The 71,823-nt window shown below is 37.0% G+C and overlaps 4 protein-coding genes across 12 annotated transcripts; all 4 read left to right on the top strand.

Moving 5' to 3' along the window:
• The first annotated feature begins 2,247 nt into the window (after window positions 1-2,247).
• On the top strand, window positions 2,248-7,504 carry LOC141647970 (BTB/POZ domain-containing protein At3g44820). 8 transcript variants are annotated; one of them, XM_074456364.1, is made up of 6 exons: window positions 2,248-2,684; window positions 2,809-2,913; window positions 3,026-3,076; window positions 3,580-3,649; window positions 4,108-5,307; window positions 6,140-7,504. In XM_074456364.1, exons 2-6 carry the CDS (start codon window positions 2,864-2,866, stop codon window positions 6,710-6,712), a joined length of 1,944 nt encoding a protein of 647 aa, XP_074312465.1. In that variant the 5' UTR covers window positions 2,248-2,684; window positions 2,809-2,863; the 3' UTR covers window positions 6,713-7,504. The 8 variants fall into 8 exon arrangements, with proteins under 8 accessions (XP_074312465.1, XP_074312464.1, XP_074312469.1 ...); XM_074456363.1 differs by having other exon boundaries at window positions 2,248-2,913; XM_074456368.1 differs by lacking the exon at window positions 3,026-3,076 and having other exon boundaries at window positions 2,249-2,684; window positions 3,594-3,649.
• Window positions 7,505-14,925: 7,421 nt separating this feature from the next.
• On the top strand, window positions 14,926-20,526 carry LOC141647969 (protein RETICULATA-RELATED 1, chloroplastic-like). The gene is made up of 7 exons (XM_074456362.1): window positions 14,926-15,582; window positions 16,559-16,657; window positions 16,803-17,023; window positions 17,248-17,317; window positions 17,894-17,973; window positions 18,982-19,046; window positions 19,871-20,526. The coding sequence occupies exons 1-7, from the start codon at window positions 15,079-15,081 to the stop codon at window positions 20,062-20,064; spliced, it is 1,233 nt and encodes a 410-aa protein (XP_074312463.1). The 5' UTR covers window positions 14,926-15,078; the 3' UTR covers window positions 20,065-20,526.
• A 19,089-nt stretch (window positions 20,527-39,615) lies between these two features.
• On the top strand, window positions 39,616-58,468 carry LOC141647968 (AP-2 complex subunit alpha-1-like). Of its 2 annotated transcripts, none has more exons than XM_074456360.1 (27): window positions 39,616-40,091; window positions 42,235-42,366; window positions 46,156-46,281; window positions 47,020-47,082; window positions 47,165-47,262; window positions 47,531-47,738; window positions 47,966-48,037; window positions 48,107-48,199; window positions 48,766-48,867; window positions 48,986-49,083; window positions 49,517-49,598; window positions 49,691-49,779; window positions 50,104-50,209; window positions 50,329-50,394; window positions 51,283-51,389; window positions 51,482-51,586; window positions 52,497-52,617; window positions 52,695-52,877; window positions 52,965-53,210; window positions 53,784-53,864; window positions 54,031-54,195; window positions 54,303-54,389; window positions 54,477-54,602; window positions 56,939-57,019; window positions 57,110-57,181; window positions 57,776-57,855; window positions 57,930-58,468. In XM_074456360.1, exons 1-27 carry the CDS (start codon window positions 39,960-39,962, stop codon window positions 58,060-58,062), a joined length of 3,054 nt encoding a protein of 1,017 aa, XP_074312461.1. In that variant the 5' UTR covers window positions 39,616-39,959; the 3' UTR covers window positions 58,063-58,468. The 2 variants fall into 2 exon arrangements, with proteins under 2 accessions (XP_074312461.1, XP_074312462.1); XM_074456361.1 differs by having other exon boundaries at window positions 39,636-40,091; window positions 52,968-53,210.
• Window positions 58,469-65,777: 7,309 nt separating this feature from the next.
• Window positions 65,778-68,222, top strand: LOC141649627 (protein FAR1-RELATED SEQUENCE 5-like). The gene is made up of 3 exons (XM_074458311.1): window positions 65,778-65,958; window positions 66,058-66,208; window positions 66,596-68,222. Exons 1-3 carry the CDS (start codon window positions 65,778-65,780, stop codon window positions 68,220-68,222), a joined length of 1,959 nt encoding a protein of 652 aa, XP_074314412.1.
• The last annotated feature ends 3,601 nt before the right edge of the window (window positions 68,223-71,823 follow it).

The following is a 71,823-nucleotide window of genomic DNA, read 5'->3' as shown; positions in this document are numbered from 1 at the left end:
ATCATGCATAGCTAATTTCCTTAGTATGTTAGGATTAGGGAAGCCGTGGTAGCGATGTTTTAACTGACTTGAATAGATTAGTCTTGCGATAGGAATTGTATTAGGCAATTTAATTGTTATCCGGTCGAATGAATGCATGCAGGAGACCATAAATTTAGTTAACCCCGACCTAGATCGAAAGATTGGAAGGGAAGGCTTGCTTAATTACAATAGGGTATTGCAGTGAGGGCGAAAGTTAAGCTGTTTACGCTCTAGGGCGGTTTAAGGACCGAAAGGTGACGACCATAGCTCTTCTTATCAATAGTTTAATCGCCTCAGTATTCCCAATAGTATAAGATTTGATAGCTGCCACGGTAGACCGACTCCTAGCATACTCCCTTTTCTTTTGTTAATTTCTCCTTTTTATTTCCCTTGCTTTAGTCTTTAGTTTAGTTAACACAATCGATTCAAAACCCCCGTTCCTGTGACACCCTGACAGACTGAATTAGACAGATAAATAGCAACTTAGCCTCCCTGTGGAGATCGACCCTACTTACCGCTGACTTCTGTTAGTTGTACTTAGGTATTTTATTTTTGGTACGAAACGACAGTATCAATTATCGTCGACGTATTCATGAAGATCTAACAAGTGGTGTTAGCGCGGCTGACCATACTCACCACCACCTCTCCCGGCAATCTCTTTGCTCGTATGGAAGCTATATATGGGAGTATGAGTATGTCTTTCCAGAGTCCTGCGAGAGGGTCTGATACCCTCCACTGCCGCGTCCGAACGGTAGTTGGCATCTGTATTGGTCCGGTGTTCCAGCCGATACACTTGGCACCTTTACAATAGTTTCTGTGTTACCCGGGTCGTGAACTTGCGGCGGTTGAGCTGACCTCGTCTTTCATTACGTTTCGATTTTGTTTGTAATATTTCGATTTCTGCATATTTGTATTTCTATAATTTATAAGTGTGACCTTTAATTGGAAATGACAAGTTTATTCTAAAACGGGATATTTCAGTAGTACTGTGTATTAGAGTAAAATCACCTTAGAGCAATAGCAATAGAAGAACTCTATATAAAATTCTTCTCATGCCATATCATATTTGTCTATTTCCAATATTTAAGAACTTTAATCCACAATAGAGAAACTTTTTTTTCTTGGAAATAGACAAAGTTTATAGACACTTTACATTTTCTATGTCATGGTCATTGGTCATCACATTTCCACATGCTTAGCAATCTAGTTCTTATTTTAGAACTCAATTCTTAAAATTAAGAACCAACTTTATCATTTAGTAGATCAACTCTTTAAATAAAGTTCTTGTTGACAATAATAAGAACTAATATTGCTAACTAGGGTAGGTCCCGTGCAAATGCACGGCATTTTAAGTTTTGGCATATCTATAGAGTAAAATAAAATATAAAAGTTACATAATTGTATTTAACGTTAAGACATAGCTAAAGGAATTACTGCAGTTATAATGCGGAGAATTCAAATAATGATAGCTCGGGAGTAATAGGAATAATAAAAGTTTAGAAAATTCTTATTCTTCACACATTTATCTTTGCAATGCAACAAAAGAGTACGAACAAGTTATAATTTTAAAGAGGGCAAACAAATATTTAAGGTGGTCGAAAATTCGAATCTTTAATCATGAACAATAACGGTCTTGAAACAGACAACTTTCTTAAAATAAAAGGTATTGAATTTTTCAATCGAGCAAATAGAACTCTAGAAACGCAATATATTTAATTAGGGTTATAATCGTTATTATGTGATAAAGTTAAATCTTTTCAACTTCGTAATTAATACTCCAATTGAACGTATTTTACCTTCTCTGTTTGTGGGAAAATTGTACAAGACACGGTTATTTTCAATGAGTAAGAAAAGAGAGAAAATTTGATAGTATAATAAAAATGAATAGAGTCGAAAATATTATTTGAGGTAGTTTTAAAATAGGGAGGGAAATATTATTTAAGATTATCAATTTATAGCTCATTTGTCAAGTTAATTAGAGTATCTAAAAAAGGCCCAATTAAGAGGATATTTTATTTAGGCGGAAAAATTAAGAGAATTTTTATTCTCTTAGTAGTAGGGGATGCTCTTATAGAAAACTAATTTTGTACATTATTAAAAACGATTTTACCCAAGACGGTTGTTTCACAAAAGTCCCAAATTTGATGACACAAGTCCAACAAACCATGTACTAGTAAACCACGCGTCATTGATCGTAGCAAAATTCATCACTCTCATTTTTTTTCATCATATAGATTCTTAGCGTAAATCCAAACAATCCAAAAAGAAGCCTCAAATACTCCCAAACTGTTGGACCATACCATACTTCCATTACATAACTGCTTGTTCTTCAATTCTCCTGTCATCATACCTGTAAAGTTCCTTAAATCACCTAAACCAACGACAACACACTACATACCCACCTCTTTTTTCCTCCCAAAATCATACATTTCCTACCCAAAAACCCACTATCCCCATTAAATTCCAAATTTACATGTTTTTCTATACCCAAAAGTTACATAACTGTATTTTTCAAGTTCGAATACCGCTCCCGTACATTATAAACAAAAACCCGAAACAAAAGAAAATGAAAATGGGTTGACTTAGATATAGTGGGTTGTTAGGTGGATGCTGAGACAACAAAGATAGCTAAGTTAGTGAGTTTGTGCCGTAGTGGTAATGTGGTATGGAACTTCCACGCCTAATTAATCCCTTGTTGTTTGGTAGTTATTTATTATTATCAAGTACTCCTATATATCATTAATGTTGTCAATGTTGTTCATGTGTGTACTATAAAATTTTCCCAAGTTGAATTTCTAGTGAAGAAAGGGGGAAAAAGTTGTGGGTTTTCAAATTTCAATCAATGGCTCCTGCTGCTAAAATTGTTGAATTTCGTCGTGACGGAAATGATTGGTATTCTCTCTTTCTCTGATTTTCTAATTTATATTCTTGTGATGATCTACAATGTGAAAGTTAAAACTGTTTTTTTTTTTTTTTTTTTTTTTTTTTTTTTTTTTTTTTGTAGTACCCTCTTTGGCTTGAGGTTGCTTGCAGTAGTTTCGATTTTCGAAACTTGGTATGCAGTTATGCCTTGTATATGGGTTTTACAGTGTTGCAGCACAGACTTTGTACTAGATGTCTTCTTTTAGAAGAACATGTTTTTCATTGTTAAAATACCCCTCACAAAAAATGAAATAGGTAAACAAATGATGGGGACGGAGGGAGTAAGTAGATAATTTATGTGAAGAATAGGAAGGATTATAGGATTCCTAATTATGATAGCGTGAAGAAAGAAAAAATTATGTGCGAGCAGCCAATTGGTTTTTCGTTGAGTGTATGATTGTCAAATTCTAGTGCTATCAGGTCCTCATCCATGTCTATTGCATCTTTATGTCGACTAGGGACAAATTTTATGTTTGAGGGTCTTGATTAAAATGGTTTTTTTTTTTTTTCTTTTATTATCTTGTTTAGTGGAATTTCTAGTCAGAATTGAAGATCTTTTGTTGTCTTAAGAGTGAGTTATATAATTATTTTAGTTTTTGGAATCCCTATAATGTGGTTTTCACATGATGTTGACAGGTTCTGCAATGCAGGTCTGCCAAGTGATGTTACTATTGTCGTGGAAGAAGTGAATTTTCATCTTCACAAGGTTTGCCACCTCTTTGTAGTTTTCCATCTGGACTTTTCTGATGTTATGTAATATTATCCATTCTGTTGCTGCCAATGATTCACTGGATGTTTTGGATTTGAACCGTAATAGACTAACTTAAAATTGTTTGTAAAACACTTCCGTGAAAATGTAGTAATTCGTTGACACTTTAGGCTAAGGGTCAATTGCAAAATAATGTCTATGTCATAGTGAGCTGAGGTTGAGTACATAAGAGTTCAGACACCCTGTGGCTATCTAGCGTGAGGGAGAGCCTCTTTGAAGACAATGGGATAATGACGATTATGATACAGCTAAATTTCTTGTGAATTTAGTTGTATGTGTTACTGTTAGTACCATTCATTCTACATCACATACACTGTTAAAAGGCCATTTAATAGAGTATTCTATTAGATGCTCTTGTTGTACGACACTAATAATGACTTAGTGCTTTTGGACAGTTTCCTCTTGTATCAAGATGTGGTAAAATGGATAAAGAAATCAGTGCATCTCGCCAACTACACGAGCAATCTCCCACTGTATCTCTGGAAGGATACCCTGGGGGCCCTGACACTTTTTTAATTGCTGCAAAATTCTGCTATGGCGTTCGGATAGAATTGACTCCAAGGAACATAATGATGATTTACTGTGCTGCAGACTATCTAGAGATGACGGATCAATTTGGAGAAGATAACTTGTTATCAAAATGCGATAGTTTCTTCCACAAGAATATACTACGGAATTGGAAGGACTGTATTGTCGCCCTTCAGAGTGCTGAACCCGTCATGTCATGGGGGGATAAACTACATATTATCGACAAATGCTTGAATTCCATATGCACCATGGTCTGTACAGATCCAAGCTTGTTTGGATGGCCCATGATGATGTATGGTAGCTTGCAAAGCCCAGGTGGAAGCATCCTTTGGAACGGAATCAACACTGGTGCAAGAATCAGAAGTTCAGAGTCTGATTGGTGGTATGAAGATATCTCATTTCTCTGCATTAATGTATTTGAAAAACTCATTAAAAGGATGCAGGAAAGAGGGATAAGACCTGAAAATATAGCTGGTGTTATAATGTACTACGCTCGGAAGTACCTTCCGGGCTTAGGACGATGGCATGGTCGGGGTGGCAAAACAAGGACAATGGCCAGCCTGAGCATGACACCTGCAACTGTCGATCAAAAAGGCTTGATAGAAACAATAGTAAGGTTACTTCCAGAAAAGAAGGACAGGTCTTATTGTGGGTTGTTGTTGGGACTCCTTCGGACTGCCATGATTTTGGGCGTTAGTGCTGAGTGTAAGGACATGTTAGAGCGAACGATTGGAATGCAACTGGAGTTAGCAACGATAGATGGACTTCTGATACCTACTTACGCAGATTCTGACACCTTATATGATGTGGATTGTGTTGAGAGGATTATGCATCATTTTCTAATGTCAGATCCGAGGATCCCTGCATTTTCTCCAGGTTCACCTGAAGCATCACTACCTTCTGAACCACTGAGTCAGGTGGCGAAGTTGGTTGACAACTATCTTGCAGAGGTTGCATCCGATGTGAACTTAAAACCTGAGAAGCTACGTGCCCTTGCTGAGGTTCTTCCAGAAGATTCAAGATCTTTGCATGATGGCTTATATAGGGTTCTTGATATATATTTCAAGGTTTGTCTTTCTGCACATATTTCCAGTTCCCGTGAAAGACCAAATAGAAACTAACAACACACCGCCTCAATGGCTCCTTTATTGAGGGCGGAGGGGTGTGTGTTGCACAACCTTCGCTTCTTTGTACAAAGAGGCTGTGTTTTTGAATGACCTGTAATGATAATTGGTCCAGAATTGCATCATCAGGCTGCAATTCCATAGTATAGTGAACCATTTACCTTATTCCATTATGTTTCAAAGTAAAAATAGGGAGTTTTTAGCGAGCCATGCTTAATGACGAGATCAATAGCTCAATGTGTGATTTAAAATATAGAAAAGATAGTGAATTTACTCACGAAGTCACGGTTAACTTTATCTCACTTTGTTTGCTGTACTGCTGGAGACTTGAAAATTGTTATAGGAGTACGTAAGTGATGGCGTATAAGTGGAATGGTCTCTCTATATCTCTTTGAAAGGAAGGCAGTTTTCTTGTTGTGATTACTGTATAGCTCCTTTTGAAGCTCCACCTTGGCCAGTTGGCCATGAGTACAGGCATACAGCAGTTACTTATTCACTGAAGAGTTGGTACATCTAGATTGTAGATTAGTTGAATTAGAAATCTTCACATTTTTGTACATATACTTCTGCACCAGTATTATTTTTTTTATTTTTTGATTGTAAAGGGAGCCACAATCGTAGCATTGATGACGGCTGTTTTGAACCCAGATCGTGAATCACCCAATGACACTACACCATGACATGGCATCAATGTTCTTTTTAAGACATCATCTTTTTTCCTTATATTGGTTATGTTGGTTTGGTATAAATTTAACTATCGTCATGGCTCATGCAGGCTCATCCCTGGCTTTCAGACTCGGAGAAGGAACAACTTTGCAATATTATTGACTGTCAGAAACTCTCCATTGATGCATGTGCTCATGCATCACAAAACGAAAGACTACCTCTTAGAGTTGTTCTTCAGGTCCTATTTTTCGAGCAAATGCAACTGAGAACAGCACTTGGTGGTTGTCTCCATGTTTTGGACGCTGAAAACAACCCAACAAACCCTAATACTGGACAAAATGAAACTGGGGGTCAGATCATACAAAGGGATGGATGGGTTCCAGTGGTGCATGATAATCGAGGTTTAAAAGAAGACATGGAGAGGATGAGATGTAGAGTTGAGGAGCTGGAACAAGAATTTGGTAAAATAAAGCAGGAGGTAAGAAAAGTAAGCAAATCACACAGTTCACTTAGCTCTCCTCGCTTTGCCACTTGGAAAATTGGGTGCAATTTGCTCCCTCGGTCCTCAAATGCCCTAAGAGACGCAGTCAGGAGTGGTGAACAAACTCCAAGGTCATCAGTTGAGCGAGGTAAAGCATCCAGTCATTTAAGGCATCGCAAAAGCATCTCGGTTGTGCAGTAGACTGGAGCAATTACAGAGACATTTTAGGTAGTCACCGTACATAATAACATAGCAAAAAGAGAATGACGGATCTTGCTCTATGACGGTTTTGGGTGTTTGCAGCTGTTTGTGTAGGGTTTCTTTTCTAAAAAATTCTAGTTAGTGGGTATAGCCTCGTTAATTAATGACATCTTATCTCAACGACCACCTCGTCTATATTTACCACCCTTACTATCTCTTCTCCACCACCACCACAAGTCTGTCATCGCCCTTTTCTGGCGGTGTTAGGAAATCGTATCCGAAACTCTTTTTTTGGCAAAAATATCCATGAGGCACTATGGTTGTACATAGTAACATAACAGAAACAGACCGAGGGATCTTGGTCTAAGATATTTGCAGGTATATGTAAAATTCTGTGTACTTGGGGTTTCTTTTCCTTGCAGACCTGTTTTAAGAAGTGAGAACATCCCCAATGTTGAATTATCCCAAAGACTTGTCATTAGAATGTGAATATTGAAGCCATGTAAGCATGTACTTTCTGATGGAGTGATTCAAATTTGGGTGTGGATTTGTGTGGAACTATTGGCGCAGTTAACCGCTTTCTTGCAATATGGGAGCGGAAGCCTCCAGTTCCACTCAATTCCAACTTGAGCTATATGATTTGAAGTTTTTGGCTGTAAATTTTAGTGTGTGTGAAAATTCATACGGAGTATCAGATGGTTGTATGCATAATATGAAGATTTCATGTTATATTTTTTTCACAATATAGGTTGTAATGTTGTATACCTGTATGAATACAATCGTTCTTTTACAATCGTTCTTTTACAAGACTATTTTAAGTAATTTAGACATTTTTTGGTTTAAATGAGCGCATTATGTCGCGGGTGAGAATCGAACCCCGAACTTCATGACTGGGGTAAAAGAGCTCTTAGCACTTGAGCTACTCTTGTTCTCAAGTAATTTAGACTCTGGTGTTAGTGTTTAGCGCTTTGGACCTTGTGGGGTTTAGTTTCCGGTTAAATAGCAATCCGTCTAAAGTGAGAATTTGTGGTTAAATAATACTATGCATCTTCTTGAAATTATGATCCAGAAAAAGGTGGTTTGCTTTCTGTACAGTACTGTACAGTCTTTCATATATTGCATGTTTTTGGAACCACAAATTCTCATTACTATCCGTCTATACGTATAGACGGATACCATTTTCCCTCACAAAATACCCATTTGCCATAAAGTGGGAAGCACATGGGGGTGTTCCACCTTGTCCCCCTACCCATTTTATTAGAGGTCTTTACCCGTCTGTTCGCCCCACCCGTCTATACCAAGACCTATTGTTTTGGAACAGCTCCAGGTGAGGAAAAGATGCATTAGTGATATCTCAGTCATTGTGCTTTGCAAGTTTTTTTTTTTTTTTTTTTTTTTTTTGACACGTGAGAGTCGTTTTAAATTAAGACAGCCTTAAACAATAATTGTTGTGTTCACGTGCTTGAGTGCTTATGTGGGTTTGGAATTTGGAAGTGTAATAATTTTGTTGAAAAAGAAAGGAGGTTTTTCTTTGTCAGCTAGTCTCGCTTGTGACTTCTCATAAAAAGGGAGAGGGGACAAGGTGGGGACACCCTCATGTGCTTCCCACTCACCTCTTAATGGGTATTTTGTGAGAGAAAACGATATCCGTCACAAGCTTGTGACGGATATCGCCCGTCCTCGGTGAGATTTTGTCTTTGTCCATAGTCGAATCAAACCGGAAACCGAACCTAAAATAGGATTCGATTTGCCTGGGAAGGAAAAGCATATTCTTTTTTCTGAGTTTCTTTTACGGAGTATCATATCATCATATATTATATTAAAGCAGAAATCAAATGTCACGTGTCATCGGCAGATGGCTTCTGCCACGTGTCAAAACAATATATTAAAACCATTTAAAAACTCGTTTATCTAATCTGATGGAGAAAAAGGATTACGCATCTGAGGTAGTACCTCAGACCTTGTAGTTTTTGAGCATATACACATTTTTTCTGAGCATATTACTATTTATAAATATAGTTTTTGAGCAATATTATATTTTTTTAGTGTAATATTTTAGTAAATGTGCTCAAAAACTTTATACTAAAGCAGAACTCATAAACTTTAAAATAAAACTCAGAAAATAAACAATAAGAGGTACTACCTCAGATGTATAGTCTATGAATTGAATCTGATGTCATCATATATTCAATTTTCAAAATTAAAAAAAGATTTGAATCAATTAAATGATATACAAGCCTATAAATATCTCTAATATACTTTCCATTTTGTTCTCTCTACATCAACGACATATTTTCATAGAGATTTTGAAACTATTATACATATCATAATTTCTAATCTCAAAAAATTATAGAGATAAAATTAATCCCAACTTTTAATAAATGTACCCTAAATTATCAGTAAAATTGATTCTCTTTATAAGTTTATTACGTTTTATATGTCAAACTTTACATTTCTCATCGTTAATATAGAAAGATGTGTTTATAATAATCAAATTTGTAAAACGAAATTTTAAATAACCTAACTTAATTAAGCATTTCCCTTATCTAATCAAAAGTAAAGATAGCTACCAATGCACACTATTTGGCATCAGTTGAAGACTCTTCTCTTTTTAGTGATTTTGAATGCACTTTTAGAGTTATTTTGTTGTAGACAAGACATGAAATTTGACTAATTAATTCTTAAAATAAAAAAAACGAATTAATTGGGATGGATATTTGTTCACTTGAGATATTAGAAATAATTTTAGAATATCTTTTAAAGAATATAACATTTTGATTGATTGACTTAAATTTGACTAATTAAGTATTACATCCAACTAATTAAGGTTAGAATCCTCCGGTCAGTTTAAAAAATAAAAGATCTCACTTAAATTACGGGATTTAAAACTGATTGCCATAATTACATAATTTCACATTATTACTTAAAGGATTCCGTATAATAACTAATATATCAATTAATTTTTAAATCCGAGTAATTTAATTAAGGTTAGAATCCTCCGGTGAATTTTTTTTTAAAAAAAAAATCTCACTTAAATTACGGGATTTTAAACTGATTGGTATAATTAAATCGCATTATTTCCTAAAAGATTCCGTATAATGACTAATATTTACAGAATATGCTTTAATTCCTATTTTAAATATGTGATTTATTAAATCTTTGAATTTTCACCATAAATAATATACTCTTTGCGTAATTTTAGGAGGAAATTACTAGATGATTAGGCCATTTAATAATGTCATAACTAAAATTATAGAAACTTAAGATCGGATTAATAATCTTACCTATAATAGACGAGCACAATACCATATTATTATGTTATTTTGATATCATTTAAGTTAGCCTAATAGGTTCTTTGTATTTTAATGCACACATAAAAATTTCACTACTACAGATACAGGCTATAACAACGGTTAAAAACCATTGTTATATAAAAAAGCAGACGTTGTTAAAGCGTCTGTTGTAAAAGGTTTTAACAACGGTTGGTTTTCTTAAGGAACCCGTTGTTAAAACTATTAACAACGGTTTTGTATAAAAACCCGTTGTGAAAAGTGTGACTCAATTTTGAGGGGAAAGTTATAACAACGGGTTGTAATATACAAAACCGTTGTTATAACTAAAGACAATGGGTTGTTTATCAATAACCGTTGTCGTTTGTTTTTAAAAAATTAAAAAAAAAAAAAATTAAATATTACTAGATGCATGCATAATTACGGCCCGTTATAATTCCGATGCATGCATTATTACTGGCATCCCTGTGCATATGAATGGACAATATGGAATGAGAAGGGTTATAATAAGATTTGAAGCAGCAGAGAGAGATATGATGATGATTATGACACAACTTCTTAACATATATATTAATTAAAAAACAACTCAAACCACACATTACTTAGTATAAATACATGCATTATCTCAACTAACATTCCATTATCTCACTATACATCTCCAAACCCTAACTGCTAAAACAAACTCCAAATAAACCCTAATTAATCTTTCAAACAAACTCCAAACTCCATCAACAAAATGAATGATATCATCCTTAAGACTCTTACTATGATCGAGAACAACAACAGTTTCATCCGTCGGTTGCTCCACATTGAGGACAGTTTCAGGAGCTACCTTGTGGATGCTCGATCCGTCTCAAGGACGCCAAAAAGATGGCTTGACAGGAGCGGCGCGATTGCGGCTATATGACGATATAGCAACTGCTGAACGGAACCTCCAAATAGCTAAGGAGGAGAGGACGGATATCATATAAGAGAATAAGACTCTCTATGAAAATATAAGAATTGCATTTTTATTAATGTAATTTTGTTTTTTAATTTATGTATTTATATATATATATATATATATATATATATTAAGTTTATCATGCATTCCTCTCTATCATCTTGCTTCTTCTTTGTTTTAGTTTATTTAATTTGTTTTACTAGCTAATTAAGCGAATAATACTTAAAGAAATAACATAATGATCGATAAAAACACATACATGCAAATGAAATAATTAGAAAAAGAAAATAATGACGATGAAAGACGATGAAACCAACAGTGACGGCGATATTTACCTGATAATTAGAGAAAGTAAGAGACGATGAAATCAACAGTGACGGCGAGAAGATAAAGCGGCGATGAGAAAGAGAGAAAGAGACGATGAGAAAGTGTGTGTTTTGTGTTTGTGTTTGTGTTTGTCTGTGTTTGTGTTTGTGTATTAAGGTTTGTGTTTTGTGGCTGTAGCTGATTTATGTTTGTGTGGTTTATAGTATGGAAAGTATTGACAACGGTTATTAAACAAAAACCGTTGTTAAAACGTTTTAACAACGGTTGTAAAACAACAACCGTTGTTAAATAAGTTTTAACAACGGGTTTTAAAAGTAACCGTTGTGATTACTTTTCACTAACTTTGCGTCAATTTTGCGCCAAATTATTAACAACGGTTGTGCATGTGTGACCCGTTGTTAAAACTTATAACAACGGTTATATAACCATACCCGTTGTAATTAATTTTAGTAAAATTCGCGCCATACATTCTACAACGTCTATTGTGATTTTCGTGAATAATCGTTGTTAAAGGGGCGTTGTAGTTGCCTGGATTTGTAGTAGTGTTTGTCACTTTATAAGCCATGTCTATTGTCCAATTCTAGATGATGAAAATATTCTTTCTTTCATTCGAGTACGTGTGCTTGGTCTATATATCATGAATAAAATTTACAGAAAATTCAAAAACAATTTCAGGTTACGAGTGCTTCTTTGAGTTTGTATAGTTTGGGTTTAGTTTGTTTTTAAAGCGAGCTATTGCTTTCGATATTTTGTATGGTAAGCAAAAACAATTATAAATGCGTGAGCAAAAGACATTTCTATATAAGCTTTGTTACTGTTGTTGCTTATTTTTAATTTTGGCGGGTTTAGCTCAATATCGCATGGGGTGAAGTATAACATTTATTGTCCAAGTTAATATGAAGACGATGTTTATATTACAGTAACTTTGTAAATCATTTGTGTACCACATATTATAGAATAAAACAATCTCACAACGTGAGACAATTCTTTTTTGTAAAAATATTATTCATTTATTTAATGTTAATAAATGAGTTTTCTTTTTTTACAAAACCATCACCGTTTTACAATGTGTGACCGTTTCAAACAATAATTATTGTTTGTGAAAAAGTTTTATGACGGTTTGTTCTTCAAAAATGATCAACACAGTCATAAAGACCGGACAATACTACAATTCAAAATTTGGGAATGAAGATGATCAATACATAATGACTTTATTTGCTGTTTTCTCAATCGCGTGAGTCTTACAAGTTTATTTCAGATGTTTATTTAGAGTTGGCAAACGAGTAAGTTAGGTCATGGTCGATTCAATTTATCCGTGTCGTATCAGATTTGGTTATTGAGGGCTTCGCCTTCTTCTGCTACGTTGTTACCGAGTCATCTCGAATATGGGTTATTCGTGTACGATTATTTCAGATAAGGTTCATTTGTGTCATGCCATTTGAGTCGGTTCCTTATGATAGAGTCATGTATTAGCGAGACATTGGTTAAAATGATGTTGCTAATTTTGATCAATAAGGAATATTTTGCTAAATTATTTTTCTATAAGGCAGTGATGATAAATGGCATGAAATGGTTCGGGGTCAATGAATCATAACCAGCCGACCAATGGCTAAAAAGAAACTAATTAATTTTGTTACAAATACAAATTTGTTTATTAGTGCCAAAATATAAACAATGAAAATAGATTTGAGGTACGTAAATGGAAAAAAAGAAAAAGGTTTACGACTGGTAAAGGAAATACTAATTACAAAAAGGTTATAAATTGACTGAAGAAATAGTTATTTAAAACCTAAGAATGAATATTTTTAGCAGATAAAGATCAGACTAAAGAGTTTAGGCCAATTACATTTGAGTTTGGTCAATTTAATTTAGATTGTTACTATGTATATTTAAGCATATCATTATTTCACACCTAATATATGAACATTAACATTTTAATAACAGTTATGACTTAAAATTTGTTTACAACATTTAATTTCATTTATCATAGTATATATTATATTAGAGTTGAAACCGATAGTTCATTAGAGTGTCAAGTATCATAATTCATAAGCATGAAAAATTGGCATATTTAAAATTGAAAATTATTATGAGAAGGGTTAGGGGTCGCGATGGGTGGGTAATAATGGGGTGGGGAGTCGTATAAGATTATTATGAGAAGGGCTAGGGGTCACGCATGGGGTGGGGTCAGGATGGTGGTTATGCTGGAGGTATGAGACATAAGGATGAGGTGGAGGAGGCAATATGGGGTAGGTTAGTTGGAGAACGTGTGATATGAATTGCAGGGAGGGTGGTTAGTTGTAGGGGCCTCTTAAGACAAAGGTTGAGAGGGACGCCGTGGTCTAATGTGTTGGGTGTATGTGGTCATCACTGTGGTTGTGGTGGAGGTTGTGCTGGTGGATCTCGAGGTAGTCGTCCAGTGATGGGCTGATGGCGAAAGCTGCTTCCAGCCTTTCAGGCGATGGTGGGTGGGAGAGAAAATGAGAGAAAAGGTAGAGAATTAGGAGGAGAATAAACAAGAGGGGTAATATGATAAAAAAAAAATACAAAAACGAGTAGAACTAATTATATATTGCGTAAATAAACATGTTTATGAAATCTGCAATAATTTTATATCAATTTTTCAGATTTCACCTCTCATAAATTAAAAAGTCGAGAAAAAAAATCAGAGTACTTCTAATAAAATTAAGCAACATAAAATTATCAAAAGTGTATATGGGTAAGTTAAGTAAAATTTTCTAATACTTAGTTATTTACTAAATAAAAAAATACATAAGTCCTTACTTTTAATAATAATACTTTCTGTTATACCCGTGCATTACACGGGTTCAAAAACTAGTTTTATACCAACCCACTCTATAGCTCGATCCAAGACATGGTGATTGGTGAGGGTTGAGAGTTGAGACTAAGGATGACAATGGGTAGGGTCTGGGTAGGGTCCGCCTAGATCCGGACCCGACCCGAGATTTTCCCTTTGGACCGTGCAGACCTGGACATGAGGTCTAAAATTTGAGGACCTATACCCCGGACCCTATGGGTAAGAGTAGGGTCCAGGTCTCCCCGTGGTCCGAGTTTAGTACCACTTTAAGAATAAGATTAACGGTATAGAATAATAAAAAAAAAAAAAAATCATACTACTTTAACATTATGAGTTTATTAATCTGTAGTTAATGGTGGTTGTCGGTCGCCGAAGCTATTAGAGAGGTGGTTGTCGATCGCGTATCGATCTTTTGTGGTGGTGGTGGTTTTCTTGTGTCAGTGGTGGAGTGGTGGTATTGTCAGAAGAGTTTGGTTGGGTTTTATCACTTTATGGGATGAGGGAAGAGAAAGAGATTTTAGTTGGGTTTCTATAGTCTGTCAGTATGAATTAAGAAAAGTTGTAATTTTGATTTTTTTTCTTTTAATAAAGGGTCTAAGGGTCGGGTATGGGTCTCATAACTTAGACCGGGGCCACCAAATATTTTCTTAAGACCCATACCCGACCCATATCCATTGGGTCTGAAAAAATGAGACCCATACCCGGCCCATTAGGGTCCGACTCTCAGGGTCTGGGTCGGGTCCCCGACCCACTGCCATCCCTAGTTGAGACTCGAATCCAAATAATCTGTTGGTGGTCGGCAGATCAACCCACCCAAAACCAACAAAAAATAAGTGACATTTCAGATTTCATTATGCCTACTTGACTTGTTCAGTATGTTCACTACTTGAGTTCACTGAATAGCTTCCCTCCGCCGCCACTCTTCTCTCTCCTCGCATTTCTTCATCATCCGCCATTTTTACTACTTCTACAACCTCCATCATCCGCCATGGCAGTTTCTTCCTTCAATCTCAACCTCAACCTCAACCTCCCCTCCCCCCTGAACGATACCGTTTCCACCAAAACCCCCGCCATTCCATCTTTCATCTTACAATGCAAGCTTTCCGCTTCCTCTCCTCGCATCAACACCACTCTTAGAATCACACATTCGACTCGTTCGAGAAACAAGTCTAACTTCGTTGTCGTCAATTCGGTTGTTCCGGACGGAACTAGGGTTTTAGAGGAGGTTGATCCGCCGTCAGCCGACATTGGCGGCAACTCTCCGCCAGGTGACAATGGCGGAGATGGCGGCGGGGATGGAAATGGCGGTGGTTATGGCGGCGGCGGAAATGGTGAGGATGAAGAAGGAATGGAGTTTGGAGCGTTGTTGAAGTTGGAGGATGTGTTGAGAGAGAGTGATAAGGTTGGGGCGTCTCTTCCTGATGATATTCTTCAAGCTGCTAAAACTACTGGAATTCGTGAGGTTTTGCTGATGCGCTACTTGGAGTTGCAGGTACTTTTGCTCATTTCCCTCTCTTCGAGTCGTTTGTTTACATTTGATTGAAATACCGCTCACAGGGAATATTAAAGGTAAACTAATGATGGAGACGGAGTCTGAGGGAGTAGTTGTTATTTGGGATTTGTTTGCTGAAATGAGTATTGTTGATGAATTAAGAGGCATTATGATGTATTAAGATAAGCGGCCGGGCTGGGATTAAGTTAGTGGGGGCTAAACATAGAGTAAACATTTTTGAAGGCGAATCAGTAATGCAATAAATGACGCAGTTATTAGTAGTTTGTTGTTGTTTGGAGAAATGTTGTTCATGCAATATACTCGGCGGCCAAGCCACTAAGCCAGAGTTTAAGTTGGTGATGGGTCGTGGTCGCTAAGGCATATTTGGATTGTAAACGTTGAGAAGAGGGAAAAGGAGGGAAGGGAAGGGAAAGGGAACGGGGGAACAGAATATACTAGTAAAGTAGTAATACTACTACGAATGCATTTATTTTGTGAATTATATTCGTTAGAGATGGTTTCACGTATTAAAAATGTGACACATTTACATTTTTCCAGTAAGGTGACTTATATAGAATATATATGGATCATACTCCATGGACTTTGTGTGAGACGGCCATGTCGTTTGAGAATTTGTGATTTTCTAATATACCAATAGGAATAGCTTGTGTAAGAAGGTCTAAAGTTGGATGTCGGCGGGGTTTTAAAGTTTTGGGCGGGACTTTGAACTAAAATGTTAGCCTGATAACTTCATTGCGTTGTAGAGTTGTCTAACCTAAAATATGTTGTTGATATATACTCATTCATGATAAAAATGCCTCGACCCATGTTACTTTTATGGTTATTAGATGTGGATTTTGGCGTTTATATTTAAAGATATTGTTGTAAATATTCTCAGCTGTAGTACTAGTTTTTATCCGGTTTTCTTTTGTGCATGATGCTGTTTGCTGATTGAGTTTTGAGAACTTGATTGTAGGGATCAGTGTGGCCACTAGGGTTTTTGATGAGACATTTTGGATGGCTTCGGAATCGAATGCTGGCTGATCCTGCCTTCTTGTTTAAAGTTGGGACTGAGGTTCGTTGTGATTATGTATTGGCTGTGTGAATTGGTAATCTTGAGTTTTATCAAGAATGAAGATGATACTAATTCATTTTTTTTACCAAGGATATGGTAGTATTTGCCTGACTTTCTTATGTTATGTTACTTGAAAATTATGCAGATAGTGATCGATTCATGTTGTGCAACATTTGCTGAAGTTCAGAAAAGGGGAAAAGATTTTTGGGCAGAATTTGAACTTTACCTTGCTGATCTTCTTGTTGGTATAGTTGTTAATGTGGCCTTAGTGGGCATGTTGGCACCGTATGCTCGAATTGGACAACGTTCAGTATCTGCTGGTTTTCTTGGTGGTTTCAACCGTGCATGTCGTGATCTACCCAGCAGGTAAATGGGTTTTTTCACAGGTTCAGCAATGTTGGATATTATAATTGTACGGCGTCCTATGATTTCAATTCTACTCCGGTTAAAACTTAAATCTAGCATTTACTAGGAAAAGTTTGATTGAACCGTACTGGTTCTGGAAATATCAGCTGGGTATCAGCTTGCTGCAATTATAGGTACTTGTGAAAAGCCAAAAACCAATTCTTTACACTGTGTTGTCTTTGCAGTGTCTTTGAAGCTGAAAGGCCAGGCTGTAGGTTTTCAGTACAGCAGCGGATAGCTTCGTTTCTTTACACGGTATTTCGAATGCTTACTATAGACTACTTTTTAATACTCCGGACTTCATACACTTAGGCGTAACTGTTGCAAAGTTGGGTATGAAATCTAATAGATTTTGCATGTTTTCACAAGTTAAACTGATGATGAAATTCTTTTTGTATACGGGTGTCCCCCCTTTTGTGTCGCATTTAGTACATAGGCGCCCCCTCTGTTCCTTGATTGTTATTCAAAAAAGAAATTACATCTGCCTGTTTTTTGGCGTTGGCCAATCTTCTCCACTTCTTGGATTCTTTTTCTCCTCCCTTGTACATCCTATATCTCATGCGAATTTTCATGTTCTCAAATCTGCTTCTTAGACTCTCAATCTATTGAGGACTTCTCTATATGTTCGTGAAGTAGTCCGTGTGTTCTCCTGATCTGGGACTGCAGATGTCATTGTGGTGCAGCTCGCTTTTCACTTGTTGGATTCAAAATGTTATATCACAAGTTCGCAATTATGTCTCTCTACAAAACAACATTTTATCTGAGATACATAAAAATAACCTTGTGAGCATATGCAATAGAAATTGATATCTCAGTACATTATTCATACAGGCTGTACTGCAAGGAGGAGTTGGATTTGGATGTGGAATTGTTGGCCAAGGCATTGCAAATTTGATCATGACAGCTAAACGGCAAGTTTCTAACTAAGTCCTCTACGACATTTAGTTCTTACATTATATTACAATTAGCTGATTTACTCATTTATGCGAGGGATTGTGGATTTTTATCTTATAGAGGTAATTGATGACGGTAAAAAAGTACTCCGTATTCTTTATTGTGTTACCTAGCATGAAGAATAGAGACCAGTTACGATGAAGAGAGATCAAGCTACTCTCTGGATTGAACTCTGAATTCCAATGTTGCTCAAGAATATATATTTTAACTGTGTTCAGTCTTATCAATAGGCTAACATGACTGTCCTATTGGCTGTTGGTTCACTGGGTCTTGTATGTGCTTGGCCTAGTTGGCAATGGTGTACCAGGGAACTAATTGAATGCATCAGGAGAAGTGTGCGTCTTTGTCTTGATGGTTATCTTAATCAATGCAAATCAGGGCAACATATAGAATAAATACTTCATCCACGGCGTAAGATGAATACTCGGTCAATATGAAGGAAATATTACTCCTGCTGCCCTGCTAACGTTTGCTTTTGGATCAGCATTTTTTATATTAGCATATAAGTGGGTAGGAAGTCCAAGACCCACTCCCGACCACACAAGACATTTCTAACAAGGATATACTATTGGCGGGGCTGAAGTAAAATGGAATATGTAAACTATTCGTAGCGACATAGGGAGTATTGTTCTCCGTGTATGATTAGTAGATGCACTGGATGTGGCCATAATTCGATCATGCAGGGTGAACTCAAAGTGTCAGACACATCAATTTTATAAGGAACTGTGACCAATTTGGTTTCTTAGGCTACTGATGGCGCACATCTGCTGACTGAGAGGCCCATGGTTTGGAACATGATAGTTAGCAACTAAATTCCAGTGTAACCTTCTAATTGGTATATCAACCAGGAACCTGTGACAGTTTAACAAGAATTATTCATGTTCTTTATTACATGAGTACCTGAAAAATGCTGTGTTCTATTGGTAATGCACAGACTGAACAGGTTTTTTTCCCCGTGTCTGTAGGAGCATAAGGAAGTCAGATGAGGATATACCAGTCCCACCACTCTTAAAAAGTGCGGCACTCTGGGGTATGTATCTGCTAAGCCTATAATATTATTTTCGATATCATCGTGCCAGCTTCTTTTCTTCTTTTCTTTTTTGCTGCGCAATAAGGAGATGTTTAATCTGATCTGTGAACTCCCGTGTTTGGTTTGAATCTACTTCTGCTTCTGCCTCGTGTTCCTTTAGACACATAACACATTCAATCTAACGCTGATCTTGTTTTATGCTGCAACTTGTCATTTTGCACTTTGACTGTGGTTTAGTTACACATAACAAACGGGTCGTTGAGGTTGGCTACGCCACTATGGTCATATATAATATCCACTTTTCATTGGGAAGCTATTATATTATACTACTTCTAACTCAACCGACTCTTTACGTTTGTCTGAAGTTTCCGTCACAAAAAGAAAGTAAAACACAATCAGAGTCACTTGAGTTAGAGTAGTCATTTTTGGATAAATGTCTGTGAATTGGACCATTACGAGCCGTGCTTAGCTAGGGTTTTGTTATTATTAGGTAGGCAAGTCTGCTGAAATTTCTGATTAGTCATTTGGACCTGTTCATTTTTGGATCCGGTCGTTTTGTGGCGGGTCATTTTGAATCTGGTCAATATCAGTCCAACAAAGTTTGGGCTGGGTATGGGTCCGATTGGGTTGTCCAGTTTGGGTAATTCAGGTCTCGGGTCAGGTCAGTTTTTCCAGGTTAGCTCTAGCCGCCGAGAGCCAGCCCGTTCCAGAAACAAGCTTGTTAAATAAATTGTGATCAGTAATCAAATACCAGTAACATTTGTTGATAAGCTACTGATTAGATGATTTAACTATACATAATAGTTACGTTTTTTTTTGTACAGGTGTTTTCCTGGCTGTATCATCGAATACCCGGTATCAAGTAATAAATGGACTGGAACGACTAGTGGAGGGATCGCCATTGGCAAAGAACGTTCCACCGGTTGCATTGGCTTTCACTGTTGGAGTGCGATTTGCCAACAACGTCTATGGTGGTATGCAGTTTGTTGATTGGGCTAGATGGAGCGGTTGCCAATAGAATTAATCTGTCGACTTTTTAGCCAGAACACTCTACCCAACCCCATTCTATCCCTGGTAGCAGTTTCCCACAATCTTCATCCATTGTTCGAGAACCCATGAAGAGAAATTCCATTACCGAATTCCTTCACAGGCACCCCCCATAATCTAACTCTTGAGATCTATTTGTAAGGTATGAGATCCAGTGCAGGTTTGAATACCCTGCCTTGTATCATCATTGTTTCTGTCTTTTCATGAATCCCAAATGTTAAGGAGAGCAAATTATCAATCTATTTTGTGTCCCACTCCCTGTCCCGCCCTCTACTTTCGACACATCAGCCATTAATACTTCAACAATGGCAAGAATACAGCGGTGGGACGAGAGATGAGACACAAAATGAGACCGACAAATGACTCTCCGTGTCAAGACATGTGACTTTTGAGTATCTATTTGCAAGGTATGAGATCCATTGTTGTTTTGTGATGGCAAAACTGTATTTACTTGAGAATAAAAAAAAAGTACATATTTTTCTCCTGGAAACAGGCTGCTGTTCCTGGTACGTTAACCTGTGTTATTCGGGTAGGGCAGTAACAATGTAAAAGAGATTAGAAATACCGAACGAGATTAGTAGTGACGTGGACGAGAACCACTGCCTATTTCCGGTACGACCGTGGTGGCGATCAGCAGATGACCGGTAGTTCCCCAAGGATTACACTACTGCTGCCTTCCAGAAACGCCCACTCAAGACTGGAGAGGCCTGGAACGATTTTATTCTTTACCCAGAAATATTGAGAGAAGAAGAGAAGAGAGAACGGAGAAGAGAGTATGATTGTTGTATGTTTTTTAGAAGCTGAAGACTCGAATTTATAGCAAAACAGGAGCAGTTACAGGAGCCAAAACCGACTCCTGAAACTGTGCCTCAAATCCGAGTTAGTGGGAGAAAGACTCTCCCCACTAACAGTCAGGTTGACTGACTTATTCAACATAGCTAACAACCAAAAAACAGCCCAATTCATAACTCGGCTCCGGCCCAAAAAGATAGGCACAGCCCGCCACCGGCGATTGCCAAATCCCAAATCCCGAATCCGGGCCGGGCCGGGCTCGGGCACGGGCACGCGCGTGTGCGAGCTGAATTAAGCACCTCGCAAAGCTTCCACAAAAGCCTCCCATGACCCACTAGTGATATGGTAAGGAGTGTCGTCATATATAAACATGTGAAACACTCTTTTCCTCACCAATGTGGGACAATTGGAAAATAGAACTTCCAAACAAAGCCCCTATTTCCAACAATCCCCCACTAGGGGCGCCTAAGACAAAGAAGAAGAATTCCTGGGTAAAGGAAGGATTGGATACTTAGGTATCAATATCTTTCGATTTGAATTGACACTTTAGTGAAGTGAGGAAACAACTTACTTACAGCGAGAGAATATCTTGCGATTTGAATTCCTAGCTGAGCTTCGGTCGATACCCCCCACAACACATATCATACCTTCAAAATAAGATCGTCCCGCGATATCAAAGTGCAACGAGCTCTTTTAGAGCTATGTGTTTACCTTGGTGCTAATAGATGTGTTCACAAGACTTCTCATAGTCTTAGGATCATCACACCTATGTAGGTGGCTCAAGTGCTTCTCAATAGCACTTCTAGCATGAGCCATTAAGGACATATGTCCAACCTTGTGTCTGATTCATCAAGTGCGTCTCAAAAGCACCACCATTTTAAGGCTATGAATCAAATAACGCCATAGGAATAGAAACTTTAGGCCTAGTCACTCTTGACTTAGGGACTTAAGCCCCATTCCCCTCGACGTTTCAACGACTAGTCTCCTAGTCAATCCTTTAGTAAAGGGATCAGCCAGATTACTTTCGGACTTCACATAGTCCAAAGTTATTACTCCATTATCAAGGAGTTGTCTAACTGCAGCGTGCCTGATTCGAATGTGCCGTTTCTTCGCATTATAGACACTATTCTTAGCAGCACCAATAGCTGCTTGTGAGTCACAATGTAAGGAGACTGGTGTTTGCCGACCTCCCCACACTGGTACATCTGCTAATAGGTTTTTCAACCAATCAGCCTCTTGTCCTGCCAACTCAAGAGCTATGAACTCCGACTCCATGGTAGAGCGTGCAATACAAGTCTGTTTAGTAGACTTCCACGATATAGCACCTCCACCCATGGTGAAGACATAACCACTAGTGGAACAGATCTCATCGTTACCTGAAACCCAATTTGCATCACAATATCCTTCTAACACAGCAGGAAATTTACTATAATGCAAGCAAAGGTCAACTGTTCCTTTTAGGTATTTTAGTAAACGACGGAGAGCATTCCAGTGTTCATTGCTAGGGTTATGGGTATAACGACTCAGTCTACTAACTGCATATGCAATATCTGGTCGAGTACAGTTCATAAGAAACATCACACTACCTAGGATTTTAGCATACTCTTCTTGGGATACACTCTTACCCAAGTTTTTACATAAATGTATACTAGCATCGTAGGGTGTCCTAGCAGGCATATCATCAAAGCAGTTAAACTTTTTCAACACTTTTTCCACATAGTGAGATTGACTTAAAGAAATTCCATTAGAGTTTCGAATAACCTTAACTCCTAGGATTACATCAGCTTCTCCTAAGTCCTTCATCTCAAATTGTGATGACAAAAATTCTTTGGTTTTAATTATTACCTCCAAATTATTACCAAGTATTAGCATGTCATCAACATAAAGGCATATAAGCACACAATCAGATTCTACTATTTTTGAATAGACACATGAATCAGAATGGTTAACCATATAGCCATTACTTACCAAAGTGTTGTTAAATTTCGCATACCACTGTTTAGGTGCTTGTTTCAGACCATATAGTGATTTATTCAGTTTACACACCTTATTCTCTTGGCCCTTTACCACAAACCCTTCAGGTTGCGACATATAAATCTCTTCCCTTAGCTCTCCATTCAAAAAGGCAGTTTTGACATCCATCTGATGTATAAAAAGGTTATGAATAGCAGCTAAGGCGACAAGAGTTCTAATAGTCGATATTTTGGTCACAGGTGAATAAGTATCAAAATAATCAATATCTTTCTTTTGTGTTAACCCTCTAACCACAAGTCTAGCTTTGAACCTTTCTATTGTACCGCCAGGTCTCAGTTTCTTTTTAAAGATCCATTTACTCGTAATGGGTTTACTACCTTTAGGTAAATCAGTCAACTCCCAAGTCTGATTTGACACAATAGAGTCAAGTTCGCTTTTAATAGCATTTTTCCAAAAATTAGCATCAATGGATTTCATTGCCTCACTATACGTTTTTGGGTCATCTTCTATTAAAAAAGCTGAAACAAATTCATCACTAGCACAAACAGTGTATCCATGTTCAGACAGCAAAGTTGAAACAAAATCGGCTCCAAAGTTCTTTGGACATCTATGTCTCTTAGTCCTTCTAGGTTCAACAACATGATCAATAGAAGTGCTACTACTAGCATGTGAAGAGATATCAATAGATGTAACAGGTAAACTAGGAGGTGAATCAACATTCTTCTGTAATGGAAAAACATGCTCAAAAAACACAGCATCTCTAGCTTCAGATATAGAACGATCACTTAGAGACATGAATCTATAAGCAGAACTATTTTGAGCATAACCTATAAAAACACAATCATAGGTCTTTGGTCCAACGGTAGGTCTCCTAAAGTCTGGTAAACCCACTTTAGCCAAACAACCCCATACCTTAAGGTAACTCAGGTTAGGAGGATAGCCCTTCCAAATCTCGTAGGGTGTCTTGTCAATTTTCTTATGAGGTACACGGTTAAGAATGTGACAAGCAGAAAGAATTGCTTCCCCCCACATATCGTGAGATAGGCCAGAACTTAAAAGCATAGCATTCATCATTTCTTTTAAGGTTCTATTTTTACGTTCAGCTACACCATTAGACTGGGGTAAGTAAGGTGGACTGGTCTCATGTATTAAACCGTTAGCAGCACAAAAGTCGGCTAGATAAGTAGATTTATACTCACCACCTCTATCAGACCTTACCCTTTTAATTTTCCTGTCGAGTTGATTTTCGACTTCAATTTTAAAGTTTATAAACGATTGTTCTGCTTCATCTTTAGTCTTAAGCAAAAATACTCGGGTGTACCTCGAACAGTCGTCTATAAAGGTGACATAATAATTCTTTCCACCTCTACTTGCAACATTTTTGAAGTCAGCTAGGTCGGTGTGAATTAACTCAAGAAGACTCGTATTCCTAGTTGTGACAGGTTTACTAGGTTTCTTTGTGAATTTAGCCTCAACACAGCTAGCACATTTAGAGAATTCTTGACTCGTCAAACTTGGAATTAAACTCATAGTTCTAAGTTTTTTAATATAGTCAACATTCACATGACCTAATCTACCATGCCAAACATCAATAGACTCGGCGATATAAGCGTATAGATGCAATATTATTAAAAACTCAATCGTGTTCAATACAAAAAGACCCCCAGAAAGATAACCCTTGCCCACAAATTCCCCATTACGCGACATTACAACCTTGTCAGCCTCAAAAACAAGTTTCAAACCAGCTTTGTTCAATAAGGCACCAGACACGAGGTTTCGACGCAATGAGGGTACAAATAAAACATTAGTGAGAGCAAGTGTTTTCCCGATGTGAGTTTGAGAAAGATCTTGCCTTTGCTGTGATCATTGCGGATGAAGAGTTACCCATGTAGACACATTCCCCATCGACTACTTCCTCGAACTCAAAGAAATAAACCCTTGTCAAGACAGAGATGTCCGGAAGCGCCGATATCAAGACCCATTCAACAACATTACCCACCGATTAGCTTCCACAACCACAAAGAAGAATGATATCATCAATCACAAAGAACATTAGCTTCAACAGTTTTCTTTTCATTACAATCGGTAGGCTTTGTGACCAATTTTCCCACGGACGTAGCAAACAGGTGGGACCCTTTGGTTTCGAATCTTAGCAACTGGTTTGGTATGCTTCCCGGACCATTCTTCTTAGCCCGACCCTGGTTCTTACCCCGACCAACCTTGGCCTTACCCTTACCCTTGAACTTCTCGATAAGACGGACCACTAGACTCAACCAGATTAGCATCAACAAAGCAGAATGAAGTTTTAACAGATTGACTAACGTGTTTGTCTTTAAAGCGATTTGCCTCTTCGGTCCTCATGTGTCCTACTAGTTCTTGGAGAGACAGGTCCTTTTTCTTATGCTTAAGGTGGTTCCTATAGTCAGACCAGGAGGGAGGGAATTTTTCTAACAGAACATTAGCCACGAAAATGTCATCTAATTTCATACCCTCATTAACAACATCAAAGACAAAGGTTCTCATAGATATGAACTTGTTCCATGATGGGTTTCCGTCACCATCCGAAATTGCGACCACTTTCCCACAACATATTTCTTTTTCCCCGCATCATCACCTCATACTTAGCCTCTAAGCATTCCCATATCGTTTAGACGACTTATGAACCATAAACAAAAGTCAAACAGGTGTCGATCATGTTGTTTAGGAGTCGGCATCTAACGATCTTATTGTCCTTATCAAATTTTTTGATATCCTCTTCATTTGACTTAACTACGACTTAGCAGGGGGGTGTTCTCTACGATCTCGATGAGCAAAGCCTCTTTTAACAGAGCGGGCGGGTCAAGAAATAACACATAATCAATTTCCGCTTGTTCGAAAAACATCGCAGCTTTACGTGACCAACGCTTATAGTTATGACCGTCTAATTTTTCCATTTAGTCAAATCGGAAGAGTTTTGGATGAAATAGACGACATTGTTACAAAGAATACAAATAGTTTTCAAATTGTTATTCGGGTAGGGCGAATAATGTAAAAGAGATTAGAAATACCGAACGAGATTAGTAGTGACGTGGACGAGAACCACCGCCTATTTCCGGTGCGACCGTGGTGGCGATCAAGAGATGACCGTAGTTCCCCAAGGATTACACTCTGCCGCCTTCCGAAACGCCCACTCAAGACTGGAGAAGCTTTGGAACGATTTTATTCTTTACCCGAAAATATTGAGAGAAGAAGAGAAGAGAGAACGGAGAAGAGAGTATGATTGTTGTATGTTTTTTAGAAGTCAAGACTCGAATTTATAGCAAAACAGAGGAGCGATTCAGAGCCAAAACCGACTCCTGAAACTGTGCCTCAAATCCGAGTTAGTGGGAGAAAGACTCTCCCCACTAACAGTCAGGTTGACTGACTTATTCAACATAGCTAACAACCAAAAAACAGCCCAATTCATAACTCGGCTCCGGCCCAAAAAAATAGGCACAGCCCGCCGCAGGCATTTGCCAAATCCCAAATCCCGAATCCGGCCGGCCGGCACGCACGACGCGCGCGTGTGTCTGGTGAGCCGATTAAGCACCTCGCAAAGCTTCCACAAAAGCCTCCCATGACCCACTAGTGATATGGTAAGGAGTATGGTCATATATAAATATGTGAAACACTCTTTTCCTCACCAATGTGGGACAATTGGAAAATAGAACTTCCAAACAAAGCCCCTATTTCCAACCACCTGTCCTTGTCTTCTCTTTCAACAAGAGACAGCTGAGACAACTGACCAACTGGTCAAATATGGCGCTTAAAAATTTCAAAGAGAATTCAAGATTTTCAAAGTCCAGATCTTATTCTCTGTTTTCAATCTTGAAATTTTTTTTGATGTAATACCTATACCATACCAGTTACCACTAGTCATTTACAACCTTTTTAATAGATTCGTCAAATGGGTTGGGCGGATTGGGTCTCTGGTCGGTTCATACAGCTTGGGGTAAAGATTGGGTCAAAATACGGGTAAAAAATATATTCGATTTTTTTTTTCCATTTCCTTTTTCTTTTACCATTTTCAAATAGAAAGAAAACTTTTTTATAAAAAATTAAATCAGGTTTTGATATTACTAGTATTTTAATTATACTCGGTGCAATAGCAATAATAAATGTGACATTGGCACACGGCGATAAATTTCCTTGTGTTATGATCTATTTTTGTAGTTTTAGAATTTGTAACATCGAGCTCTTATTTTGGCTTAACACTACAGAGTATACTGGGTAAATTTAGTAGAATCAAGCCTTGAACAGCAGATTGGTCCCAACTGCTTACTAATTTGAAGTGTTTAGTAAATGACATATTTGGACAAAATATTAATCTGAATGTTGTTATTTAATACTGTATATGCTACTAATATTCTCCTAAATAACATATTTACTAATTACTATATACTTAAAAATGATATATTTGTTACAGTGTATATAAATGTTGATTTACCAAATTCAACTTTCCCAAAAAAAAAAAACCCCAAAGTCCCCTAATCTGCTCCGCCGCATCCTCCGCCCACGCACTGCCATTCCCGTCTCCCCTTCCCAATCGCCGGAGATGAGGTCATCCAAAGGCCTATCTCCGGCGATTCATCACATCGCTCCTCTGTCCTCCGATTGACCTCGACTATTGACGGCGTTCGGAGCTTGGTTTGACCGGCCGATGATCGTTTCGGTGGCCTGGTTTGTTTTCCTGTCTTTTCCGCTCTTTCAATGCTCTGTCCTGTCATTGAAAGCTTCGCATGCAACCCAGGGGTGTCTCCCCTTCCCCCGCCCCTCCCCCCACCCCCGGTAGAAATCTTCCTTGTGTTTTGTCGGTTGGCGTGTATGAGCTTAGCTCTGTTTGCTAGTGTTTTTGTGGTCGCGGTTTTGGGTCAGTCTTGTGTTCCCTTTCCCGTCCTCCTGTTTTGGTCCATGTCTGAGTCCGGTTGTTGTCTGTTTATGTGTCTTTTAAGGTTGATCTAGTTGCATGCAGGCCGATGGTCCTGGGGAGTATTGTTTGGTGTCGGGTGTTGTTGTTGTTGGGTCTTGGTTTCGGCCTGTTCCGTTTCATCGGTCAAGGTCGGTGGTGCTCCGTCGATTCCGTCAATTGTTTTTGTGTCTGAGGTTGTGGTTGGGGATTTTTTCGATTAAGATGTGTGGGGTATGGTGAAGTGGAGTCGTGTGTTGGCTGTGTCGTTGGTGCGGGTCGGATGCGGTGGATTCCATCTTTAACTCATGTCTAATTTGTGGTTTGTGTATTTTCTGCTTTATTATTTAATAAATTCCTGGTGGTTTGGGGTGTCCTGTCCTCTTATCCACGGGTTAATTAGGACGACCGGTACTTTGCATTGGGTCCGTGTTGAGCATAACTCTCTGGTCGGCGAGAGAAGGTTTTGATTAGGGGGAATTTCAAGTGGTTTCCTCCTTTTGTTCCCACCTATTTAATCGATTTACCTGGCTATGGGGTCCTGGTCAACGGGGTTTGTGTTACAAAGTGTAGGAGTTTTCTCTCCTCTGGAGTCAGATTTTTGTGGTCTGCTTTCCGTCTTTTCTTTCTACGTCCTTGGGGCGTAAGTGCACTTTGTTTTCTCTCGTTGGGTTTAGGGGCTTGTTGGTGTCCAGATAAGGTGTATCACAGCCAAGGAGATGAATCTCCGAGACGCATTCTTGGGTCTTGTTGTAGGTATTTTTCTGCAGCTGTTTTGATTAAGACGAGTAAAAATGAGTTTGTGGAAGCTCGTTGGTTTTCTGAGGAAGACTTTCACAGCTAAGGAGATGAATCTCCGAGACCCTTTTTGGGGTCTTGTTGCAGGTATTTCTCTGAAGCTACATCAATCAAGACAAGCAAAGATGGGTGTTTTCTTTTGGCTAGCGTTGCTCATCCATTAGAGAATGGGGTGGATTGTGAGTTTGAAGAGCGTGTTCCGACTTCCGTCGTACGCCATCAACACGACGTTGTTTACCGATGCAATTGTTACCAACCTTTAGTTTATGTTATTAGTAGATCTATGGTGTTTTATGTTGTAGTTTATAGGTATGGTTTACTGAACCGTACCACTATAATGTAAAACTCTTTCTTTACTGCTGCCAAAAAAAAAAAAAAAAAAAAAAAAAAAAAAAAAAAAAAAAACCAAATTCCTTTTCTTTGTTTTGCAACTATGTTATTATGCTAACGTCATTTGCTATCATACTTTTGTTTTTGCCAATCATCAAAAGTACTGTAATAAGCTAATACATCTTTCTTAATACATTAAAGAATGGTTCTAATTAATGTTTCTTGGTCATTTTCTAAGAATGTGGGTCAAACTAGGTCCTCTTGCCTTAAACTATTGAAGCTCTAGCAGGAAAATATGTAATGTGTGATTGCCAGATTACTGATATAGTGAATTATGGCTAAATGCTAAGATTTGTAAGCAGATTTTAGCTGTACATTCCTAGATGAGAAAACGGTTGTACCCGCATTTTTGGATTTGATTATGAATTATTATCAGAAATTTGTTTTTATTTTTTTCAATGTGTCAATGTTAGGTTCTTAGGCCACCCCATGTATTTTTATATGCCGAAATTTTTGACGCATTATCCAACGTTATTTGTTTGATGCATCTCACTCGTTGCAATGCTCAATATGCAGCCTCGACTGGTGATTTATTGATAATCTAGTTAATACACTAGACAGTGTGCTGCTTTAAGAATCTGAATTCTGAAATACTATAATTTGCTATAATGTTATGTATTATTCCATATTAATCAATGAGAAGTGGTGGTATTTATAACTTGGGTTCGCAACCTGTCCTGCAGAGGCGATTCTAGAATTCAGTGGACGGGGATGCGAAAAATTAACGAAATTACGGAAGTTGTGGATATATGTTTATATAATGAAAAATCTGATTCTAACATAATATATAATTTCTTGTGTGATTGGGAAAAATATACATAACACAAATGGTAAAAAAAAACATTCACTAGAAGTATTGAACCCACGACCTTGAATAAAGAAAAACCACACACAATCACTAGACCGACATAATTAATATGTCTCCTAATTACACAAAATTATACTTATTTTTTAACAAAGGAGGTGCGGATGCATGCCCTACACCCCCTCCATAATCGCCACTGTCATCCTGCACCAAACTTACCGTTATGGCTTCATTTACACCCTAAAAATAGAAACATACAAATATAATAGGATCAAGTTTGTCATGGATGTAGATTGGTAAGGGCGATCTTGTGATTTACATCTCGTCTTGAGTAATGTAATAGTATTGTCTAGTGAGGTTTGTACATTCAATTAAGGTTTTTTTTATATACGTAGTTTTCAATTTTGGTGATATATTTCGAGAAACTATTTACTGATCTTAATTGTCAACCTTCAATCGAGAAAATAGTTTTGAAACTGTATACGCCTAAGGACTCCATAATACTATTCGAGGAGGTGTTTGGTTCACGCATACGTAAATAAAATGAATTTAAAAGGAATATTATGGAATATGATATGTATAACTCTGAGTTTACTTAAATGTTTTGTTCAAACTTCAAAGAGAATGACAAAAATCATCCACCATCCTTAAGCCACCATCCCCTTCCACCAATGGACCACCTCCCACTTAGGACACCCTCCTCATCACTGGCGATAACCTAATATTGTGTGATGTGATGGTTGGTATATCTAATATCTAGGAAATAAGAAATATGCTTGTAATATTTCCTTTATTATTATAAATATGGAAGCTTGGTTCTTGTTAGAAAGAGGCCAAGTCATTTATATATCCCGAAATTCATTGTGTAATTTCGCCTTTTAATATAAGTCTCGTTGTGTGTTATGTAAGTCTTAGTCTTCTTATATTATACTCTCTCGTACACCATGATCATGACAAACCTCCTTAGTGGTATTATGTCCTTATCGACAACCCAATCAAACCTTCTAGCCTTCAAACTGTAATACCTCGTAGTTTCTAAAGTTTTCACTCGACCGAGTAGAACGAGTGGACCGAGTATAATCAATACTAGACTTGGTGGAGTTCTACGTTATAATGTCCGCTTATAGAAGGGTTGTCTTAAAACTGTCATAACTTGAGATATAGACATGCTATTGATGTGATTCCAATTGGAGGTGATAGCTTGTTCTCTTACGATTCCAACGGTAGGTCACACGCCCAAAATGACCAAGAAACGAGTGTGATATGACTGTGTTTACGAAAACTGGTCATTGCTGAGAACTGCGTTGTACTCGACCGAGTGGAGTGTCACTCGACCGAGTGTTTGGCACTCGACCGAGTGGATTCGGTACTCGGTCAAGTGCACGCTGTTCAGACGAGTTTTAAACCCGCAAACCCTTTTTCTTCTATTTCATTTCTATCTCTTCCTTATCACTTTAAACTTTCTCCCTTCTCTCTAAAACCTTCACAAACACCATATTAGGGGATTCAAGCTTGGTTTAGTGGATTGTTCGCCTTCCTCCTTCCTTCCTCTTGATTTGTAAGTATAGATATACCCTTTTTATTTAGGATGAACCTTAGAAATTGGGGGTTTTGTTATGGGTAGTTAATTAGTAATTTGTATATGTTAAATGGGTAATTAATGGGTAATAATAAGGGGTTTTGTATTGTATAATAGATTAGGATGTATTATGATAGTTATTATATGATTATTGTAGGGTGAGACAGTTTTATGAGATGGATTCATGTTGTCTTGGATTAGCTTACGGAGTATGCTAAAAGGTAGGTTAATCCTACTCGGTTTCAATAATGTGTGTGCATATTTCATGTCTTTTCCATCATTTGCATATTAAGATTCAGATTTGTACCATATGGAAATGTTGAGGATTTTTGTGAGTCTTTTATGTTGTTGGGATTATATTGTACCATGTGGTTAATTGGTATTCATGATGTTTGAGAAAAAAGGTAATTAATTGGCACGAGTTATGCATAATCATTATGAGAAGAGTATATTGGCATATTGTAATGCATTTAACGATATTTGTGATGGTTGATAATTGTTGGTGGTGACTCTTGTTGTTGAGAAGACGTAAGACGGTTGGGAGACCGTCTTACGCTTGAGTCACCTCTTGGAGCTTCCTACTCCAAGAGGGATGTGCACATTAATGGCTTGAGTTTGGAGGGACGTGTGTGAAAGACACGATGTCTGGCAGGGGATCCGGTTGGCTTCCGAACCCGATACGTCTGGGCGTGTCCCGATATCTGTTTGTGATTATCGGTATGTTTGGGCGTGTCCCGGTACCAATGTGGTTATCGGTATGTCTGGGCGTGTCCCGGTACTAGTGTGGTTGTCGGTATGTTTCGGCGTGTCCCGATACCGTGGTGGTGGTTGTTGATAGTGGTTTATTCATATTAGTAGTCATGTTGCATATTCACACACTTGAGTCGTGTCGCACTTTATTTGTTTATTGAAACTGACGTTTTTTGTGTCTGTGTATTTGTCACCTGTCTCTTTTGGGGTGGCTTGTGTCGATCCATATGATATCCTTTGGTCATATGGGGAGGAGGTTAGGTACAGATGGTTTGGATAGTACGCGGGAGACGGGACGATCTTGATGAGTCACAAGACGAGTATAGTTAGTTAGATGAGTATAGTAACCATGAGTTGTATTTTATTCATTAGTTAATGGTTTGTAATCACTAAACCTGTTATTTATAATAAATGTTTTTGTATTGTATCTCCGATTCACTGCCTCGGGAAACCGAGAAGGTAACTCTCTCAATTACCTTGGCCGGGTAAGAAGGGGGTGTTACACAAACCCTTCAAGCCCCTCTTTCCCATGCTTATGAGAATCTTCCTTCCTTAAAAAATCCCTTCCCATGCCCGAAACTCCTCTAACACCCTAAAAATTCTAAAGTGACGGTTTAAAACCTTTGACCTATTTTAATGAATTACTAAAAGCAAATAAATCAATAATTCAATAATTAAGAAAAGAAAAAAAATGCTCATGAATCAATGATGAAACATTTTTTTTGTATAAAAGGAACCACAAGGGCATTTTGGATGCTGACGTGGTTCGAATCCAATTCAGGAGTATCACATCTCATGACTTTACCTACTAAACTAATTAACATCTACAAGATTATTTGACAAGAGATTGTTTGGTTTGGAATCTTTGGGAAAGAGGATCAAATCTGTTTATTACATTTGTTGAATCCATTTTCCCTACATCAAGGGGTTTCAAACTCCTTATCCTAATATCTTAATTCACCACCATTATCCACCACTTTAACTGTCAACACTCGACACCAACCACCACCAATACACCTCCGACACCACCGTCGGTGTCGGTGCTGTCCCTCCTTATTGACGACGACTCCTATCATCCTTACCAATTCATCATGTCAGCTTCCTCCAAATCCTGTTAAAATCCGACTCCTGCCCCTTAATACTCACATCCACCTTAAAACACCAGATTTGTCTTTAAGAAAAGAGGGAGGGAATTTTGAAAATTCCGATGAGAGTTTACATTGCGTTGGTTGATATGATACAGGTCGTTGACAATGTGCCCGGGCAAGTTTGATATAGATTATTGGTATTTTTGTTAGATTTGACAAAAGTTTATGATAAGGTTTGTCATGCAAACGAAACACATAATAATACCGAACTTTTTTTTCCACTATATTTGATTACATTCCTTTTCTGATCTCATTTCCTTATATTTATCAAACCAAACGCTTCTTAATACTAGTTTTGTAACTACCCAAACAAGGCCAAAACACAATTTACAGCATGAGACAGTCTCACACCGTGAGATGGTTCACTTTTTATAAAAAGCTTATTCATTTATTGCAAATAAATGGATTATCTTTTTACATAATAGAACCGTTCCACAGTATAAAACTGTCTTATGCAATAATTACTGAGCCTAAAATTTGCTTAAACTTACGGAAAATGCACACGATTCCCTTGAGGTTTGTCATTTTGCACGAAATACCCCAATGTTTTGACCGAAAAACTTTAAAAGGTCACAACTCGTGCTTACGAGATCGAAATGTGACAATTTTGTTTTTCAAATAAATCGTCCTTTTAGAACTACGATTTGAATTTTTTTTTTTTTTGAGTTTGCAACTCGTGACCAAGAGATATTGTTCCGGGTGTAATTCCAGAGCAGTTATTTGTTACCACCCGTGCTTGTAGAATGACGTCTTTGATTGAATCCTCCTTTCGGTCTCCTGAAACAATGAACAAACTGAGGGCTCGGCTTTGCACCGAGCGAACTCACTCCGACGCTCAAGTCAGCAAACTTAAAGAGATAAGTTGTTGTTACTTGGTGAAGTATATTTTGTAGAGAGATAAGGAAGATATTACCAGATGAATAGTGATTCTTAGGTTAAATTGTGGATTCTTTTCTCAATGAGAGTTGAGGAGTATTTATAAACTTTCACCTTTTGTCACGTAGTGGCCAAGTGGCTAGCAGGTGGAAAGACTGATCTACCCTCGGCCGAGGGACTCATGGCAGGCCGGCGGGCCCTGTTGACTCGCCGCCGAGGGGTCTTGGATATGAGTTCGCGGATGTGTGCCCCGGCTGGCTAGTTGCCCCGTAGGGGACCCAAGAGACAGGCCGACAGGCTGCGTCGGTTAGGCTGTCTAAGTCGTTGACTTGCTTGTGGATATCGTTGACCTTGCTCAATATGTTGACTCGGTCAGCGGGTGCAGAATATGCCCCATCAACACCGATAGTCACGGTGCGCCCTGGGTCAATTACCACCTCTTCAGTCTTGGCTCCCTCGACCATGCCGACAGTTGAATCCATGAGGTCGCCCTCCTGTTGTAAGGATGGGCTCTTCCCCTTCTCTGACTTCTTTGCCACTTTGAGGGATTACATGTTGCATCCTCTGGCATATATCTGGACGTTGACCACCTCGTCCTTCTCGTCCTTGGAGACGAGCTTATGCGCTTCCCCGGTCCGAGACATACATCGTGTCGTCGGGGCCGGATGGACATTACGCATCGGCCTCGCTCGAGTGACTCGGCCTATGAGAACGTTGTAGGCGGACGAGCCGTCGATGACCACGAACTCGGCTAGGATATTCTTAGCCGCATTCCCCTCGCCGAACATCACTGGCGGTCCGATTGACCCCGGGGGTACCAGTACCAGCCCCCGAAAAAGTCAGTACAGTGGATTGGTGCGGGGCTCAAGTCCTCGACTTTCGCACCGAGGTTGAGAAAGCACTCCCCGAACATGATGTTTGTGTAGGCGCTGTGTCAATCGTGCACCTCTTGACCAGGTGGTTGGATATGTCCAAGTGGACTACAAGTGGGTCGCTGTGAGGGGCGATGACTCCCTCGTAGTCCTTCTTTCCAATAGTCATGTCGGGGATGTTGGAAGCGGGGATCGCTGTTTTGGGCACAAAGTTGATGGCCTGATACAGCTCGTTCAGGTGCCGTTTGTGCCCATGAGCGGACCCACCGTTCTCGTTGCCCCCGATGACAACATGGATTACTCCTATCCGTTCAAAGACGGATTTCTTATTCGAGCCGCCGGCATCAGTCTTTTGGCCTTTGGCGACATATTTGCCGAGACTCCCCTTCCGGATCAGCTCTTCGATGGCATTCTTCAGATGCCGACAGTTGTCAGTTAAGTGGCCGGTGTGGCCATGGTACTCACAGTACTGGCTCGTGTCACCGTCACTCCTCGGCCTGGGAGGCCTTTCCCACTTCTGACCCTCGTTCTTGCTCAGGGCGAAGACCTCGGCGGCAGACACGACCAAGGGGGTGTGATCATTGTACCGCTTCTGGTAGTACGTTTCCGAACTCCCCCCGGCGCCCACCGAGTTCTGTTTCCTGGTGGACCTGTCAGACCGTGATCTATTATTGTCACGGCGTCTTTCATCCGGGTTGTCCTCCCGGCGGCTCTTACTCTCTGAGTGCCCGGCCTCGCTGGGGCCTACCCAGGTTTTGTGGTAGTCCTCCACCTTAATGGCTTGATCGGCCATCTTCCCGGCGAGTCTAGGTTCAGCCGCCGCACTTGATGAGCTCATTTTTTAAGTCTCCTCTCGGGAGGCCTTTCATCGATCGAAGGCCGCCGGTCATTGCTTCGACTCACGAATCTGCGAACCTTGGCGTCGAACCTCTTCACATAACTTCGGAGAGACTCGCCTCCCTCCTGCCTGATAGTCAGGAAGTCCGATGTCTCGACGACCCTCCTCTTATTGCAAGAATATTGGGCTAAAAATATGTCCCTTAGGTCGGCGTAACAGTATACCGACCCATCGGGTAGCCCCTTGTACCAACTTTGTGCCATCCCATGCAGTGTCGTTGGGAAGACTCGGCACCAAACCTCATCGGGTTGCTCCCATACCGACATGTAAGACTCGAAAGCCTCGGCGTGGTCGGTTGGGTCGCCTTCTCCTTTGTATGCTATGGGTGGCAACTTCAGCTTAGTCGGCACCGGGGTCTCTAGGACGTAGGCGCTGAGGGGCTGTCTCACCACGTGTCGAACGACACGCGGCGATCGACTCCTCGCATCCCTAGTCCGGCTCCTCTCCCCGTGGCGGGAAGGGCTTCTTCTCCGACTCTGGTGAGTCGGGCTTCTTCCCCGACTCTGGTGAGTCGGACTTCTTCTCCGACTCTGGTGAGTCGGACTTCTTTCACTCCTCTGGGGCATGCCTCATTGGTGCTGCGGCGACGCCGTCTTCCCGCGAGTGCGGGAAGGACTCAGTCTACCACTAGCACTCTGGCTCCCAGGCGTCTTGACAGGGTCAGCTTCCCCTAGTGCTCCGTTCAAGTTTCTCGGAGTCACATTTTGGGCCCTGGTCTCCTGGACGGGTTCCGCCGCTCTTGTCGGTGTGACAGTGTGAGTCGGCGTACTACCAATTAGGTCCAGGAGTAGCTTGACTTTGCTTTGCATCAACCACATGTCCCATGATGGTGACCTGGTCGGCGACGGCGTGGCGTATCTGGTATTATTGGCATCCCGTACTCCGGTTGAATTACCCGGCCGTGGAGGGTCACGCAACCCTGAATTGTGAACGGTATCATCTTGGCGACCTGGTTTCGTCGGTCACGAATACTTCTTGTTGTTTCGACATCTTCTTAGCTTTTTGGGTGGGTTTTTGTTTTGTGTTTTTTTTTTTTTTGTTTGGGAATGAATGTGACTAGCTTCTAGTGTCTTTCCCCCCACGGCGGCGCCAATTGTTCCTGGTGTAATTCCGGGCGATTATTTGTTACCACCCGTGCTTGTAGAATGACGTCTTTGATTGAATCCTCCTTTCGGTCTCCTGAAACAATGAACAAACTGAGGGCTCGGCTTTGCACCGAGCGAACTCACTCCGACGCTCAAGTCAGCAAACTTAAAGAGATAAGTTGTTGTTACTTGGTGAAGTATATTTTGTAGAGAGATAAGAAAGATATTACCAGATGAATAGTGATTCTTAGGTTAAATTGTGGATCCTCTCCTCAATGAGAGTTGAGGAGTATTTATAGACTTTCACCTTTTGTCACGTAGTGGCCAAGTGGCTAGCAGGTGGAAAGACTGATCTACCCTCGACCGAGGGACTCATGGCAGGCCGGCGGGCCCTGTTGACTCGCCGCCGAGGGGTCTTGGATATGAGTTCGCGGATGTGTGCCCCCCGGCCGGCTAGTTGCCCCACCGGGACCCAAGAGACAAAGCCGACAGTCGTCGGCTTAAAAAGGGCTGTCTAAGTCGTTGACTTGCTTGTGGATATCGTTGACCTTGCTCAATATGTTGACTCGGTCAGCGGGTGCAGAATATGCCCCATCAGATATGATTACTCAAAGTTTGTTCGGTCAAAAAAACTGACATACAAAAACTCCTAACCACGGGATCTAAATACAACAATTTTTTTTTTCCAAATCGTAGTTCTCGAAAAGACGATCAATTTGAAAAAAAAAATCGTCACATTTCGATCTCATAACATGAGTTATGACCACTTAAAAATTTCTGAATCAAAAATTTGGATATTTCATGTAAAATGGCAAAACTCGCATCGTGTGTATTTTCCCAAGGGAAATATAGCAAATCACCCCCATAAGTTTGATACTATGTGCAATTAAACCCTTTAACTTATAAATGTAGCAAATAGGCCCCATAAGTTTCTCTTAATGTGCAATTCACCATATATCTTATTTTTAATAATGAAATTTACTAAATTAAATATCTTTACTATTATTAAAAGTCAAAATTATCGATCAAATATTACCTAAAATTCCTAATTATTAGAAAACATGTTCAATTTTTTTTTTTTTTTTTTTTTATATTTTGGTGAAAAAAATATTCATAATATGAGAATTTTTATTTTTTAGTCAAGTTACAATGAAAAGTTACATGCCCATTTTTTTATCTTAAATTTGGTTCACATTTTTTGTTGAATATGTAAATATTGTATTTAATTTTTAGTAGATATATTTAAAATGATTTTTATACTATAAAATAAAGGGGTTTTTTTTTTTGATAAGGAGAGCTCGAAGGCTTACTTCATTAATAATGAATCAACGATAACAAAGGAACTTGCGACCGATGGTAAACCATCTGACCACACGACTCTACCAACTACTCTAGGTGACACGTGAGCTAGCGCATGTGCCACATTGTTATTACGCCTACTAGTGTACGACCACACAATCGAATCGAAAGAATTACAAAGCAACAAAATATCATCAAAAACTAAAGACAAAGCACTTCGACCGCTCGACTTCTTCTTTAACGCTTCAATAACCGATAGACAGTCGCTTTCCACAATCACCCTTGTGTGTCCTCTTTGAATCGCTTATGTGACCCTTCAAGAATCGCCATTGCTTCCGCCATTGTTGGGTCCCATACCTGCGACAAAACCGACGATATACCCTACTGAACTACCCCTTGCCCATCGCGACAAACTACACCCAAGCTCACCTCCTCCCCTTCCTTCACTCCTGCATCAACGTTTATTTTCACAAACCCGTCTTCCGGTGCACACCATCTCATCGTACGTTCCCCCGACTCCTCTGCCCGACACCCTCCTTCCCTCTTCGAATAAGCAGTGCCTCCCTCTATCTCTTCCATCACATCAACAGCTCTTCTAACCACACTCTTATGGTCCGACTCTCGAGCATCAAAGACGACTTTATTCCGGTGCTCCCACAACGCCCAACACCCTACCATCAACATAGCTTGCTCTCGGGCCCCCATCTCTCTCCACCGTGTTTCCACCCAATCCCTCACACCTCCACTTTCCTCCACTTCGTCCTCCTCAATCCCTAGGCCTTCCCAAACCCTTCTAGCCAAGCTGCAATCACGAAAAATATGGAGACTCGACTCAAAAAAAGGTAGAAAAATTGATTTGGGCTTAATTGCACAGTTTTGAAAACTTATGGGGATAATTTGTTATAAGTAAAATTTAGAGGATTGAATTACACATAATATATTCCCTCCTATCCAAAGCAAAGGTAACACTTGCTTTTTGGCACTATTAATGGTTGTTGGAATCTTTGATATTATTCTTAATGTATACGATAAAATATAGTCATGTCTTGTTTAATTTATCGTCATGAATTCTATAAAAAATTAAATTTTTATAATTTTTAATAACATGTAACTAAAGATATTCACATTGCAAAACTTGTCTCAACAAGTGTGATAAAATAAGTGTTATTTTTGATTTAAATGAGAAGGAGTATAAGTTAGGGATAATTTGCAACATGCCCGATTTTCCCAAGCCTAAATTACCATGATCAAATTTGAAACTCATAAAAGTGACTGAATGATGATGCACAGCATATGTGAGCTGAGAAATGAGTCATGAAATGATTTATAACCACTTGACCAGTAAAAAAGCCTTTTGTGTTTGTAAAAAAAAAAAACCAGACAGAAAAAAGAAGTCGCCTCTCCAGCTCTCATCCCCCTCTTTCTCTCTCTACATTTTTTTCACCCCTTTCTCTCTCTAGATCACAGTCCTCCATTTTCTCTCTCCTCCATTGTTGTCCCTTCTTCAAAACCTTCAAACCTCCGCGCGAATATCCCCTCCATTTCTCTCTTTCCTCGCCGCAACTGCGATCTTATCTCCGAATTTCTGCATTTATATTAATTATTATATGATTTTATATTCCGTCATTGAGAAGAACAGAGAAGAAGAAGTTTGTAGAGATCTGAAGTAGAGCGCCATGGCGTTGTCAGGTATGAGAGGATTGTCGGTGTTCATCAGCGATATTCGGAATTGTCAGAATAAAGAACAAGAACGTCTTCGTGTTGATAAAGAGCTCGGTAACATTCGTACCAAATTTAAAAATGATAAGGTTAGGGTTTTCGCTTTTTTTGCTCTTTTAATTTCGTTAATTTATTCGATTATTAGCTTAGTGAGTTGTAATTGTAATGCAATTAGATGTTAATTCCTCGAATTTGGAATTAATTTCCGCCTTTGTATTCGTATCCGTATTCGTATGAGATTGGACAAGTAGGAGTTGAAATAACGATAATTGTTTGATATAATTATCGGAATCGGAATCGGAATTTTTGTGTGTACTGAACACGGAAGGTGTTTGTGGATAAGACATTTATCACCTCAGATTTTGTTGTGTTGTTTTGCTTCGAAATGTGTGCTAGGAGTGATTTTTGTTGCGTTGCGTGCGTGTCGATGTAATGTGAGTGGATCGCAGTAGAGAAGACAGTTAAGTGAATAATTGTGAGGTTTTTCAGTGGCGAAATGAGTTGGAAAACCTAGTGTATTAGGTAGGGTATTGATAGGGTTTAATTTGTGCTCTTATTTTGTGATTTGTATTGGCGGAAGTTTTAGTGGAGCATTTCTTCTGATTTTCGCTCACATGGATTTGCCATGCCATTTCAAGTTAGCACCATTAATTTTAGCCTTTTAGGTGGAAAGATGAACCGTGATGTTAGGCCTTTTAAACTATTTGGTAACGAAATTGTAAGAGATCATCTATGTATGACTGGTTATGAAGAAATCAAACATCAATCCAGTGAGTGAGCGTGGGAGATGCGAATTTTCTTTGTTGAGCAACATGGATGAAAGGAAATCGAGAAATTTAGTCACGTGTAATAAAATAGAAACATTGCAAGTATCAAAGTAAAGAAGATGGAAAATTTGGACAAGGTCATTTAGCCCCGTAAGTCATGGTGTCCAGTGTCCTTAAATGCAGTATGAAAAACTTGGGAAGGATTCCAGTTTGTCTGGAATTGTTTAAAAATTGGCATTGGAATGACAGACATCTCAGGGCACAGGCAGTGATGCTTGGGGAAGGCGTTGAGGTTAATTTTTTTGGCAGATTCTTTCTCTTTCATATTATACAACAACAACATTACCCTTGTGCCTCATTGGCTCCCGCAATTTGGGGCGGGGGGGTGGGTCGAGGGTCGGATGTATGTGTCGAAATATGCGCAGAGTCTTGTCAAACAACTTAGACTTAAGTGTTGAGGATCTAGGGGATATGTAACTTTCCTTGCTTCTGTTTGTCTGTATCCAAGGAGATTCAAAGTAGAAATTTTGGCTACGACGAGCCATCCAAAACTGTGTAGAGCCGTTTTGTTTGCTGGGAATTTCTTTAAAATAACCTTTTTACAGCAGGAAGAAGATCTTCATGAATAAGCTTTCTATATGTTTGTCTTTAACATTCAGTAGATAGTCTTGGAGATTAACTCAATTTAATAATTGCTGATCTGCGCGTCATTTCATCGCTGTTTCTTTTGGTCCTTGATGAAGGGTTTATGCCCTTTCGATGAGGTAAAGAGGGGACGATCTTGAAATCCAACTTACCAGATACCTCTATTTTAACCACCAGGTCAAGCCTTACTTTGAGCTATTGAAACTCTAGATTAGCAGCACACTCTACCTTATTTGTTGTACTAATTTTCATGATCTCATTATACATTGGAGAAGAGAAGATGTTGGAATGTTTGATTGGCAACTGGATCGATCCAGTAAGAAACTCACCAGTGAAACTAGAACATCTGCTCTTCTGGAAAGGAAAAACAGATTTTAGGTTTTTTTTTTATTGTTATGAATAGTTGTTTTACAGATTCGTGCTGTGAAAAACTCCATTTGTAATATTGTACTAACAACCACCTTAGAAAAAATACATGCATTTTGCTGCGGACTATCAATATGCCTTTTCCTTCCATCTGTTTCCGATTAAGCCAAAATAATTGTTGTGACTTTAGTCAAATGAACTAAACCAGAAAATGCGTAAGACCCTATGCTATTATGTTTCATAAAGTTGCTGATGCTCTTCTTGTTTTCGAATGAGGGTCACATGGAAATCTCTCTTTTATCTCAGGGGTAATGCTTGTTTCACTTCAATTATGGCTTGCTTCCCACTTATATTAGTCCTCTTTGTGTGACATCTTGATCCTAGAGTTTTCCTTATTTTGAATATTTTTTTGTAAGGTGTCTTCTTCAGCTAAAATACCTTTTTCTTTTCACAGGGTGTGTCTCACTATGAGAAGAAAAAGTATGTCTGGAAAATGCTTTACATTTTTATGTTGGGTTATGATGTTGAGTTTGGTCATATGGAAGCTGTTTCTCTGATATCTGCACCTAAGTATCCAGAAAAGCAGGTATATTTTTTAATCTCTAACTTCGTTCTCCGATACTAGCTTAGTACTAGCTTACTCATGTTGTGTTCCAGAAAAGGGTGAAAAAGTAACCTGGAGCTTTTTTGATGCAATGTGGTGAAAAGTGAAAACACAAAAGCATTGAATGATTAGATTCACATCCACTGTGTGTCATATGCTAACACAGATGAAACCTGGACTTATGGAAACGGTCTATCCGAAGTGGGAAAAATAATACTTTTAGGTGTCTCATCATAAGAAAATAATTGCTCTTTCAATCTCTTCTGAGTTTTGGCAGCCATCTCCAATATATCAAGTAGATATCTCTCACAAAAATTTAAAAGCTATATAAATAATTAAATAACTAAACTAATTAATATATATTCTAAGATAATAAATAAATAATTAAATAACTAAACTAATTAATATATATTCTAAGATAATAAACAAAATAGTTCCCAGCAACAATGCTAAAATTTGGTGCGTGTCGTTTTTACAACAACAACAACAACAACATCAGAGCCTTAATCCCAAAATGATTTGGGGTTGGCTGACATGAATCATCATTTTAAACCGTCAATGGGTGAACGCACACCTCAAAATGCGAAAAAAATAGAAAAGAAAAAAACAAAAGGGGAGTGAAACATAATACAAAAGCTAGGTAAACTTATAGGTTTTAAAATCGAAGTCCGGATTTCTTTTATAAAAACTTAGAATTTAAATCGAGAATAAAGATTAAAACGATTTTGAAAACCGAAGTAAAACTTAAGGGCCCGGAATACCTTAAACGTGAACCAAGTATTAATATATAAGAAAGTTGTTGGTCAAAATTAAATTTATATTTACTCACTATTCAGTATTCACTAACACTACCTTATTGATATTTGATAGGGTGAGCAAGAGTCAAACCCACATAGACCAATGTTATTATCTCAGATTATTTAATATAATAGTATAAATATCTAAATATGGGATTTGTTTAGGAGGGTGTTTTTATACCAAGACTAGACTAAGGTAAACAAATATTTAAACAGCAACGACTAAAAATAGCAAAGGTATCCTAGGAATTAAACTATGAATGACGAATTAATAGGATAATATAAACAATTTACTTAATTAATATTGGATAGGTTGATTAACCCGTTAATCCCTCTAAAACAAGCAACCAACCAGTTTATTTTTCTCACTCCTTAAATCCCGTGAAAAAAACGCAAGTTTCATCCTTCCGAACTATATCAATTAAACCATGAAAACATGCATTAAAGGTGGTTGAACTAATAAGTTTGGTTGCATTAAGAATACTAATCAATTGAGTTGTACAAAACCAGAAAACTAAAACTTCACATGTCAATTAATAAACAATATTCAAATGCAAAATTAAGTCAAAATTAAGCCATAAAATTGCAACTCAATTAATCCTACTACCAATTCAACAACTCAAATAATCCTACTACCAATTAACATGAATTCACAAAGTCAGATTATGAATCTTGAATGAATATCCAATACACTAATTAATCATTCAACCAAACTAATCTCATTATCCCACGATATCATATAGTTAATTACATGCTCATCTTAAGCAAACTACTCCATACTAATGCTAAAAAAAGTAAAAATAAGAGAAAGATTGAGAAGTCTCATTAAGAATCAAATGAAAATAGGCCGGGATAAAGGAGTTGTGCTGCTTGGCATTGCCTGACCTTCGTTGCGCCTCTGTTCGTTCCGTCTGTTGTTTGCTTCTTCTCTCCCTTTCCCTTATATTGCGGCTACCCGCCTACCCCTTTTTGTATTTCTGTCTTTTCTTCAATGTTCTTGTGTTCTGGGCTTAGCCCATTTGATTGTGCCTCCCTCTCCTCTACTTTGCTCCGTTCTTTTCCGTAATATACTTTGGATGTAGCCCACTTCCCACTTAAATTTTATGATGCTTCCACCAACTTGTCTTTTCAGTCCATATGGACTGTCTTTTTTTACAATTGGGCCATTGGTCTTTCTTTTAGTTTATTACTTTCAGGCTAAACATGTACAATATATAATTGCTGTCCATGTTCGACCACTAGACGGCGGTTTTCGCTTAAGCACTCTTCTACAAAGTTTAAGGTCTTGATCTTAGCTTTACAACGCGCTTTGAACCAACGAGTGAAATACGGTCATATTATGAAACCTGAATATTCTTGTATACCAATTTAGTGTATTTCCGATCTCCATTATTACAGGCAATCACTAAATGATTAAAATCCAATCTCAATTAATATGGATCATCACTAAATAATAAAATTTGTACTAAAAACCCAAATTTAGCACAAATATTAGGGCATTAGTAATAGATGAACCTCTAAAGAGGTTTGTCACTTGACACATCACCAAATTCACAAACCTCTCTAATAACAAATCCATAGATAACAATAGATAAACCTTTTCAAGGTTCATACTATGGGACCCAGTTCAAATTATCCACCACTTGCCATGTCATCCGACAAACCTGTATACAAATGTGTAACCATTCTCATCCATGAACCTCAATATCCATTTCCAACAATAGAGAGGTTTGTAGACAAACCTCTAAAATAGTGGACATGTCATCCTACAAACCTCTCGATGAACCTCTATTGCTAATGCCCTTACATAAGAGTAATTCTAAACCCAAAATTGATAAAATGTGCAATTTTAGCTCACATAATGCGGAAAATGACATTAAAAATGTAATATTCTAGGGGTACAAATACTGAAATACCTATAATGATTGACTTACCACATATGCTAACACATAGATGAAGATCAGTGAACTAAAATTTATGGATTAATGCATTGAGGACAATCTAGTTAAGTTCTACCATCATACATACACACACGATTGTATGAGGAAGCAAGCGATTAACATTTAATGAAAAAGGAAGGAAGCTATTGATGGAGACTTGAATGGGGAAGATGGCTTTATAACTTAGAACATTAAATTATCGTGGATAGATTTATGGCAAAATGTTTAAAAGTATTTGCCTTCGTAAGTTTTTGTAAAGGGATTTGGTGGGTTTAGTTTTATTGAACAATTTAGAGACTTTTAATGTAGGAAATTGGGATACATCTAGCGTATTACTAAAGGATAAAGAGAACAATTAATCTGCTGTGGCTAAATTTATGGGAAAATGTTTAAAATATCTATCACCCCTAGGTTTTTGTAAATGTATACCATGAATTTGCTTTTACTGGAATTTGGAATGCTTCTAGTGTATTACTTAATACAGTAATAAAGAGGGACATATTGGTTCTTATTCTAGTAAATAGTTTGCTTTTAATTTCTTATATAAATAGTGGACAAATAGTTTGACTTTTGACGTCGTTTGGGATTTTTGTACTCGTTAAACATGTTATCTTCACTTAAACTTTTAATTTAGTTGATTTCTACTTACTATTTATTACCTTCAAATTTAATAACGTTAATTTAAATTATAATTTTCTTGGTTTGCATAAATCTTCATGTGGGAAAGCCATGTCGTATCCATGTTTGTAGTTACCGTCAAGATACATTATGGAAAAGCCATGTCATTCCATTTGTCTACTAGTACGCACTTTTCATAAGAACTAGTACGCACAAAAATGGAACTTTTCATGGGAGGGACAAAAGAAATGTTGCAAAATGGAATGTGGGAGGAACATTGTGGAATGAAAGGATTATAATTTTTAATGAACGTGCATCGAGTTTTGCTATGCTGAGTTGCTGATATTTTAAATTTTTACCATTTGTCTACTCCATTCTTAGTGCTCACCTTAGTATATCTTCCATTCTTACTGCAGGTTGGTTACATAGTTACATCATGTTTGCTGAACGAGAATCACGATTTCTTGCGGCTAGCTATAAATACTGTGCGCAATGATATCATTGGACGCAATGAAACTTTTCAATGTCTTGCCTTGACCTTGGTATGCTACTTAACTAGCAGTGTTCCTGATTTGTCTCTTGCTTTCTTTACTCCCATGTTTATATCATTTCATGGACTCCGTTTCTTTTCAGTCGGTTTTAGAATTTGCTGTTTGTAAGATTAAACCCTTATGGGTTGGTTAAGGAAGGCTCCTGAATATTAGTAGCTGTTCTCAAAACAGGTCGAATATCTCACAAAATAAAGGAAGTCAAGATGGAATTTATTCCATTTTTATGCATTATTTGTTTTGACACGATTTTTATTCATTATTTGTCTCGACACCATTTGGAGTCTTTTATACTTCGGTGCCTCACATGGTTTAATAAAACGATGGGAACGCTATGCTTGTGTCATCTCTATGACTATGTAATTGTTAATTATAACATTATCCTAAACTTTCCCCACTCCGGTTCTTCGCAGTGCAATTTTTTTAAGTTGTTGCTTTGGCTATAAGTTTTATCTGCATCAGTCTATTTCTTTTGGCTGAGAATGAAGCAGGCTTGCAGGGTAAGTTGAGAAGGCTGACCTATAGTAGTAACTCGGACTCTTTGGGATATTTTCGAACAGGATAGTGATCCCTGAGATAAAGAAGGATAATATAACTTAAAATAGGTTGGAGCATTGACTTCACTGCAAGTTATTAAATTGACGTGAACAGATTTTGTATTTTTTTTTGCTATTGATCTGAACTGATGCCGTATCTATGACATTGATACTGATGCCTGCTTTTTGAGTGTAGGTTGGAAACATAGGCGGAAGGGAATTTTCAGAATCTCTAGCGCCTGATGTGCAGAAATTACTGGTATAACACAGTTTTCATTTCCATTGCATCATATGAGTCACGATGACTTAAATAATAGCTGTGATTTGTTATTTTTCTTTAGATGTCTAGCAGTTGCAGGCCCCTGGTGAGAAAGAAAGCTGCTCTATGCCTTCTTCGTTTATTTAGGAAAAATCCAGATGTTGTAAATGCAGACGGGTGGTATGCTCTCTCATTAGGCTTTCTTTCCTTTCAAAGATCCTTTGCTATTTGTTTTAATGTCCCCTCTCTCCTAGAGTAACTCGTGGTAGTCGGTACCATTTTGATGACTTTGTTTTAAAAACAATTTCTGATAAAAAGGAATTTTCTAGGATACTAACTGGAACAGAGGAATACTTGAAGGTTTAGATTGCATTATTATCGTTTCCTTACTGTTATATAGCTGTATGTGATACACTCGGCCCTGTTTTTTGTTCGTTATTTTTACCAGGTCAGACAGAATGACGCAACTTCTAGACGAACGTGATTTGGGTGTTTTGACTTCCTCCATGAGCTTGTTGGTTGCTTTAGTAGCAAACAACCATGAGGCATACTGGAGTTGTGTTCCCAAATGCGTGAAAATTTTGGAAAGGCTTGCTAGAAATCAGGATGTTCCACAAGAGTATACATATTATGGCATCCCATCTCCCTGGCTTCAGGTTCCTTTCTACGTTTAGCTTAGTTTCTGCTTATAATTATAAAAGAGCAGGTCTTGTAATAATATCTCCCCCTCCCCCCCCCCCTCCTTTCTTATCGGGGATTAGGAAAGTAAAATCATTTCATTTTTAGTTATGGCGAGAATCTTTTCTTGGCTTCCATGAAAGCAATCACTTACCAAAACACGTACGATATTATTGTGTTAGCTTATTATGTACATTTGGTGCAGGTTAAGGCTATGAGAGCCCTTCAATATTTTCCCAATATAGAGGATCCAAATACTCGGAAATCGTTGTTTGAGGTTTGCTTCTTCCATGTAGTTCTCTCCTACTTCGTTTAATAAGGGATCTAATATACCTCATGCTTTTAGGTTTTGCAACGGATATTAATGGGAACAGATGTTGTAAAGAATGTGAACAAGAACAATGCTTCGCATGCTGTTCTTTTTGAAGCCCTTGCTCTTGTAAGTTTCTGTACTTATATTCTCAATTTCAACAGCAGAGAGTTCTATAATTATTTATTCATCACATTATTTGTTGAATCAGTTAGTGGCTTGATGAAGCACCTTATATGAATGAAAAATTTATCTTTACTTTAAAGCTGTGATACTTGGTGAAAAGGAAAATACTTTGACGTATACCTGTGAAGGTTTGCAAAGGAAGGCTAATAATTCACAAATTTCAATTTGCAATGCTCAGTTCACTTAATATTTACTACTGCTTCCATCTAAAAAAGAAGTATCACCTTCCCAATTTGTTTTGTCCCAAAATAGTACTCCGTTGTTCGTTTTCTATATATAGTAGATTTAATGGTCACACTCTCGTTTTACTCTTATCGAAGTTATTAAATTGAAAGGGAGCGGAGACGACATTTCAATCTGGCCTGTAGGTGTATGTGGGGCAGTTCCTCTTAAATCCTTAAAAAGAGCCTAAACAAAAAAGTGATCAAACTTTTGTGCTGGTGAGGATATTCCATATTTGAGAGATACAGAAGTTGTGTATGTGTTTTATTGTGCTGGTCATGTCACAGGTCATGCATCTTGATGCTGAAAAAGAGATGATGTCTCAATGCGTTGCTTTGCTTGGAAAGTTCATTGCTGTTCGTGAACCAAACATCCGATACCTTGGTTTGGTGAGTTTCTTAAGCTTATGGATAATTTTTTATATGCTTATGGCTGCACTTCAATCAAGCTTCAGTGATCACTTCAGCTTCTGACAACTCTGTTATTTGCTGCAATACTCTTCTGCAGGAAAATATGACCCGCATGTTGATGGTTACAGATGTGCAGGATATTATTAAGCGGCATCAAGCTCAAATCATTACGTCTCTCAAGGATCCTGATATCAGGTTGTGGCTCAATATTTTATCCTCCCTATTCTCTTTTTCCTAATGTATGTAGGCTGACAAGTGTTTCTAGTATTTCCATGTTGATTGATGATTGCATTGGCCATCATCCTGCTGTCATTAGATGCATTTATATCTCGTTGAAGAAGCTTTTCATGGAATGCAAAGAAAGTTGTATTATGAAGTGTAGTACTATTTAACTATGCTGTAAGATAAATGACACTAGCTTTTCATGGAATGCAAAAAAAGTTATATTTGTGTGATGAAAAATATCCATCACTGCCGCCCTATTCCTGCTCAAAGAAGCATTTCTCAGCTTATTATCAATGATTAAATGGCTTCAAACATTATTTTTCATTTTTGTTCTAGCCAACTTCCTCGAAATTATACGCTTCCTCTGTGATGCACAGTGACTGATTATAGTTTGTCTTTGTAGTATCCGGCGGCGTGCTCTTGATTTGCTTTACGGAATGTGTGATGTTTCAAATGCAAAGGAAATCGTTGAAGAATTACTGCAGGTTAACATTCATAGCCTCTCTTTTTTCAGGTGTAATCTAAGTTGTTCTGAAAGACAACTGCTTGAACTTGTGATTTTTTTTTTTTGGTGCAGTATTTAAGCACAGCAGATTTTGCAATGAGGGAAGAACTGTCTTTAAAAGCTGCCATACTTGCAGAAAAATTTGCTCCTGACTTGTCATGGTACTTACTCAAATTTTTCTGATTTATTTATATGTATTATCTTCAACGTGCATGGTTATTAGGGGGAATCTATTTTACGCTGAATCGTGTCTCTTTGACACGGTTTTTGTAGTCTAGGCATCAGTATGGTTCATTGTTTACGTAATTCTTGAGTGAAAAATGGCAGTCTCTTCAACTGTAGGCTTGACTCATGAGGACCATGTAAACAGTGGAACTACTTGTAAGGGATGTAGGTGGGGTCATATCTGTTTTGTAGAATCACTAACTCATGATTCCAGTTTCATAGCCATTTAAATGCGGTTATTCACTTCTCAAAAAATGCAGGTATGTGGATGTGATTCTTCAGTTGATTGATAAAGCTGGAGACTTTGTTAGTGATGACATCTGGTTCCGTGTGGTGCAATTCGTCACAAACAATGAAGATTTACAAGTACGAAATTTTGCGTTTATGCTCCTTTTATCAGTTTTTGGTGCAACTATTTATTAAGTTTGATTTTTTTTTTTTTTTTTTTTTTTGCTGACAATCGTTTTCCCTACTTTTTTTTTCAGCCTTATGCAGCAGTGAAGGCCAGGGAGTATCTTGATAAGACTGCTATACATGAAACAATGGTTAAGGTTGGTTCTCTGACCTCTGTACCTTGCACTTTCAGAGTATTAAGAGAGAAGCTGTGTCGTTTTGACTTTTGAAGATAATGATTCGACATTGGTGGCACTGTTGTCAAGAATATACTGTTAAATAATTAGTTTGCTTAAACCCTTTTTAAGTTGAGAAAATTTTCCACTTAGGTTTTCAGCATTTTGATGTGTTCCACTTTGGACCTAAAGTGGACCAAAATTTTATTGACATCACAAATGTTTTAAGCACCACCAAACAGTGTTGTAAACTATGGAAATTTTGAACCTTGTATTTTTTTCAATGTTGATTTTTGCTTTTCATCACACTAAAAAAGATTTTAATCATTTAATGTGCATATGACGTTTGAATATTTTAACCTTAAGGTTCATATTATTGAATATGAGCTGTACAGTGGTATAGGGCTGTGCAAACACATTTATAGCTATAATCAAGGTGTTAATCAATATTTAATACCAAAGTGAGAAATTGCTCTAAAACTTGGGTCATCAAACTGGGTTTGTGAAACTTCATGAGAATCACGACTCCAAAGTAGTCTAAACATCAGTGCACCTAAGTGGATATTTTTCTGGTTTTTGCTTCCATTTTGTCAAGCCATCTATGAACATGTTTACATCGTTACTTGTTGGTTTTCTATGGAATCTAGGATCTATATCCGTTGGAAGTGAAGACTTACGTATTATTGGCCTTATCCTTCAAAATTATACGATTGGGATTAATTTATGTTGGTTCAGGGCTACTGCTTGACTGCTGTAATCTTTAGTCAACAATCTATTATTGCTGAATATCTGAGAGTCTCGTGTATTTTTGCCTGCTTAATTTTTCCCTCTGATTTATGTTGCTGTGCATTATGCTTGCATATGCTTCAGGTTAGTGCTTACATACTTGGAGAATTTGGCCACCTTTTAGCCAGACGGCCGGGCTGTAGTCCCAAGGAACTCTTTAATATTATTCACGAGAAGCTTCCAACAGTTTCGTAAGATTTTTTGTTATTTTTTGTTTGTGCCTTTTTCCCATCGCTGTTCTGTCTATATGCTTCAAATGTCTCAAGGAGAATTTTCTTTTCAGGATTTCCACAATTGCTATTTTACTCTCTACATATGCGAAGATTTTAATGCACATGGAACATCCGGACCCAGAATTGCAGAATCAAATTTGGGCAGTGTTTCACAAGTGAGTCTTCTAAATGATTCACTACCAACTGTCGGGAATTATGTATGGAAACATCATTGTTTGGTAGGAAAAAAATGAAAGTAAAGAAACTGAAAACATGATAGTGATGTGAAGCTAGATAGGTGTTAACAATTGTGTGAAGAGAAAAATGAAGAAAAAAAACATAAATAGGAAAAAAACCTTTTGAATGAGAGTTAAAAAAAGAATCAAATGGGAAAAGTAAGTGCATCGCTTAGTTTAAGCGCGCCCGCCTCAGGCACACTTAAGCCCAAGGCTCGGTGAGGCACTTGCCAAAACGCCTAGGCGCCTTATAGACAAGGCACTGCCAGCAAGGTGCAACACTATGCTTTTTCAATATTTGTTTTCCTTCTAGTTCCTTATTATGTCATTCTCGTTGGCATATTATCCCGAATGTCTATCATTTACATGCTTACTCTCTTTAAAAACCAAAAAAGGGAAATATGGCTCAATACTTTTATCTTAAAGATACAAATTTGTTTGTAAATACTGTCTTCCTCACATCTATAAGGCGCGTGCGCTGTGCTTTGTCGTCTTGGGCCCTCCTCCCCTCGTTGTTTCTTATTCCTTTTAAAATTAAGGTGTTATGAAAAATCAAAGAGAAAAGATAATACTCTACATAAAACAAGGGAACAGCAAGAAGAGATTCAAACTATAATAAAAACCTTACACATAAGAAAAGTTAAAAAAGAATATGGTAAGGTTATAAGTAAAATCGAACTTAGTTTATTCACCTAAGTGATTTCTGTTCACTCAGACCTCTTCGATGCCATACTCTATCGAAGTAGACCAGTCACTTCAAGTTACCTTAATTAGTGAGGCTAATAAATGTTTATGCACATTCATTTTTACGAGTTTTTAACCTTCGAGCTTGTGACAACACTTATTTCAGATACGAAAGTAGCATTGATGCTGAAATCCAACAACGTGCAGTTGAGTATCTTGCATTGAGTAAGAAAGGTGCTGATTTAGCAGACATATTGGCTGAGATGCCAAAATTTCCTGAACGCCAGGTACTTGTTTGTAACTTTTGTTCCCAGGAAACTGACATCTATCATTTAGATGCTCATTTGGTCCAATGTAAATGCAGTCTGCTCTAATCAAGAAGGCTGAAGATACTGAAGTTGATACTGCAGAACAGAGTGCTATTAAGTTGCGAGCCCAGCAGCAGACGTCAAGTGCACTAGTTGTTACTGACCAGCAGCCAGCAAATGGAACTCCTCCTGTTGGTCCTCTTACCCTCGTGAAAATTCCAAGCACGAGCACTACTGGGGTTAGATGATTATCATTTGAACCTTCAACATCTTGTACAATACTTGCCAAAGTATCTTCAAGTTTTACCTAAAACTTATAATCTCAGCAGGATGAGCAAAGTAGGCAGAGAGCATTATCTCAATCAAACGGGATTGTGGCTGAAGTGGATTCCCAACAGGCTACTTCGTCTCCTGATCTTCTTGGTGACCTTTTGGGCCCGCTTGCTATTGAAGGTCCTCCGGTTACACCCTTGCAGTCAGAGCATGGGTTGGTATCAGGAGCTGAAGACACTTCAGCTATAGACTACGCGTTGGCTCTCGCCCCTGTAGATGAGCAAACAAATACCGTTCAGGTAGTGAGATTGTGTCATATCTCCTAACTTGTTGAAATATCTTCTGCTTCTGCTAAGAGTAAACAGTTGCAAAAGGATTCATTGTGTATACTGTAAGATTATTCATGACAACTCTTTTCATAATCCATTTCACTACTTTATAGAGGGTTGCAACAGTCTATTCAATATACTCCATCAACATAATAGTTTTGTAGTCTTCACCAGAAAATAAAACAATAGTTTCATAGGCGAAAAGCGTATGGACATGAAAGTGAAACCTTTGTGATCTTGAGTAAGTTGTCTTATCGATGCAGCTTTCTAGTTGCAGGTATAGAAGCAAACGAATTTTCTTGATGTTTATGATCAACCTTTTTTTTTTTTTTTTTTTTTTTTTTTTTTTTAATGTAGACGTCTATTTTTTGTTTTTATCTTAAGAAAGCTCAATTATGTAATGTTTGAAATGCTATAACATGCAATGTAAGTAAGTAATTTGTACAGTCATTGGAAAAGCTCAATAATACTGAATGGGCCTTCCGAGGTCTTTGATAGTATCCTGAATACAAGTGATTGGCTGATTTAGTGTTTATAATGCAGCCTATAGGGAATATTGCAGAAAGATTCCAAAGCTTATGCCTCAAGGATAGTGGTGTGCTCTATGAGGATCCCAACATTCAGGTTTGAAATGCTATCTAGAGTATGAGTGTCCTCTACTATCTTTTTCACGTTCCACTGCTTGTATAGTTCTTATAGGATTTTATGAATAGGACTTTGTAACGTGTCACAATTTACACGTTTTAGGCTCTTAAGACCATTTGCTATCTCTTTTCCAAAATGTTTACAGATTGGGATAAAAGCTGACTGGCGGGGTCATCATGGGCGTATGGTTCTATTCTTGGGAAATAAGAATGTCGGTCCTCTTGAGTCGGTGCAAGCAGTCATACTACCCCCCACTCATTTGAAGTTAGAGCTTTCCCAGGTGCCTGGGACTATTCCTCCCAGAGCTCAGGTGAGTTTTCACCATTGAGACTAACATTCTGCTATATTTACTGCTTTTAAATGTATGTGTAATGTGTTACGGAAAGCAACTACAGATGTTTTGCTCTTTTTTTGTAGGTACAATGCCCACTTGAAATAGTGAATCTCCGCCCAAGTAGGGATGTTGCTGTTCTTGACTTTTCATACAAGTTTGGGAGTTCTATGGTACTTATTCTCTGGATGCATAACTGTCTATAATACTTCTGAATATGTGACAGCATGTGAAGACAAAAACTGTTTGATGTGCCACAGGTGAATGTAAAGCTTCGTATACCAGCTGTCTTGAACAAGTTCATGCAGATAATGACAGTGTCTCCTGAAGAATTTTTCCCCCAATGGAGATCGCTGTCGGGGCCTCCTTTAAAGCTCCAGGAAGTGGTGTGCATTTTTTAACTATTTTTTTCATCCTATTTTTCAAAGTAATGTGCTTGTACTCTATATGTGCTTGTCACCTTGAATGCGATAGTTATGTTATGCTTCAAACAACTCTTCATGTATCCAAAATCGAGGGGATAGTTTTTATGTAGTAAGAAGAATGGATTCATTTTTCTGCCTAGATTCTGTTGATAGTTACCAGATTTTACTGGTTTGGCCTTGTTTGGATGAGGGGATTTGAAGAGGGGAAGGGAAGGGAGGGATACAAAATCCCTTATTTGGATAAGGGTAAGATTATTGGTAGTCTTGAGACAAGACTTACCTTGGTAAGTCTTGAGACAAGACTTACTCAAGACTACCAATAATCTACCCTAGTCTTGACAAAGTCTTAAGTTGAGTCTTGGAAATCCAAGACTCAACTTAAGACTTTAGGTGAGTCTTGACCCCACCTTAAAGAAAAATTGTCCAATGAGTGGGCAACATGTGTCATTTCTTTTTGTTAAAAAAAAGTGGAGTGGAAAAGTAGAGTCTGAGGTGGGTCTGAACAATAAAGAAATAATAAAAGTTAGTGGAAAGCTGATGTGGCAGAGTCTTAAGACTTGGGAGAGTCTGACTGATAATCTCACCCTAACAAAAGGGGTAGGATGGAAATGGAGGGGGAAGGGATTGGAGGAATCCATCTTCCCTCCTCCAAGGCCTAATCAAAATCCTTCCAACATAGGAAAGATTTGGAGGGAAATTGTAACCAAACATTCATCCTCCATTCCCCACCCCCTTCCCTCCCTTTCCCTCCCCTCCCTTCCCCTCCACTTTTGCTATCCAAACACACCCTTTAAAAGAAAAAACCCAAAAATATGGGATTTTGTTTTTCTGGTCTGAAATATTCTGACATCTTAAGTATCAACTAGGAATCTGGTTGACTACCTTCCCTCCTCTTGTTATTACTATTGCTAATATTTTGTAGGTGGATATTTTGAAAGATGTCAAAAATGATGTTCCTTCTTTACAATTCAACTTTTAATTAACCAAACATAATGCCTGTTTCTGAGGGAACTAGGAAGTTGCAACTGTATATGGGACATGAGATGTGACAGATGACCTTCATTCCACCATTTCTAAGATATGTGGCTTAGAAATGAAATTTAGTTCCTGAGTAACGAAATGCTACCATATTTTTCCAATAAGATATAAATGTTATTGAGGGACACCATGTTATATTTATGTATTCAGTTTAAGATAGAAATCTCATATTTTCTTATTGTCAATGGTTTGTGTAAAATTGTTTGTAGTTTCTGTTTGCCTTGCTGCTCTCTCCAGTTGCTAATTCTTGCTAGCTGAATTTCCATATTAGTGGCTTTGAAATGAACATGAGTTGTAAATATGTGGCTGTTGGCCTTTTGTTTCTGTTAGGGCAACATATGATGCAGAATAGGGTTACCGAATTCATAATACGCATAATTCGAATTCGTAATTCGAATTCGCGATTCGTTCAAAATAGGGAATTGAATACGCAAAGTATTACAAAAGAAAGCAATTCGCGAATTCGTAATTACTAATAAGCTTCATTTACTTGATAAATATGAGATATTGATTAGAGTAATAACTAATTGGAAAAATTTGGAATAAAAGAAATTTGTACATAATAGACCTTTGACATGCATTCATTGTCGTGGTTATAATAAATCATCAAATATCAGTTTTCTTCATCTTCACAATAAGAAGGCCTGAGGTGGTGGTGGTCTAATTGCAAGTAAACTTCATACTTTTCTATAGTTCTTCAATCTGCACTATACTTTTGGTATTCACTTTATAAACAATAGATTATATTATGCGTAATATTTGAATTATATGAACAAAAAATGTAAGTTTATCGACTTCGATTCTCTACTTTTTGCGAATTCATATTGAATTTTTAGTTTTTAATTCACGAACTGAACTTTTAGAATTCGCCGATTTTAATATATAATTCGCGAATTAATTCGAAAGCGTATTGCGAATTAATACGCACGTATTAATTCGCAATTCGCACCTAGGTGAGCGAATTAGGTAACGTATTAGGTAACCCCTGATGCAGATATTAAAATGCCATCATTAAACAAATGTAGTACAGATGTTGGTGCATTTTTTTTTGAAACATAGGGAAACTGCAACCTTATTAGGTGCGCATTAGGCCCGGTCATACATGATAGCCTTCGAACACTTGCACCGATTAGACCTGTTTCACGACGTGATATGTCTGTGTATTTTTCATGTCATGTTCTTTTTGTTTTAGCTTCCTGCTGACCTAGATGTTCTATCAATTGGTTGTTATAAGTGTTATGGTGCCAAAAAATGTGCAGGTCAGAGGTGTTAAGCCTATGTCGTTGATAGAGATGGCAAATTTGTTTAATAGCTATCACATGATGGTTTGCCCTGGACTTGTAAGTTCCCGAATGATTTTCTGAGCCTGAACCACTTTATTTCATGGACTTTTGGGTCTATATTTATTTTTTCCTTAATCATTAATGCAGGATCCAAATCCAAATAACCTAGTAGCATGTACAACATTTTATTCAGAAAGCACAAGGGCCATGTTATGTTTGGTATGATTTCGAACAACATTTTTTTCGATTCTTCTTTCTTGCTGAAGCTCCCAAGTGCCTTATGTAGACTACTACACAGCAAATTAATACTAGGTGTTCCTTGGCATTTTCAATGGTAGCGTCACGGTTTCCTTCCTATGCTTGGATACTAGTTTGCGAGAGAACTCAGGGAAGTGAAAAATGGAGGGAAGGGAAGGGACAGGGGCATGCCTTCAATGTTTTCCTATATTTTTAAGGTTTTTAATTGCCTTGTAGGAGAAAAATGGATCCCCTCTTATTTCCCTGAATTCCCTCCCTCTACTTCCCTCCAACCCAACCTACGATCTTGATAAGGGAAATTGCATTCGTTGCTTTCTTTCCATCCAAACAAAGCCATACTGTAGGGTGTAGACTAGAGTCACTAGAGGTCGCTTAGATGTTTGGATATAACTTCAAATTTGGAGGGGAAGGGACGAGGTGGATGAGGGGGGAAGGAGAAGGGAAAGGGATTGAGGTTTCCTTCCAAATCTTTTCAGCGTTGGAAGAATTTGTATTGGAATTGGCTCCCATCCAAACAGGCAACTGATACATATTTTGTTAAAAATGAATACACAGATGAGAATAGAGACCGATCCTGCAGACAGAACTCAACTGCGTATGACAGTTGCATCTGGAGATCCTGCACTAACATTTGAGTAAGTTTCCTAGTATGACCTGGGATTAATCTGGCTCAAACTGTCAGAACCCTTACAAGCTATCTGATTTACAGGTTGAAAGAAATTGTAAAGGAACTTTTAGTTGCCATGCCAGCATCTTCTCAAGCCCCACCATTACACGCACAGCCTACTAGCCCCGTAGCAGATTTGACAGATCCTGGAGCAATGCTGGCTGGCTTAATGTGAAAAATATGTAATTGATTTGGTGAGATGATCCATTCATCATTATACATGTACACTAGATTAACTCATCCAGCCCCAAATTCATCGGACGGCTAAATTGAGATTCACATCAAACTCTTGATGGTGGGGCTGGCCAAATTGAAGAAGAGCAAATTTCGGCGTGTTTGAATATATTAGCAAAGTTAGGAATTCTTTTTTTGGCAGTTGCATTGTGGCTTGAGCGATGTCTTATTAGGTAGCTGTTTTATGGTCCAGTTGTGCTGCTTGGTTTTTGCTCTCTAGGATTGTAATGTTTTTTTTTTGTAAACGGTACAAAATACTTTCCTTTTAGCCTGTTAGGTATATTATATTATTTTGAACCTTGCCATTTAAGGAGCCGGGAATAAAACTAGACAAGTGAAAAAGAGTAGTCACGCTATCAGTGTTGCGGATTTGGTAATTGCACTTCTAAGCATTCGCCAAATCGACTAAAGGCCCTATAAGAGCACAAGAAGATAGAAAATGTTGTGTAAGCCCAACGCTAAGATATTTCTCTTTCCTGTTGCTTAGTTAGGGAATCTCGGCCAATAATCTACTTCCAACTCAAGACTCTGACATTGTTCTACTAGTAATATGAAATTGGATTACATGATGAAATCTAGAATCAAACTCCTACCGACTACCAAAAACTGGGCGGTCTGCAGAAAGGAGCGACTCGGTCCACCGGAGTTTTGTTTTCATTAGAAATACGAAATCATAATTATTATTACTCAGGGTAGCTTGAAATGAAGGTAATCATTATTAGGGTAGTAGATCTTATGTGAACAAATGGAGCAAATTGAAGATAAAAATGGGGAAGATAATGCAATTAAATCCTCGATTAAGGAGGTATCTCCATATGGAGGTAATATGATTGATTGTTTGCTGCTAAATCAATATCAATATCTATCTATCTATCTATTGTTTGCTGCTAAATCAATGTCAATATCTATCTATCTATCTATCTATCAATCTATATACTTAGGCTCTGTTCTTTCTGGCTTATTTTCAGCTCAGCTCAGCTCTATTCAGTTCAGTTCAGTTCAGCTCAGCTCCATTCAGTTCAGCTCATTTCAGCTTTATTCATCTTAAATTTAATAATTATTATTAATTTTGTTATCAATAATACTATTTTTTAATATTATTATTCTTTATTATTTATTATTATTATTATAATTATAATTAATAATACTGTTAATAATAATTTATTTATTATAATTACTATTATTATTATTATTATTATTATGAATATTATTATTAAAATGAATAATAATGTTATTAATGTTGTTGTTGTTGTTGTTAAAATGAATAATAATGTTATTAATGTTTATTATTATTATTGTTGTTGTTGTTATTATAATTATTATTGGTATTATTATTAAAATTAATAACATTTGTTATTAATATTATTGATGGGGCACGCCCAACCGACTTGATCCACTAGCTAATACGGGGTCATACAAGTCAACACGCTTGCCAACATGGTTATGGATTCGCTTGGTACCCTACGAATCACGAATCGTTAAAAGCGAATTTTATCAAGTTGATTACTGAAAATACATATAACACATTTTCTATAAGCGAATCGCGAATCGGTAAGGCGTATTCATAGGTAATCTGGTAACCATTCTTGTCAAGCCATTATTTAAGGTACACATAGAAACCTATAAATACCTCATTATTCACTAATCAATGGTAAAATATTTCTTACCAACAACTTCCTCTCTCTAGAAGTAAGACTACTAGAGCTACTATGAGAGGGCACAGAGACCTTAGCTTCAAGCAAGGTCCCGACTATTCACCAGTACCGTAAGACATCAGAGAAGGACCTCTTGCGAACCCTCCGAGGCCCTATTTGTTACGCGTGAAAGATCCATCTGAAGAGAGCAAACATAGGCTCGAGGTGCCATATGAGAGGAGCGCGTTGACCCAACCCGGATTTGAGCAACGCTTACTTGAGTGTTTTTATTCGAAACAATTTTTTTTACTAATATCATTATTAATATTGACATTATTATTTATTATTGTTATTAAGAAAATTATTAGTAAAAAATTACTATTTTTTCATTATTATAATTTATGATTATTCATATATAATATTATAATTTTTTTTTCTTATAAATATTAATATTAGTATTAGTATTATACTATGAATATTAGTATTATAATAGTTGATAATAACAATAATATTAAATATTATTATTATTATTATTATTAATATGATTATTTCGATTCGATTCACTCAATTCACTTTATTGATTCATTTCAAATTTTCGATTCTATTGATTCGATTCGATTTCAAATCGCTCCATTCATTCAATTGATTACTCACTCCATTCTTCGTTCATTTCACTCCATTCGATTCGATTCAACTCTAAAAAGCCAGAAAGAACAGGGCCTTAAACAATATGTTTTATTAAAGACGGACACTATTCGTTACAAGTTGAAGACGGATAGTGGTCCTCTCACAAAATGCAAGTGGGAGGGCAAGTAGGGGTATCCATTTTTCCCCACTTGCACTATCCATTTGCATTTTGTGAGAGAGACGCTATCCGTCTTCAGTTTGTGACTCTTCAATGAGAATTTGTGATACTTATAGGAACTTTTGAAGCGATTTCATTGGTTACAGCTTTTGTTCAATAAATTATGTATATTAAAAAAATATAAATATAAAATAAAAGAATTAATATTAGAGATTGAACGAATTTTATAATGTTATAAATTAGAAGATAAATATTATGTCTATTTATGGCTATTTTTAATTTATCTATTGGTTAGACGATAATTAAAAAAAATATTGAGAGTCCTATAACATTTATGAGATAAAGATTCCTTAGGTTTATGGTATAAATAATATTCCCTCCATTCAACTCCACTTTACGTGTATTCTTTTTTCGTCCATTTAACTCCACTTTACATGTTTTCTTTTTAGGCCAAGAAAATGACCATTCTATCTTTATTCACACTCCATATTTACAAAAAATGTCATCCGTACCCCACACTAATCTAATATAAAACCCACCTTTATATATTTTTTTAACATTTTTAACCCCACCATTCTCTTTCCCTATGTACTTTTTTATATTTTTTTAATCCGCCCCTTAATACCTGTGCAAAAGCATACATGCGAAGTGGAGTTGAACGGAGGGAGTACATATTTAATCTGCCAAACAATAGTTTAGTTTCATAATACATGTTTACTTCTTCATGATTTAGTTTTTTCTTAGCTTCTTCATGATTTAGTTTTTCTTAGCTTTGCTATTTTTTAGACCTAATTTTGCCATACATTTGTATAGGATTTTTTTCTAATGAGCATTCATCATGATGGCAGGTAACATTATGGAGTCATCTTAAGAGGGAACTCAACTTATTCTTGGTGAATAATTCAACACAACATCAATAATATTAGCAGGGACAACAATGACCTTGTGTTCTTTTTTTGCAGTTCCAAGACTATACAAGTGGATGTACAATGAGCATTGTACATCCAAGGTTATTTTAGTCTTTTTCCAAATACTTTTAGAAAAAAAAAATAACGTAATCCAATTTTGAATCCAATCCTCCTTCTTTCTCTGACTGCTTCCATATTTTTCTAACTCCTGTCCATCTTCATCTATCATCCAGTTAATGAATCATATTCTCCTTTAATTTATTATAATTAATTGAATATATGGAACAAATCATATGACATGACTCGTGATGAAAAAAAAAAATTTATCCAAAATTTTTAATGCATGAAAATAGTTGAAGCTCTTATTCTTTTTACATTAGCTCATATTTTTATCTTTATAGCTCATATTCTTATGTGCTCATATTTTAAAGCTCTTGATCCTTTTAAGCTCGTATTATTTTTAAATTAGCTCGTATTCTTATATTAATAGCTCATATTCTTATGCGCTCGTATTTTTAAGCTCGTAATCCTTCAAACTCGTATTCTTTTTACATTAACTCGTATTATTATCTTAATAGCTCGTATTCTCATGTGCTTGTATTTTTAAGTTTGTGATTCTTTTAAGCTCGTAATCTTTTTACATTAGCTCATATTCTTATCTTAATAGCTCGTATTCTTATGTACTCGAATTTTTGAACTTGTATTCTTCTAATAATAGTTCGTATGATTGGTGTAAAAATATACCTCAAAGTATTATTAGATCCATTTTTCCTTCTTGATGATGATGTAAATTGCTTCTCGTTCACCAAAATATTATTAGATGCGTTTTTCTTCTTTGATTATGATGTCAATTGATTTCTTTTCACCATATTAGGATCAGAATTACGGATCGTTTAAGAGAAATTTAGAGAAGAGAAAGAGGGGGTAGGGTTTGTCGACTGGAGAGAAATCAGAATTAGGGAAAAATGGAGATGTGTTTAATTTTTTTTTTAGGCTTAAATAGTTTAATATGTAATATATGGGCCTGTTGTAGAATGCTACTGTACAACAGGTTGTAGGATCCTATTTGTGCTTTCTTTGTTCCTGAAACTTTACTTGATGGTAAATAGCTTTTGTCATTTATTTTAGTTTATCGATCGTACCAACTTTTATATGTACTCGATGGAATAAATCTTCAAACAATTCTACTGGAAACGTAAGCATTCAACAACCGTATTTCTTTTCTTAGGATTTACTTTAGAGTAGTTATGAATCTCAACATAAGAATAAGATCTAATCGCCAATTGTATATTCAAGTCAAATTAATACAACAAACTTTTTTGACGGGTTGGTCAGAGATTTGGGTGTTTTTTTAGAAAAATTGTCTCGGTGTTAACAAATACTATGAATAATCTATGTATTAGTTGACAAGTATTTTTTTATCTAGATTTTAAGAGAATAGTTTTTTTCTATTGTGAAAGACTGAAGGTTTATTGAGTCACTATGAGTCTATGAGTATCCGATTATCCACTGCACTGGAACATCGTCTGCCTATACATAACACATGCCTGCGTAATAAGAGTCTAAGAGTGGATTTAGAATGCCAAATTCAAAACAGATCCATCACTTCTATGAGTTATTAGTATTTGGTTGAATTACCTTTGTGAGAAAGGATTTTACAAACTTTGCAAAACTCTTTTGAGCAATACTAGAAAATCGAGGTTTTACAACTACGTACCTTGAATAAAGGATAAAAAAACTATAGTCATTATAAATCAAATAGTAATCGTGTAAGATCATTTGATAGAATTTGTCTATTAGAATTTGTCTATACACATAATTATAATACGAAGCATACTAGAGTCTAGAAGCAATTGGATCTCATAGTACAATAGTTTTTTTCTTGGTACATCCATACTATAACTTTTAATCTTTTATCTATAAAATTAGAGTTAACTATCCTAATAATACGGTGTATAGACTATAGAACCAGTTGCATGCAAAGAACGTTCAACTTTCTACTCCTAGATACTAAAATCTTTCAGCAAGTTAATTTACCTTAACCTATTTTTTAAGCAAAAGAAAATTTGCAAAAAATAATAAACTCTAATGTACTGTTATAGAATAACTTTTCTCCGTATAACTTATGACCCCTCGAGGGACTCGGAAGATGAGATACTTCCCATTACACAGTGGCGTAGAAGGGAAATGTAGACAACAATATAGTAAGGCAATATTAAACAAGGAGACGAAGAAGACTTTGAAACCTTCGTGGTATAGTGATAGTTTATTATTAGACTTCTTTCGCTATATATTTTATTAGTCCAATACTCGAATGTAGGCCAGGGCCCTGAGGGGAGTTCAAGTAAATTTATGAATTTCTATGAATAGGATTATAAAATATCATTATTTTAAGAAGATAATATTTGGAACTGTGATATCTAGAAAAGTAGAAAGGAGTCCTTAGTTATCCACCTATACATATGTATTGTTGCTCCAGCGCGTCTTGCTTCAGACGGTTGTTTCTCGTCTGAAATAAGACGAGCAACATGTTGTCATTTTACAATAAAATGTTGTTATTTTCTGATAACATGTTACCATTATTTTTCACAATCATTTTCAGGGTAAAAAGTGACACCTCTAGTAATAACATTTTGTGGATCAAATGGTTACATTCTCTTATAAAATGACAACATTTTGTCGGTCTTATTTCAGACGGAAAAACAGCCCGTCTGAAATAAGAATTTGTGTTGTTGCTCAATGTTGTTACGGTGCTCTTATTTATATTTTTTGAATAATTTAATTATCATCTTACTTTTACAAGTTGAGCATAGGTGAAGGAGCTCGATTTTTAGATGTTATGTATGTAATACTCCATCTCGGTTATTTATTGCCTTTGGCTTTGACATAAAAATTATTAATAAAGTATTACTTACGCGGTTGATTGATTTTTATCCGTGTTTGTAAGTAAAAGTTTTTTAGCTAGGTTAATATGAATAGAAATCATGGAACTCTCGAGTTTTGAGCAGTCAATCAATAACCAACACAAGTAATTAACAAAATATGCCAATACGTAGGTAATTAACAAATACATATGTAAGTAACTAAGTAATAAAGGGAACTCAACAAATGTGTAATGTAACTCTTAGGGTGATGGTATAATATCATTATTTTCTTAAAACGAAGCATCAAGATTTAAGAGTTGTTAAGGATAAAAGTGAGTGTTTTGAAATTTGAGAAAGTCTTATATATATATATATATATATATATATATATATATATATATATATATATATATATATATATATATATATATATATATATAAGGGCGGGTTCGTGTACGAACTACCTTAACGTACGAACCACCTAAAAAGGGAAAACTAACGCGCTGTACTAAATCGTTCATCAAAACAAAAAACTTGTTCGAAACACTCTCTACCTAAAAATGGAATAGATTCATCTCCATTGCTGCAAATCCGCCATTTTTCTTCCTGTCCATGTGAATATAAGAGGTAAGCTTTTGTTCAGATTTCTATTTCGTATCACAAGCACAATTGAAAATCGGAAAAATAGGGTTTGAACAAATTGAAATTCTTAAAATTAGGGTTTACAAAATTTAATCGTAGATCGTATTTTTGGATTTTGATGGTAACTTAGTTTGTGTTTTGATACTATTTTTAGGATGGTTATAATTTCATCATCTTCACTTTCTTCAGGTACGAATTATTGTTCTAAATACATTTTTGGGAACTATTTTTCGATTGAATTAGGGATCCATTTTCTGAAATTGCTTAAGGTGTTTAGGTGATAACGGAAAAGAGGACGATACAATCATAGAAGAAGTTATAGGTACACATTACTGTTTTTTTCCCTGATTGTGGGAGATGTCAGAATAAATAGTATGTATCTAGAGAACTGAACGAGTGTATCTAGGATCGCAAAGATGTGTACCTCTGGATAATTTTTCTGCCTGTTTCAGTAGTTATGTTTTTTTTGTATTTTTTTGGGGGGTTTAATGGGGAGCATGTCAGAATAAAATTGTTAAATTCATGATTTCAGCTAACTAAAAAAAGTGTATGCGGCTAGCTAAAACAGTGTATCTAGCTTGCAAAAGATCTGAATCTAAAAACACTTGTATCGTGACATATGAAATTAGTGTATCTAATTTGAATGAGATGTGTACCTGTGTAGATAGTATACCTGCTACTAATGTCCATGCTTTAATATACTGGATGTAATTTACTTGACAGATGCACGAGGTACAAAAAAAGTAGCTTGAACATGTATCTAAAGACATTAACTAGTGTATCTAATATCATAGTACTAGAACATGTATCTAAAGACATTAAGTAATGTGTACCTATGGAGTATTTTTCTGCCTCTTTTAGTACTGGAACATAATGCGTATTCTTTGTGTCTCATTTCCTGTGCAGACAGTATAGCTGCTGTTAATGTTGATGCTCTAATCAACTATGATATACCTCCTGTGCTTCCATTAACTAGTGCACCAGGTTAAAAAAAAATTGTTGGTTGTTCATTAACAAGAATTGATTTGACTAATGTAATGTACGTGCCTTAAAATAACAACCTTTTGGTTAATCATCTTGTAGAAACCCCAGAAGTTGGTTCTGAAAATACAATTTTTGGATTCCCAAGATGTCCAGAAGATGTTAAACCAATCAACGGTATGATATTTTCAAAGTTGGAAGATGGAATAGATTTTTACAACAAATATGCAAAAGTTTGTGGGTTTATTCCAAGGTTAGATTCAACAAAATTGGTTAATAAGATTATTACACACAAGCGTTGTGTGTGTAATAAAGAAGGCAAAAGTAGGAATAAGGGGACTAAAAGAAAGAGAACTGTTACGAGAACAGGATGTGAAGCTAAAGTTAGTTTTAAGAGAATTGATACTGGTGAATACGAAATTATGATTTTGTTGAGGTTCACACACATGCTATGGTTACACCAGCTACAATGATTCATTTGAAACCATCTAGGAATTTGAATCTCTTTCACAAGAAAATGATCATGGATAATTCAAGAGTAAATCATGGTCCGGTGGATTCATTTAGAATGTTTAAAGAATATGTAAAAGGGTACAAAAATGTTGGGGCTTCTTTAGAAGATTTCAAAATTTTTTTCAAGGGATGTTAAGAAATATATCAAGGAATATGATGCTGAGATGCTACTGGAGACTTTCATGCAAAAGAAGGCTATGTCTCCGTCATTTTATTTCGACTTTGAGGTGGATGATCAGAAAAGACTAAGTAAGGTTTTTTGGGCAGATCTAATGTCAATTAAAAATTATGCCCTTTTTGGTGAAGCCGTCTCTTTTGATGCTACTTATAACTTCAATGAATATAAATTGGTGTTTTGTCCGTTCACGGGTGTGGACAACCATAAAAGATGTTTCACTTTTGCGGGTGGTTTATTAAGAAAGGAAGGTGGAGAATCATTTACCTGGTTGTTTGACAATTTTGTGAAGGCTATGGGTGATTGCTATCCGATTACAATAATTACTGACCAATACAGAGGCATCAATCAAGCTGTAAAAGATGTGTTTGGTGACAAAACACAACACCGATTATGCATGTGGCATATAATGAAAAAGTTGCCAGGCAAAGTCGGTCCAACAATTTGCCAAAACACAAACTTTTTGAAAGAAATAAATTCTATTGTTTGGGATGGAGAGATTGATACACAAGAATTCGAATTGAGATGGAAATCGATCCTTTCCTCGTATGAGCTTTCTGATCATGAGTGGCTAAAGTCAATGTTTGACATTCGTTCAAGTTGGATTCCAGCTTACTTTAGAGACATATATCTTGGCGGGATTATGCGCACAACATCAAGGTCAGAATCTGAAAATAGCTTCTTTGGGAATTTCACTAACCCGCACCTCACTCTTGTCGAGTTTTGGATGCGTTCCCAATCGGTTATGGATGCGCAGCGCTGGAAATATTCTAAGATGAGTGCTGATGATAAGAACTCTTCTCCAAAATTATCAACACCTCTCCTTTTAGAAAAGACAACTGCTGAATTTTACACAACCACTGTTTTTTATGAATTTAAAAAAGAACTCCAAGGTGCATGTTTTACTTGTGGTCTTTCACCGAGGACAACTGAAGACAACAATGAGCATATTTCAATAATGGACCGTGAGAAAGACAAGGTATACAAAGTTGATTTAAGTAGTAATAAATTTTCTTGTTCATGTAAAATGTTTGAAAGAATCGGGTTACTTTGTAAGCATGTTCTGTGGATGTTAAAAGATAGAGGGTCTGATGATATACCTAGGGAGTATCTATTAGACAGATGGAGCAAATATACAACCTGCCGTCCTATTTTTAATGTTGTTGGAACAACCCTCCTAGCTGACTGTCTGTCAATAGAAAACCACCAAAGTAAGCTAAGTGAATTGTGGTCGGAGGTATTTACCTCAGTTTCGCTTGTTGAAGATAATGAGGAACTTGGTGATGAGTTGCTTGAACTTCTTCGTAGCTTCAACGAGAAAGTGATGATTTCAGTTAAGCGTGGGAAGTCAAAAAACAAGAAAGCTGAAATTGAGATGCTTATTGGGTCTAAAATACCGACTGAAGCTAGTGTTCTACCACCAGAAAAGTGCAAGAATAAGGGATCAGGAAGACGGATTACTTCAAACAAGGAAAAAGCAGTACAAGAAAATGCCAAGCCTTTAAGGAAATGTCGTGTTTGCGGTGAAATGACTCATCATGATAGTAGAAATTGCCCAAGTCGAGTCACTCAAAAATGATTTCAGTTTTTATTTCAGTTAGGAAAAGTGTAAGCTATATTAAGTATTCTAAGAACTTTCTAGTATGTAAAGACTTCTAAGAAGTATGTAGTGTTTGATTTTAAATTATGGAAGGATTGTCATGTTTGATTAACGTATGTAAAAACTTTCTAGCATCTTGGGCCACAATTTCTTAGCGTGGTTTTGTCTTTGTATTATATTAGCAATTTAGGTCTTGACCATGCCAATAGCAAAAATGATGATATGGTCATGGCATCATGCCACTGACTGTCTGGTTTCTACTTGTATTATTTTAGGAATTTAGGTCTTAGCTCAAACTTGAGCTTGATAGCAAAAATTGATGATACAATGGGAATAATGAACTGGTGTGGTTTTTCTCGTATGTTGAATGTTGCACGTGGTGTTTCTTCTTCCCATAATCATCATATGTGCCATTACTGCCTCACCCATTGTGCTCACATCAATTTAGATTAATGAAGTAAATCACCACTAAGATTATTTGACAACATTATAATTAAGTATCAAAATTCAAATTTGAGACGACCCACAAAATTGTTCAGAGGAATTTGACAACATTATACTTACGTGTTTTCTTGCTGAGGTACATTGATAATAATAGTAGTAAACAAGATGATGCCCCTAAGATGATTGTAACCATTGTCGTGCTCAAACTGATTTGCAACATGGAACACCTTTGAATGATAACCAATCATCAGAAATAGTAATAAAATAATTTCATCCTAACTGATAGAAAAATGCAAAAATATAACAAAAAATAGTAGAGTCCATACGATATCTTCCACATAAGAAGTATACTCCTCAATATCATCTGCTTTTTTTGACTTTGGCTTGCATGAGTCCAAGATATAGTTTTCTTGCTTCTTGAGGTCCGACACACAAGCTAACCAATGATTACCATTTTTGCCAATTGTGAAAAACACTTACAAAGATAAAAAATCAAACTGAATTATTCGAGAAACAAGCTAACCAATGTCATAGCAGCAAAGGTCTTACCATGATATATTCAATTACATAATTTTTTCGCAGAGGAAAAGAGGGAGATGTGACCCACTAGATTCCGAACAAAATTTACCTTTTCAATAGTTCCTGCATCTTAAGATGAGGGCACCAGGCAATGTTTCCTTTCTGAGGACTTAATGTGGGCTTAGCAAACTAAAATTATAAAATTGTTTAGATATTGAGTACTAATAAATCTGAAAAAGTGCATTTTCGAATCTGAATCAACATGTATATCTTAAATTACCTACCTGCACTATTGTTGGCAAGTAGAGAATATCAGTTCTATTATATGTGCACATCACACCATACATATCAAGCACCTACATATAAATGATCATGTTCTAAAATGTCACAAAAAGATCAGTATAAATAAATAATAGTAATAATAAAAAAGGTCTAGGAAACTTACCAAATCCATTACCCAGTGCCGATTTTGCAAACTTTGCATTCCTTTTCGACACACTCCCATCCACTCAGTTTCCACAAGAATCTCGGTTAAAATATATATGAATATAATTAGAACATACAAGTGCATCAAAAAAATTTAATTGTGAAAATATGTTATTGATTTAACAACTTACTCGACGTCTTTACCCCTTTTCATTACAATAGCAAGAAGTTCTGTGTCTGTAAGTTTACGTTGACATTGATGTTGTGACTGCCTTCTATTTTGGAACTCTTGGTCAACTACTTCAAATCTAGCAAAATCAGTGACAAATAAAAAAATTAAATTTATCACCACCTTTACAATTCATTAAAAAGTTTATGATTATATTTTGTGAAGGAATAGAGGGATACCTCATATCAAAACAGAAAGTTCCAGCTTCTGATAAGACTTTATCCTTCAGTTGATTACCGTCAAAACAACAAATCTGAGAGCAAACTCTTGCAGCAAAAAGCTTAACATGGTTGTGCTAGAAAACAAATTGGAATATATGTTAAGCATTACATATATCTAGAAACAAATTGGAATATATCTTAAGCATTATATAGCTAGATACAGACTAGCAATTTATTGAATTGTATCTAGGTAGCTAGATGTATGAATCTAGCAAACTTAAAGCAATGCATGCAACTAAATAAACCCAACAGTCCAATTTTATACTATACGAATCACAACTTACATCATTTAGACCCAAAGGAAAACCCTTTCTAGTGCCTCTGTACTTCTCCAACAAACGCATGAGATAAATCCCGGAACCAACTCCATCATCCATATTTGATTTCGGAATATATTCCTCCGTCACCAGATTCTTAACGTCTTGTATAGATGGAATCTTGTTTCGAACCAAACAATTCATAACAAATTGTACCTGCATTTGACAAATTTGTTCAGCAAACCAAAATAATATGACATTCAAAAAGGACTTTACAGGTCATACCGTAGAGTCAATCATTGTTGCATAATTGACAGATTTTGGCTTCATCACATACAAGATTTCCAACTTCATTGCTATGAAGTTAAAACAAAACACAAATGGTGTCTCGGCGATTATTGGAACAAATATCTGCAATTTCATGTTTATAAAAAGTCAGAAAACTTGCAGTTTAGAAATAAATAGTAAACTAACACATTGACTAATAAAAAATAATGCAATAATATAACATAAACTAAAGCCCAATTTTTACTTACGAGATTTGCTCCTGCAAAATTGTGAACAATACGGGAATCCTGGTGATTAAAAAAAAATTGTAAGAAAATGTCGGGAGTATGACTGCAAAAGAGATAAACATGAGTAATTCGAAGAATATAATCAGATTGTTATACAACTTAATTCATCATCGGTTTGCGGGAGATACAACCTATACGGTGAACTGGTTGCTCTACGTGTTTCACTTTGGTTCAAAATGAAACACCAAGCATGTATAACAAATTTAGGCACTATGTCACCGTCACTACCGTCTTCAAATCTGCCCGACTAAGTTTATGGTGATCACATTGGAATAGGGTCTCACTGAATAAACATGTATCGATAAAAGTTAGTTATCAAAATCATGCTTTATAAACAAAGTGTCTAACATAAATTCATACACAACTAAAATACATAAACAAAGTCAGTAAAATCATACCTTTCATCAGATGACTCTGACAATACATATTCCAATACATCTTTTTCAAATTTATTTAAATTCCCAGCAACTAAAATACTTCTCTGAAGGAAAGGAGATCTGAAAAATTGTGATTCAACTCTCTTCCTCTTAAGCATTGCTCTTGTAATGGGCACTGGTTCTTTTGGTGGCAATAAGGAAATAGGTTCAACAATAAGTGGTTCCACAAATTCAACTCCTTCTCCAAGATTTACAGCCTTTTCACATAACTTTTTTGACTCATCTTCTTGAGATTGTGATTCTGAACTAAGTAATCTAAATGAAGGTGGGGTAAAATCATTATCCGATGGGAGGGAAGGAGGTGTAAACTTTGGAGGGGAGGGGTGTATAAACCGTGGAGACTGACGAACAAATGCAGAGGATTTTTGTTTTTTCTCAAAATTCAGTGGCTCAAACTCTTGCGACTCGAAGTCCAAAACAATAGGAGAAGCTGACTTAGCCTTGGTGTTGATAAAAACAGGAACTGAAGCCG

The sequence above is a fragment of the Silene latifolia genome, chromosome 3, assembly GCF_048544455.1.
Source record: "Silene latifolia isolate original U9 population chromosome 3, ASM4854445v1, whole genome shotgun sequence".
NCBI lineage: Eukaryota > Viridiplantae > Streptophyta > Magnoliopsida > Caryophyllales > Caryophyllaceae > Silene > Silene latifolia.
Note: the sequence above shows the minus strand (reverse complement) of the source record. Positions and strands in the feature narration are given on the sequence as shown.

Excerpts from the sequence above, each read along its gene's own strand:
- LOC141647970 (XM_074456364.1), top strand. The coding sequence starts at position 2,864 with ATGGCTCCTGCTGCTAAAATTGTTGAATTTCGTCGTGACGGAAATGAT. Across the intron at positions 3,077-3,579 it reads GTTTCGATTTTCGAAACTTG|GTTCTGCAATGCAGGTCTGC; the intron begins GTATGCAGTTAT and ends TGATGTTGACAG. Across the intron at positions 5,308-6,139 it reads TTCTTGATATATATTTCAAG|GCTCATCCCTGGCTTTCAGA; the intron begins GTTTGTCTTTCT and ends TGGCTCATGCAG.
- LOC141647969 (XM_074456362.1), top strand. The coding sequence starts at position 15,079 with ATGGCAGTTTCTTCCTTCAATCTCAACCTCAACCTCAACCTCCCCTCC. Across the intron at positions 15,583-16,558 it reads TGCGCTACTTGGAGTTGCAG|GGATCAGTGTGGCCACTAGG; the intron begins GTACTTTTGCTC and ends ACTTGATTGTAG. Across the intron at positions 16,658-16,802 it reads TGTTTAAAGTTGGGACTGAG|ATAGTGATCGATTCATGTTG; the intron begins GTTCGTTGTGAT and ends AAAATTATGCAG.
- LOC141649627 (XM_074458311.1), top strand. The coding sequence starts at position 65,778 with ATGTATCTAAAGACATTAAGTAATGTGTACCTATGGAGTATTTTTCTG. Across the intron at positions 65,959-66,057 it reads TCCATTAACTAGTGCACCAG|AAACCCCAGAAGTTGGTTCT; the intron begins GTTAAAAAAAAA and ends ATCATCTTGTAG. Across the intron at positions 66,209-66,595 it reads GTTTGTGGGTTTATTCCAAG|GGATGTTAAGAAATATATCA; the intron begins GTTAGATTCAAC and ends ATTTTTTTCAAG.
- LOC141647968 (XM_074456360.1), top strand. The coding sequence starts at position 39,960 with ATGGCGTTGTCAGGTATGAGAGGATTGTCGGTGTTCATCAGCGATATT. Across the intron at positions 46,282-47,019 it reads AATGTCTTGCCTTGACCTTG|GTTGGAAACATAGGCGGAAG; the intron begins GTATGCTACTTA and ends TTTTGAGTGTAG. Across the intron at positions 53,865-54,030 it reads ATGAGGATCCCAACATTCAG|ATTGGGATAAAAGCTGACTG; the intron begins GTTTGAAATGCT and ends AAATGTTTACAG.